Source organism: Cajanus cajan, chromosome 8 (genome assembly GCF_000230855.2).
Source record: "Cajanus cajan strain Asha chromosome 8, NIPB_CcT2T_4, whole genome shotgun sequence".
NCBI classification, from domain to species: domain Eukaryota; kingdom Viridiplantae; phylum Streptophyta; class Magnoliopsida; order Fabales; family Fabaceae; genus Cajanus; species Cajanus cajan.
In genome coordinates this window covers 18,760,248-18,812,087 of record NC_138524.1, presented here as the reverse complement: position 1 = coordinate 18,812,087, position 51,840 = coordinate 18,760,248, and the positions used below count along the sequence as shown (strand labels likewise).

Here is a 51,840-nt window from a genome sequence, read left to right as displayed (position 1 = left end):
GTAGTCCTTTTCATGTTGAAAATTCCTAGACTAGCTTGTTCACCTAATTTTTTGTGTGTTGTTTGTGTCCGAAATTTTTGTGTATTTTCTTATTGAATCTGAACCTTACTATATGTGCTTTTGCTTTACATGTTTGAGTTCTTAATTTGCTATTAGTTCTAGCAAATTTCTTAGAGTTAGGTTTCTATTATGTCTTGTTATAAGTTTTGTCAAAAAAATTGTTAAACACTAATTCCTACTAGGTTTCCTTGAGTCTTGTGTTGTGGCTGAAACTTTGTGCAATTTTTTTAGCCTTAAAACAGAGCCAAAACAGAGGTGTGAGTGTCTTAAATTCATGAGAAAAACAAAAGAATGAGTGCTTAAAAATTTGACATAAAAATAATACAAAATAGTAAAGCACTAGTTGTAAAATGGATGAAAACACCTCTTGTTTTGTGTGAAATTTTTGCTGCAGTATTTTTACATTAAATCCGAGACTTCTAAGTGTTTAAAAGGCTTTGAAACTCCTGAACATCAAAAGAAAAATAAGAGAAAAATATTTTGCAAAAGAAAAAGAAAGAAAATAGCAAAAGAAAAAGCCAAAAGGAGTGAAAATTTTGCTAAGTTTTGCTCTTGGTTTTTGGTGTATTCTTGCCTATAATATTTTCAGTCCAGCCACATCTTTGTGTCTTGTTTGGTTTATAATCTTAGATTTTGATTTTTGTAATCCAATTCTAGTACCATTCATAGGTTATTCTTGTGAGTGCTAGCTTTCAAAATTAACCTTAATTGTTGCTTGTCATTTGTGAAAATCTTTCTAGTCTTGTCTCATTTTCTTCCACCAATTGGTGTAGCTGTTCCTAATTGTTCCTTTTCAGCTTTTGTACTAATATTCCAGCATCTTAAGGTGTGTTGAGTGCCTCTTGGAAGGTGTTGAAGGCCAAGCTCAAGGTTAGCCAATATTGAAGGACTTTGGTGGTGACCTAGGAGCTTGTTTCTCATTGGATTGGATTCTTGGAAATTCAAACACCTAGGAGTAACCAACATCAAGGTTGCTTCTAAAGAGGAGTGAAACACATTGTGAGGCTGCAAGCTAGGTGGCTGAATTGGAAGAAGAAGGAGCAAAATTTTTTGTGAAAAAATTTGTGAAGAATTTAGTAACAAATTTAGTAACGGGAATTTTTCTTCAAAAATTTCAATACCAAATCCGTCACTAAAGTTGTCACTAAATTAGTGGCTGATTTTTGTTTTACAATTCTTGGTGCAGCCACTCAATTTTTGTTTAAGTGAATTTACATTTCATTTGGTGTAAATTTGCATTTCAATTTGAATGTGAATTTGCATTTCATTTGGTGTAAATTTACATTTCATTTTTGTAATCTTTTAATTTCCAAATTTTGTACAAGGCCTTTATTAAGGAGTGTCTTGGAGTGCCTTTGGTGTTTTTCCATCTCTCCTTAAGTGTTCCCATAGTAATTTCGTTTAGTACTTGTGGGAGGGTCCTTGAAGGTCTTTGGTGCCTTTCAGGCTCTCACCTAGGTTTAATTGCTTTCAACGCCTAGTTTATGTTTTGTTGTCTTTAAGTTTTCATGCAATTTAAGTTTTCAAGCAATTTATGTTTTCTTGTCATTTATGTTTTCAAGCAAAATATAATTGTACACTCTAGGCACTTGTTTGTTATTTTTCTTTGAAAAAGATCTTTGTGAAATTGCTTTGTGCAAGGCAAACGTACAAGGGGGTTTAGAGATTTTTACTTGAAGAGGCTTGGTTATTAAGTGGCTCTTTAGTAGCTCACCTCCCTCCAAAGTTCAATTTGTACTCTTAGACCTCCAAGTGCCAAGTCTAAGCACTTCAAAAAAATCTTATTTTCATAAAAACTATTTTTGTGTGGAAAAATCTTGTTGTTTAAAATGTCTCAACAATCCAACTATAGTGGAAGTGATAGCTCTCCTAAAAACATTTCTTACTTAACAAAAGAGCTAAAATCACTTAAACTATGGAAGAAGCAAGAGGCCTTTCAAAAAGAGAAGGAGAAAATTGAAAGAGAGGCCAAACTTGCTATCCTAAATGAGAAGTTGAGAATTCTTAAACAAGAAGAAGAAAAATTGAAAGAAGACAAAAGAAAACACAAAAGAAGAAGAAAAATGAAAATCAAAAGAAAAGAAGAAATAGAAAAAAATAAAGAACTTTGTACAGGGAAGAGTAAAGAGGAAGAAATATCCTCTAAGGGATTTGTGACTAAAGAGAATTGTTTTAGTACTAAAACTCCTATGAAAAAAATTCTCTTTATTCATAAAGATCTTAACTCTTGCCCTCATTCTGCCACTAGTCTTGAAGAGAAGATTAATAAATCCATTATTTTTAAAGAAAAAGAGTCTCAACTTCAAGATTTGGTGAAGGAGAAGTGGACTTCACTTAGTTCCACTTCTCATGCTACTTCCTTGGTGGTGCCCAAGGTAGATAGTCTTCCTACCTTAGTTGTGTCAATAATGCACCCAATTTATGAAATATATTATTTGTTGGATATAACATATGAACCTTCAAGGTTCCTTGTGACAAATTCTTTTCATAACTATCCAACAAATAATATAATCCAAAATTGTTTAGGAAATTTCTTAGTAGTATTTTCCTTATTTTCTAGGAAATGCCTAGGTTACCACATAGGGTACTTTAGGCAAGATGTTTTACTTTTTAGGATTAAGTCTTTAGTGTGCTATAGTTTTAGTATTAGCACATTTTTAGGATTTAGTTAAATACCTAGTCTATGTTTAGGAGAGGATCCTATTCATTATATTAGTAGGTCTAGCATCATAGATTTCTTTAGGTTCCATGAAAGGATTCCTTCTAGGATATACCTTTCACACTTATTTGATGAAAATATCACCTCTGATGAATTTTATTATATATTTGTAGGTATGGCCAATAATCATGAGGACCCTCGAGATTTGAGGTCAAATCCTTTTCAAGAGGGAGGGGATAATAGACTATGGCCAAGGCCAAGGAATCCAAGAGGTGATATACTAAAAGAACCAAGAGGAATGGGATGATCTTAAAGACCTTTTTCTTATGTTTGTACATATAGTAGCTCTTTTGTATAGGTTATTTTTGCCTTTGTATTTGTGAGGCACTTTACTTGCTTTTTCTAGTGTTTGTATATTGATTTTAAGGTAGGCAACTTGGAGAGTTTAACTCCATTTAACCTCCCTAGTTGATACATTCATTTTGTATTTTTCCAGTAGGGAAAAAGGGGTGGCATTTAGCAATGCTTAAGGGTGTGACTAGTAATTGGGCCAGAACTGGGCCTAGGCAAAATTTTGCATATTAGACTCATTTTGCTCCTAATTTTTCATAGATTTGATTTAGCTAGGTCTCATCATCAAATGATGAACCTAAATAAACCAAATCAAATATTTTTGAAATAAATCAAGGAGCATTTTTGAGCCTTGGCCGCCTAGCCCTTTACCTTTGTTCTTGGCCGAAAATTGCTAGCTTCTCCTACAAGCTTTGAAGCTTGCCTTCCAAGTTTCTAAACCATTGTAAGTTAGGTTGACCTTACCATGGTTCTTAAGTGAACCATGGTCAAGGATAGCTTCTCCTACAAGTTTTAGAAACCATGGATGGTTAGCTACACCTTACCATGGTTCTTAGTAAACCATGGTTAAGGTTAGCTTCTCCTAGAAGCTACCTCCCCTATATATTTGTAAAACCCTCTCTTGTAATCACTTTTGGACATTAATGAGACTTAGAATTCAGAAATTCTCTCTCATTTTCAAGAGTCAAATTCGTGAGAAAAACTTCTCCTAGTTTTCTCTCAAAGTTCCTTCTCCTAGAAGCTTGGTTCCTCAAGCTTCTCCACTTCTTCAAGAGGTAACCGAACCTCTCTTAGGTGCTTCTCCACCATTGGAGAATCCTCCAAGGTGCTTCCGCAACTTCAAAGGAGTTCTACCTCAAGAGTATTCAAGGTCCTTGCATGGAGAACTTGGAAGAATATCAATCCTCTCCAAGTACTTCCATCACCAGGTTTCTTGCATTCATAGCATAATGGTTGTGCCTTTTCTCTAAAGGGTCTGTTGTATTTTCTCCATCGTATCCCTCCCTTTTTCTTCATCATTGAATGAATCTTTCTTAACAGGAAAGATATTTCATTTTCTATGTCACAGGTTCCCTCACTGCAGCTATCATCGAATGTATCATTAATCTTTAGCGCTTTTGAGGAGGATGGTGTTGATTTTGTCTTTTACACATTTAACGCAATAGATTTCTATTTTCTCCCAGCATCATTTTGTTGTAACTCTAGCTCATGAACTTTAAGGAGTCCAATGAGTTCCTCCAGAGAGAGCTATTCTAGATTTTTGGATGCTCTCAGAGTAGTGACTTGTGGTCTCGAATTCCTAGGTAAACTACGAAGTAATTTGTCAATGTGGTCAAAGTTATCATAAGTTCTACCTAGGAAGGAAAGTTCATTTACGATGGTTTGGAATCTTCCAAACATAGTTTGTATAGATTCGCTTTCTTCCATCTCAAAAAGTTCATACTTACGTAAGCTTGTTGGGTTTTACCTCTAGGGACCCCTCGTAGGTTAGAGCTAGGGTGTCCCACATTTGTTTGACACTTCTGAAGCTGTGAACTTTAGTGTATTCCTCTTCAGATAGAACACACTTGAGTGCATTGCGTGCTTTGGAGTTCAGCATGAATCTTTGCTTTTTCTCTTCAGTCCATTGTGCTCTAGGTTTCTCGTTGCCGGCTTGATCTAGAGGGATGTAGTTTCCTTGCTCAACGACGTCCCACATATATATATATAACATGCATCAAAGAATGCAATCATTCTTTGCTTCTAGTAGTCATATTTCTCTCATTTGAAGAGAGGTGGTCAGTTTACGGCTTGTCCTTTGTTTTCCATGATCGTTTCCCGTGCAGTGTTAGATGCTCAACCCAAGGGGTCAAGCTTTGATACCAATTGAGGTTAGCATAAATACACACAGAAGGGGGGTTGAGTGTGTGTGTTAGGATTCAAAGGAAAAATTTAAAATTTATTTTTGCAAGCGTACTTTTGGTTGGAAAACTTAAGCAGAATTTTCGTCTAGTGATTTTTGTTGATTCAAACTAATTTTCAATGTAGAAAACTAAGTAGATTAGGTTTCTGTTTGAAAAATGTTATCGTCTAGTAAAGATAGTTTTTACAAGGTCAAGTAAGTTTTCGTCCAAAGCTTTGTTGAGAAACGAAATAGATCAATAGCAAAACATGTATTACTAAAATGTAGAGAGAATGCACAAACAGTTATACTGGTTCACTCAATCTGAGCTACGTCCAGTTTCCTTCCGAAAAAGGGTTCCAGTAATTACAAAGGATTACAAGTATTCATAGCCACTTCTGGCTTGTCAACTAGACGCTAGTATTTTTAACCACTTCTAGTTCACCAAGTACTTTCGACCACTCTTGGCCCGTTGGCTTCACTCACTAATGTAGACACCCAATTTCGTCCAGACAAACAAAAACAATGAAATGGACGTCTATCATCAAAGAAATCGAGCTCCCAACCATGGAAATAATAGAACATGACATCAGAAGGCCTAAAAGTCCAAACAAGCTAGTTTTAGTAGCCTGGAACAAGCTATTGCAAAACTGGAACGGGCGTTCCCAATTTGGAACGGATCGTTCCATGTTCCTAAAAGGGCCTAAAACCCTAGTTTGGAACGGGTCATTCCTATACTAAAAAAGGTCGTTCCAAGCTCCTAATCAATTGTGTGTTAATCTCATCCCTGGAACGGGCCGTTCTAGTTTCAGAATGGGTCGTTCAAGTTACAAAATTAACACAGAACGGTCAGATCCAGAACAGGTCGTTCCGATTTTGGAACGGGCCGTTCTGACAACTTTTTGATGTCTATAAATAGACAGCTCGAGCACAGTTCTCAAGGCCTCAAAATTTTGTCCATGACTCCTTAGAGCTCGAAATTTCTCTCCCTCTCCCTCCTATTGTATTTCTTAAGATTTGTGAAGTATTTGTGTAGTGTGAAAGGTTGCCGCAAAGCACTTAAAATCTCCATAATTGAAAATCTAATAAAGCTTGCTATGAGGTATTACTCATCAATCTCTTGTTCCATCTTTTTCTTCTTTTATTTCAAATATTGCATAATAAACACAATCATGTAGACATCTTTGGGTTCATCATGTAATTTAAATTTCATGTAAATAATCAATAAAAGGGGATTCAATATTTATATTATTATTTTTAATGTTAACTTCATCATAAGGTACCAATTAAGGGCGTTGTAGGGGCGCTTAATACCTTCCCTACACGTAACTGACCCCCGAACCCAATTCTGGTTATCAAGACCATTATTGGATTTTTAGAAAAAAACCTTTTCTTTTGCTAATGTTTTGAGTAAAACATTGGTGGCGACTCCATGAACCTATTTTCAAAACCATTAATTAAGGATTAGTCTGGTGTCCGGGCATTCCTTAATTGATGAGATCTTTAAAAGGATGTCTAAATCATAAGTCGCAAGAACAGAAATTTTCGAGTTGTGATAGATGACGACTCCGTTGGGGACGTTTAAAGAGGGTCAGGCCCATATAATTGATGAAGTTAATAAAATAAGAATAATAATTTAAATATTTTTCCCCTTTACTTTGTTTGTTTTATTTGTTTGGCTTTAATATCTATTTGCCTGTTTGAATTCTGCACTTGTTTGAATACAAATTGTACACAAACTTTTGCACACAATAGTTCCCCCTACACCCGAGGGCATGAGGGTATTAAACATAAGGAGTGGTTGACATACGACCGGCCCAAGTTTGGCCTTGGAGCCTGCGAGCCTTGTCAAAAATCACACTCAAGGTGATAACCAATTACTCTAACCCGAAATATTGCGATAGACCTTAGAGTTTTCCAGGTGACGGTGACAGAGATATTGGGTCCCTATAATAGGGGCAGCTTGGGGACCTTAAGACCAGTGAGATTAGAACTGTCCTAAACAATGCACTTTTCGTACAGGGACCACAAACCAAGGATTTGAACTGTTTGTGGGTGTACGTTGATTGAACATGTGTGTGTGCATTTGTTTGTATTATTTTGTTCTAATAAGATGGATTGGAATTTTAAAATAAGCAAATCGATAATAAAGAAATAAAAAATAATAAAAAAATTTATACCCCTTTGTACATTCTTAGGTCACCATTCCATTAACATCATATAAGTAGTTTCCTTTTTTTAAAAAAAATGAATAAAAGAAATCTCATCTTTGCCATGCATCATTTCCCTTTAGATAACAGAAACATGATAAAGATTAGGAAAAAAAAAATTTGATACACATTCTAGATTAGCTCATTAATTTCACGCATTTTATTTTATTAGCTAAGGAGGATTAGGTTGCAGTACGTTTAGAAAGTTAAGAAAAGTGAATGCTTTAATATACGACAGTATCTGCGCTTTAAAGAAAAACATAAATCAGTGTATAGATTCTATGGTTGGGCCCTTGCTTTGATATGTTTGTTGAAGTAAGTCTTCTTAGAATCTAATATAGATTCCCACTTAATGCTATCAAAATCTATTTAAGCATTCACAGATAAACAAATCAATGAGATTGATATTTATCATTCTCAACTTTCTCTACATTCTACATTACATTCAGTTAGAACATATCCTTCTTTGTAAAAGAATAAAAAAGAAAAAAAGGGAACATGCATATCATATATTCAGGATCACAAGGGGATTTGTATCAAAGACAAGAAATCAGTGTAACCTCTGTCACATCATAAAATATTATGAAGAGGAACACCGATAACTCACCTCGCAGCAAGGATGAGCCATCAAATCTTTGTTAGGAATTCCCTTTCATGCATCTACATCCAAATAGTTTAATAGAAAACTATTCATTGTCACTCGAAGGTGCCTCCTAAACACTCCATACTCACAAAGCTCAAGGGGGAAGAGTCATGGAAGCTCTACAAGAAGGAAGACGTTTACTTTTTATGGAGTTCATACAGCTCAAACAACAAATGACTAAGATGATCGATGCCATGACAAAAATGCAACACGACATCGACCATACTAGAGGATGTTTGAATACTCTAGAAGAAAGGTTGAGAGCTGTCGAAACACACAATTTTGACGGTAAAGAAGCTGCTGAAACCACAAAACCCCCACGGTCCGAGGATATTCAATCAAAATGGATCTACGGGAGAAAAAGAAAGGATGCTACCACCCTCACCATCTTTCCTCGAAAGCTTAAAATAGTCTCAAAAGTATAAAGGACTTTTCACGGAATTCCTATGAGCTATGCAGACTTGTTTCCTCAACTGTTGGAGGCCTCAATGTTGGTAAAAGCCCCACTGCAAAGAAAACAACAGCTGCCTTACCCCTTATGGTATAGGCTCGAGGAAACTTGCATGATAAGGGCATTCTATTGAAAATTACAAGGCCTTGAAGCTTCACGTACAAAAGCTTATCGACACTAGGCGGCTCAAGTTTGAGGCCAACACACTAGACATCAACGAATGACCATGATAAGTAGTAATCTGGGAATGGTCTGTTGAAAAGCTGTTGAGGGTTCTCTCTTCAAAAAAAAATTACTTCAAGTTCATGCTCAACTCATGACCGTCACCCATGATCATGAGTTCAAAATAAGGGCTTGTTTTTTTTACATTCATCAATAACATACGTCATTTCCATAAAACCCTTGCGTCTATTCTTTTCTCTCTTATGTCACAGATTAAATTCCAAAATCAATCACCATGAAAAAAAAAAATACGACTGAAGATAATAAAATTAATCAGAACTCCAAACATCTACGATGCATTGTCTGAGTTTGAGGCAGAAAAGGAGATAACTTCATTAAAACACACAAAGATGAGGAAGTGATGAAATGCATAACCATAAGATTATCATCGCATAAGGGGATTCTTACACAAAAAATAATAATAAGTTCAACTCATTTTTGGCTGACAAAGGAAGCACAAATCTTGGTGCATGAAAGGACTCTCGACACCCATAGGCCGGGGCAGCATCTTTCTCCTTGGTGTATGGGACGGGGGTAGAAGGCACTGGTCTTCCCAAATATGGATGACAAGAAGTTTTGTCAAAGCAAAGAAGTATTATGCCTGAAAAACATCACTTGCAAAATACCACTAGGATGAAAACCTGCAAAGGGCGTCCTCAGCAAAAAAAAAAAATCAAAAGTTCCTGCTAGGACACATCGTAGGCAAAAATTAGGGATCTAAAAAGAAAAAAATAGCAAGTGACGACTCTCCAAGCTGGAATCCAAAAGGTAGCTTAAATACTTCTATAAGAGGGTGAAATACAAAGACTTTGCCCAAGACTCAGACATGTAGTCCAAGATAATTAGGAGAATGATTATAATAATTATCCAAGGAAATGTTTGTTTAAAAAAAAAACTTAAAGATTGACCTACCTCAACCACCCATTCTAAATCATCCTTTCTTGTCTTTTCTGTCTTGTTCAATCATAATGACATATATTATTGATGGTTGTCAAAATTGAACATGTCAACAAGAAAATAAAAATGACCCGCTGGGGTGCAAAACTCGTAAAGGGCATCCTAGGCAAAAATTAGGGCAAATAAAACGAGCAAAAATACCCGCTAGGATACATCCTAGGAAAAAGTTATGGTTTTTGAACAAAAAAAGAAAAAAGAAAAAGAGAGAACCCAAGGCAATTTGATACCAAGTGGTCAATACAACTAAAGTTAGGCATCAATCAGAGCAGTTTATTTGTGAGAAGGAGAAAAGGAAAGCCACCTTCTAAAACACTAAAATCAAAACATACATTGCATGCATCCAACAAACATTTCACACACTTAGAAAACTTTCTTTATCCAATGGGAACTATTCAAAAAATAAATAGATAAATCTTGTACAAATAAGCATTAGCATAGAAGCATCATTGCATAACATGCATATGGCACAAGTGTGCAAAAAGGGTATAAGTTCATTAAAAAAATTTTGAAAAAATCCAATCCATTCCTGCTTTGCATTTTCTTTTGCATTCTTGCATTCTTTTTGTGTGTCTATCCATCACTTGTTGGAGGAATTAAGAGGCCGAAGCACTCGTAGAAAAGATCAACAGCTAGACAGTGCCTTAAGAGCCAAGATCATGTCAAAAAGCCTAGTCCCAACAAGGGCATTCCATACAAGTGGTTTCATATAGCCACCCAAAGAAGAAAGACACGTCAATAGTAAGACGGGATAGAACTGAAAGAGGAAGAATAAGCAAGTCTATAAGCATGAAAAGGCCATCGCGCCCTACTCCTCAACCGAATGAAGGATGATCCAAGATAATGCCAAGACCAGGAATGGCTTCCTAACCAAAGCCAGGAGTGGCTTCCAAAACAATACTCGTCAATAAAGATTTAGCAAATAACATCATCATGGGATGGGATCCCTCCACCAATGATGACAACAAAATATAAAATTGAAAAAGGCAAGCTTCGTACATATTGAAAAAGCCAAAGCATTTATTAAAAAAATAGCAAAAAAAAGGCAAGATTCAAATATGAAAAAGTCGAAGCTAAACAAAAAATAAAATTAAAAAAAAAAACCTACCACAAGAAGACGCCTAGAGAGGCATTACAATACTCACATGGTAGGGGCAACACCAGAATCCTTGTCATCCATCTATTTTTGCCCACCAACACAAGGGCACATCAAGCGTCTCCTGCCCATCCTCCTTAGGGCAGTTTTCCATCCAACAACACCAATGAGAAGACATCAAGTACATGATCGGTAAGGGTTGCTAGATCCCCAAAACTAGTACAAGATCGAAAAGGGTTGCTAGATATCCAAAACTAGTATAAGATCGGTAAGGGTTGCTAGATCCCCAAAACTAGTACAAGATCGGTAAGGGTTGCTAGGTCTCCAAAACTAGTCCAAGATCGGTAAGGGTTGCTAGATCCCCAAAACTAGTACAAGATCGGTAAGGGTTGCTAGATCTCCAAAATTAGTACAAGATCGGTAAGGCTTGTTAGATCCCAAAACTAGTACAAGATCGATAAGGATTGCTAGATCCCTAAAACTAGTACAAGATCGATAAGGGTTGCTAGATCCCCAAAACTAGTACAAGATCGGTAAGGGTTGCTAGATCCCCAAAACTAGTACAAGATTGATAAGGGTTGCTAGACCCTAAAACTAGCATTGGGCCGGTTGAAGCCCTAAATATCAGTCCCTCCTAGAGAGGCTGAGCTTAGAATATACTCCCTCTTTCAACGTAGAAAACTAAGTAGATTAGGTTTTCGTCTGAAAAATGTTATCGTCTAGTAAAGATAGTTTTCACAAGGTCAAGTAAGTTTTCGACCAAAGCTTTGTTGAGAAACAAAATAGATCAATAGCAAAACATTTAATACTGAAATGTAGAGAGAATTCACAAACAATTATACTGGTTCACTCAATTTGAGCTACGTCCAGTTTCCTTCCGCAGAAGGGTTCCACTAATTACAAAGGATTACAAGTATTCTTAGCCATCTCTGGCTCGTCAACTGGACGCTAGTATTTTTAACCACTTCTAGTTCACCAAGTACTTTTGACCACTTCTGGCCTGTCGACTTCACTCACCAATGTAGACACCCAATTTCGTCCAGACCAATAAAAGCAATGAAATGGACATCTATCATCAAAGAAATGGAGCTTCCAAGCATGGAAATAATAGGACATGACATCAAAAGGCCTAAAAGCCCAAACAAGCTGGTTTTAGTAGCCTGGAACAGGCTATTGCAAAACTAGAACGGGTCGTTCCCAATTTGGAACGGGTCGTTCCAAGTTCCTAAAAGGGCCTAAAACCCTAGTTTGGAACAGGTCGTTCCTAAACTAGAACGGGTCGTTCCAAGCTCCTATAAAAAGGGCTAAAACCTTAACTGGAACGGGCCGTTCCTAAACTGGAACGGACCGTTCCTAAACTGGAACGGACCGTTCCAAGTTATTAAAAATGCCTAAAAACCCTTGTTTGGAACGACCGTTCTAGTCTAGTCAATTGTGTGTTAATCTCATCCCTGGAATGGGCCGTTCTAGTTTCAGAACGGGCCGTTCCAATTACAAAATTAACACAGAACGGTTAGATCCAAAACAGGCCGTTCCGATTTTGGAACGGGCTATTCTGGCAAATTTTTGATGTTTATAAATAGACAGCTCAGGCATAGTTCTTAGGGCCTCAAAATTTCGTCCATGACTCCTTAGAGCTCGAAATTTCTCTCTCTCTCCCTCCTATTATATTTCTTGAGATTTGTGAAGTATTTGTGTAGTGTGAAAGGTTGCCGCACAACACCTAAAATCTCCATAATTGAAGATCTAATAAATCTTGCTACGAGGTATTACTCATCAATCTCTTGTTCCATCTTTTTCTTCTTTTATTTCAAATATTGCATAATAAACGCAATCATGTAGACATCTTTGGGTTCATCGTGTAATTTAAATTTCATGAAAATAATCAATAAAAGGGGATTCAATATTTATATTATTATTTTTAATGTTAACTTCATCATAGGGTACCAATTAAGGGCGTTGTAGGGGTGCTTAATACCTTCCCTACATGTAACCGACCCCGAACCCAATTCTGGTTATCAAGACCATTATTGGATTTTTTTTAAAAACCTTTTATTTTGCCAATTTTTTGAGTAAAACATTGGTGGCGACTCCATGAACCTATTTTCAAAACCATTAATTAAGGATTAGTCTGGTGTCCAGACATTCCTTAATTGATGAGATCTTTAAAATGATGTCTAAACCATAGGTCGCAAGATCAGAAATTTTTGGATTGCGACAACCAACGCTAGTATTCTCAATCACTTCTGGTTCACAAGTATTCTTTCTATCAGTCTCTTCAGGATTTACAACAGTTGTAGGTTTTGAGTGTGTGTATAACTCTCATAGAGAGGATAGGGCAATTTCTACACTCACTAAGGTGCGTAACCTTAGTTTTTCAAAGATAAGTGTCTGAGTGCTTGGTTACTCTCGTAGAGAGGATGAACTATTGGCAACACTCACTAAGACAAGCTATCTTAGTTTTTACACGGATATACAGGAAGTGCTTTGAGAAGAAGAATAGTTAAAGCTTTGAAACTCTTGTATTTCTCATTTTATTCTTGTTCGTTCTCTATTTTCTTCTTATTGGTCTTGATACTTATATACTTATGATAAATTTTCCCGTTGTTTGAATTTGAATTTATCCGTTGGAGCGTAATATTTTGTTGATGTAGATGACGACTTCGTTCATGTTCATCCAGATCTTCTCATTTAATGCATTTGATCTTTGCATTAAATGTTTGCTTGTATTCATGGAACCACTCTGAGTAGTTGATTTCTTCGATATCTGACTCTAATCATGGTCTAGGTATATTTGTTCTTTTCATCAGTTTAGCTGTTGTGGTGTTGTCTTTTCCTAAAAAGTAGGTGACCTTTCTCTGACCCACTCGGCTTTGACTTTGGAATGCATTCTTGAACAACAATTTTTTTTATTCACGACTATGTCCCCTTGTGTTTCTTGTATAATTCCTTTCAATGTGATTAGTGGACTTCAGACGTGCTTCAACATTCATGACATCGTCTGGTTACTAGATGTTACATCTGATCTTGATGCTTCTTTTGGTCTGAGCGTGGAAGTGATAACTTCGTCTTTTATATTGATTCTTCCTGATGGTCACTTCATGTCGATGCCTTGGACATTGATGTCAATATATTTTCCAATTTTCTTCTAATGCCTCAGGCTTCTATTTGATAAACTTTGTATATGATTTGAGTCTGAATTAACCTTAGCCTTGATGCTGGCTTTTCTATCGTCTGATATTTTGTCTATCCAGATTGTGCTTGAATATGTTCCACTGTTTGAACTTTTCTTTTTCAGACTGAAACACTAATGCACAAGTTAGTAATTGTGAATTTCGCTTCGTTTGACTTAACATATATAACTCAAAAGTAAACTCATTTTTGAGTAATCTTGGAGTAATCTCAATGATCTCGCATGATCTTGTTTGATCATGAGAGATCGATCTGATTTTAAGAGATCACAATTTTTATTTTTTGTTCTCAAAATAAACTAAACGGCCCATTTTGGTTAGGGCTAAGAAGAGAGTTTCATTTCACTCTCCCCGCGTTACGAAACCCTTTGATCTCCTCCTCTGTCTTCTCAATGGAAAAGGCAAACCAGTGAACCACTCTTTTCCTTCGTGTATTCTCCTCCTCTATCTTCTCCATGACGAAGGTGCGAACCAATGAACCACTTTTCTCCTACATGTGTTCTCCTCTACGAAGGCGACCACTCTTCTCCTCCTCTACCTTCTTCTCTGCGAAGGCATTAATGATTCTTATCCTCCATGTGTGAAACAGTCTTCTTCTCCATGAACCACTCTTCTCCTCTATGCACGATCCTCTATCTTCTCCTCCGTGAGTCGCACCACTTCTTGAGGCTATTCTCCATGTGATGTCTTAGTTTTTTATTTGTCTATTTTTAAGAACTTGTGTTTTGTCATTTGTGTGAAATTTTATTAAGAACTTTGACATTTTATTATTAATGTAATCTTCTACTTTACTCTTTAATATGTAGTTAAAATGTTCAATTATCATGTTATTTCTAATTATTTTTATAATTTTTTTTATTGAGTAATCTCTTATGAGTTTACGATACGAGTTTACGGAGCCTCCACAAGATTATGTAAACTCTCAAGATTAACAACCTTGCGTGCATATTTTGAGATGACCAATTCCGATATGATTTCCTTGCTACTCTTGTCCTCCGAGCTCTGAAGTGTGAAAGAAGTGCGTACATAAGAAGGTGTAAAAATGAGTTTGATCATAAATTTTCTCTTTTAAAAATCTTAACATCCTCTTAACCTTCTAGTTATAATATATTAACCACAGTTACAAATTTCTTTCACTTTTAGTTAATAAAATATTATAATAACTTTTTAATAAAATACACTATATTATATCAAAACATACCGAATAATTAAATAAATATTAAATAGATCTAATTAATAAAAAATATAAATACTAATATTATTAATAAAATACTTATATTGTATTTTATGAAAAAGAGGATATTACAAACTAAGGATGAGAATATGTTATATCTTAAATAGAGACCCATCATCTAACATATTTAAAGTCTACCACCCTGTCCTAGCCTATTTAACAAAAGGTCATATTTAGACCTTTAAAAATGTTTATTTATTTAAAAAGGTTAAACTTAACAAAAAAAAATAAAAATTAAGTCTTATAGGTTAACCTATTTTCTTTTATACTATATATAAAGGAATACCACTTTTTGATTTTCACTTTTCTTAAGATTTATTAGTCCTTTAATTTTAAACTAGACGTAAATATGTTTTAAATTCCTGCAAATATCTCTTTGTCATATTTTAGTCCCTGTAAAGTTTTTTTGTCATTTTTATATCCTTGATAATTTTTTAGTGTCGCAACTCGAAAATCTCCGATCTCATTAATTAAGGAATGTCCGGACACCAGACTAATCCTTAATTAATGGTTTTGAAAATAGGTTCATGGAGTCGCCACCAATATTTTACTCAAAACATTGGAAAAAGAAAAGGTTTTTTAAGATCCAATAATGGCCTTGATAACTAAAATTGGGTTCGGGGGTCAGTTACGTGTAAGGAAGGTATTAAGCACCCCTACAGCGCCCTCAATCGGTACCCTATGATGAAGTTAACGTCATAAGAATTAATAAATTAAATATTAAATCCCCTTTATTAATATTTATTTACATATTGAAAAATTAAATTATACGACTAACCCTAAAATATCTACATGATTGCGTTTGTGATGACAAAAAAATAAGAAGTAAAAGAAAGAGAAGAAGATTAAATGAAATAACTCGTAGCAAGCTTTGTTAGATCTTCAAATATGAAAAATATAGGTGCTTTGTGACAACCTTTCACACTACAATGCCTCACAAAATCTCAAGAAATACAAGAGAGAAAAAGAGAGAAATTTCGAGCTCTAAGGAGCTTTGGACGAAATTTTTGGGGTCCCCTAGAAATGTGCCGAAACTCTCTATTTATAGGCTTTAGACAAGGTCCAGAACGGCCCGTTCCGGATTCGGAACGGCCCGTTCTGGATCCAAACGTTAAATGTTAACTTTGTACCCTAGAACAGTCCGTTCTGAAATCAGAACGGTCCGTTCTGGGGAACACATTTTAGGCCATTTGATGGGTTTGGAACGGCCCGTTCTGGCCTAGAACGGCCCATTCCAACCTAACTTTTTTAGGCCTTTTAGGAGTCTCGGAACGGCCCGTTCCAATTCCAGAACGGCCCGTTCCGAACTTGGGAACGGCCCGTTCTGATTTTGGAATAGCCCGTTCCGGGCCACTAAAAAAAATTGATTCAGGCCCTCTGATGTCCTATTTTGCTAATTGTATGCCCCTCGGACGAAATTAGGTGTCTACATTTAGTATTCATTTTTAGTCATTATCACTAACTCTAATTATAGTTTAGTACTCAAATGAATAACAAAATATAAAATATTAATCTATACTATATAAAGGGTTTAGTGCTAAAATAAGTAACAAAATATAAAATTTCAATCTATATATATAAAGAGATATTATCTTTTGGTTTTCACTTTTCTTAAGACTCATTTATCCTTTATTCATTTAAACAAGACTTAAATATGTTTTAAGGTCCTTGCAAATATAACTCTATCTTGTTTTAGTCCCTCTAAAAGTTTTTGTTATTTTTAGATCCTTTGACATTTTTGTGTTCATTTTTAAGTCTTTATTATTAACTTTAGTTAGTTTAGTGCTAAAATAAGTAATAAAATATAAAATATTAATGAAGAAAATTAAGGTAACAAAGAATATTTAAATTATTTTTACATGCAATTTATTTAAGTTATATATATATATATATATATATATTGTAAATAAGATAAAGTTTAATTATGTTTTCAGTCTCTCTAAATTTAGTGAATTTTGATTTTGGTCCATGTAATATTTTCTTTATTTTTCATCCTTCTAGAATTTGTAGGTTAAATACCTATTTTCGTCCCTTATAATATATTTTTTTTCAATTTAGTCCCACTTTAATTTTTGGTTTTAATTTGGTCCCCCAATAATTAAAATCATTGCAATTTGGGACTTCCGTCCAAATGATTTAAACGGGGTTAACTGTTGGCCACGTGGATGCCACGTAGATGCCACGTAGACACCAAATTGCATGAATACACCTAGAACCAGAACGGCCCGTTCTGGATGCACTCTTGGGGTGTTAATTTTGTAACCGGAACGGGCCGTTCCAAATGCAAATTTCACACACCATCAGTGCATCAGAACGGGCCGTTCTGGTTTTAGAATGCCCCGTTCCAAAAATCAACTCCATGCATCCGTTGACCAAAATGTCACAACGTGATTCAAAAATTGAAAATAAAAATTCATAACATATCATAAATTCAAAGACAGAAACATTGTTCAGAAACTGAAAACAAAAATTTAGAACATAACATATACTAAAAAAGTTCAAAAAATTACTGAAAAAGGAAATCATCTAGGTAACGCTGAAGGGAAACCCTAAACCACAACAAATCAAGTTGTACCTCCTCAAGAACATGTTGTTATTGTTGGAATACATCGTCAATGACTTCAAGGAAAAACACCATTTTTTTTCATCCTTGACTGTATAGTGTCAATTTGGTAGTAAGTAGTTCACTCCAGTTTGACTAACAATGAAATAAAATCTGCTACCATTGTCTTTAGTGATACACTGCATTGTCCTTAATGATACATTGTATAGCCCAACTATTTAGCAATTGAAGTTATCAATTTTCATTTACAATATTATCAAATTCAGTGTATGAAATCCTTTGTACCTTGGGTCTTTTTTCTTTCACGATTCACAACCGTAAACTATAATCAGTGACCATTTGAGTTTGGTATTCTGGAACCAGAACGGCCCGTTTTGAGACCAGAACGACTCGTTCTGGTTGCACTCTTAGTATGTTAATTTTGCACCTGGAACGGGCCGTTCCGGATGCAAAATTAACACACCAAGAGTGCAACCAAAACGGCCCGTTCTGGTTTCAGAACGGGTCGTTCTGGTCCCAGGTTTTTTCAGAAATTTTGGCGTCCACGTTCCCATCTATGTGGCATCCACGTGGATGCCACGTGACCAACAGTTAACTCCGTTTAAATCATTTGGACGGAAGTCCCAAATTGCAATAATTTAAGTTATTGGGGACCAAATTGAGACCAAAAATTAAAGTGGGACTAAATTGAAAAAAAAATATTATAAGGGACAAAAAGAGGTATTTAACCAAATTTGTGCACATTAGTTTTTCGATCCATGCAAATATTTATTGTCATTGTAAAATGAGTAATTTTTTTTTTATTTTAGTCCTTATAATTTTTTCTTCAATTTTCATCTCTTTAAAATGTAAAAATTACTATTTTTTGGTCCTTAACTTTGATTTTAAAGTAGATACATATCATTTATGTTAAGAACTTATAAAAAAATTTAAAGGTGTCACATACTAACATGGTATTACTATAGTCATGGGTAAAATCTGATATGATCACTTAACATTTGATAAACAATTAAGTATTTAAAAATTGATTATATAATAACGTAGACTAAAAACAATAGTTCTAAATTTTATAGGGATTAAAAGTAAAGAATTTTTTTGCAGGAACCAAAATTAAAACTTGCTCATTTTACAAGGATTAAAAACATATTTAAGTGTATATTTTTTCTTTAAATTATAGGACAGAAAAAATAATTTTAAAATTACTGGACAAAAATAAATTTATTTCATATTTAAGAAATTAAAAAAGTATTTAATTCTATATTTTTATGTACATAATTAAACATTGCTATAAAGAAATATTTGAAAGAATAACGATATAAAATAAGAGGTTCAAATATTTTTTCAATCCTTATAGTTTCACTTATTTTATTTTTTAGTCCATGATTTTTTAATCCTATACTTATTTTTTTAATCCTTTTTAGTTCCCATAATTTAAAATATATATTTTTTTGTCTTTATATTTGTAATTTTTTTATTCTTTTAATATTTATCGTTAATATTTATTAACATTGTCTATTTTATTTTGGCGTGATGAAAGATTTTAATTTTGTGAGTAAAATAACATTTCAAAAATAAATGTCACAAATAAGAGTATAAAAAAGACACAAAACCTTAAGAGACTTAATATAAAGTAATTACAATTAAATAAGTTTAAACATATAAAATTAAATTAATACATTGTTATGTCAACACATAATAAATAATGTTACAAAAATATCCGTCTATAGCCTGGTGCAATAGTTTGCTAATTGCAATACCACTGTTGAGTCCCAGGTTCGAGACATGGCATGTCCTCGTTCAAATCAAAAACAATGTTACGAAGATAAATTAACAATAAAATTAAAAAAAAAATTATCTTAAACTGAACTAAAAATAGTTGTTATATATATATAAATTAAAAAAATCTATTTTAAAATTATAAAGACTAAAAATATAAAATAAATAAAATTATTCTAGAAAAATATTTTAACTTTACATAAAATTATGGAAAGGTTTGAATAAGGGTCAGGATTGAACCCATGCCCACTGCTTCACGATCAAGACTTATGTGTATGAGCATGACGATCAAAAATAATTATGGGCATGACGATGAAGACTAATTACCTAATTTTGTCTTTACTCCAATTCTAAATCTCGATTTCCCAAATAAAAAAGTATACCACGTGATTTCACTTTCGATGTGCTTCCCACGAAAGTTAATGTATGAAGAATTTCCTGTTCCGTGTGGAACCCACAAAGTTAATGTATTTTCAAATATATAAAGATTTGTTTTCTTCGCTCCATTCCACAATCCCATTTCATCCTTTCTCTTCTCACAACTCTCACCAGTATAGTTCATTGACCATGGCTTCTTCTTCTTCTTCTTCCAATCCCTCCGACAGCATCCAAAACTACAGATACGATGTATTCATGAGTTTCAGAGGTGAGGACACTCGTAACTCCTTTGTTGATCATCTCTACGCTCATTTCATCCGAAAAGGTCTTTTTGTCTTTAAGGACGACAAAAGGCTCCAGAAAGGAGAATCCATTTCAGAACAGCTTCGACAAGCGATTAAAGATTCACGGGTTTCAATCATCGTCTTCTCCAAAAAGTATGCTTCCTCATCGTGGTGTCTAGACGAAATGGCCGCTATAGCCGATTGCAAACAACAGTTGAAGCAAACAGTTTTCCCCGTTTTCTACGATGTGGATCCATCTGATGTAAGATATCAGTGTGGGGTATACGAAAATGACTTTGATTTACACAGACGGAAGAAGTTCGAACACGATCCAGACAAGATTCGTCGATGGGAGAGAGCTATGACGGATTTGGCCAATTCTGTTGGTTGGGATGTCAGGAACAAGTATGTAGTGTTACGTTTATTCTATTCTCTTTCTTCTCCTGAATTCTTAGCATATCACATGTTCGATTGACTTTTTCTTTTTTTGTCAAATTACTTTTTTTTTTCCTTTGGTAGATAAAGAAACATTCATTTTGAGTTTAATTTAAATATAACTAATAAAATTTCATCATATATATATATATATAGACGAGAGATTCGCATGTTTCTCGAGTAAATTTGGAAAGAGTTACATAGACGAAAGATTCACATGTTCTAAGAGAAGATTTGAAAAGAGTTACTTCATTCAATAATTTATAATATATATACAGGATAATATATTTCTATCTATTTTTTAGTTGGAATATGTTAATAATTTATATCAAAATTTTAGGACAAAAAAATTATTCATTTATTTTGATTTGGTTAATTTTTTTAAGGGATATTTTAATAATTTAATTTAATTTTAAAAGAAAATAAAATATTTTCTCTCTCTTATTATATTCAGTTTCTAAATCATTTCTTTCTCCTATTAAATTCGTTCTTTAACCCATTTCTCTTTTCTATTAAATATCTTTTCTAACTCATTTATCTCTTTCATGTTAAATTCCTTCTCTAACTCATTTATCTATCTTATTAAATTCATTCTTTAACTCATTTCTCTCTCATCTCTCATGTTGTCTTCCTTCTCTCTAAACAAATAAAAAACTAATTAATAAAAAAAAAAAGAAATGAGTTGGAGAATGAAGTTAATAAGAGAGAGAAAATGTTTTTTTTAATTAAATTAAATTACTATAATATCCTTTATATAAATTAACCAAATAAAAAGTAATGAGTGATTTTCTTGTCCTAAAATTTTGGTACAGGTTATTAACATACTCCAACTAAAAAATAGGTGGGAGTATATTAGCGTTCCCCATATATATATATATATATATATATATATATATATATATATATATATATATGAGGAGGGTTATAATAACACTAGTGTAATTTTTATTAACTATTACATCGCTCAATAACTTTATATTAAAAATGAATTTTGTAAATTCAATCATTAGATTGAAAGTTCATATCACTTTATATCAAATTTTCTTAAAATTGAACAACAACTTAAAGGTAATAAAAGTGTTTATATTTTAATATATTTTGAAATGTATATATTACATTAATTTTATTTTATAAGAATGAAATATCAAATTATTTTTAATTAATATAAAACTTTATATAAATGATCTAAGAGTAAAGAAATTTCAATTAACGGTTGGATTTAATAAATTCATTTAATATAAAATTATTGAGTAGTGTAATAGTTAGTAAAAATTACATAGATGTTATTATATTCCTCCTATATATATATATATATATAATTTTGGTTTTAATAGTGATGTATTATCTGAGTAAAAAATTTTGTAGCATCAACCAAACAGAATTTACTATTGCTAAGGTACTGATTGTGAAAGTTAACTAATTTATGTAAATGGTGATTTGTGATTGGATGACAACCTAATATATTATTTTACAGCGTTGATGCATCACCATTAAACTCTTTAATTTAATGATTTAACTGTTAAATTAAAAGTATTTTTATTGAATATATTAAGTTTATAATTTTTTGCAAAGTTTAAAAATTATATGATACTTTGTTACATAAATTTAAATTAACGTATAATATGTTTTTATAAATATATGTTAATTTGAATTGATGTAATGAAATATCAAATAATTTTTAAATTTTAAAAAAATTGTGGACTTTATCTATTCATTTAGAAGTTTTAATATAATAATTGGATAGTTAAAGTTCAATATAAACCATAAATTATTGAGTAGGATAATTATATCATGTTCAATGTAGTACTTTTTCTATTTTTTATTTTTATTTTTTATACAGATTCAATGTAGTACTTTAGCAATGATACTCTCTCCAACCTACTTGACTAATTTTTTTGGATTTTAGCACAAGAAGATAATATAATCCAAAAGATTAGTTCATTATATGTAGGGAGTGGTAGACTACAATAATGACCTTCTTATGAGAATGATAATAATCAATTTCAATTCTAAGATAAAAAAGGAGATAAATTGCAAGATTTGCTTAAAATTACAATCTTTACTACTACTATAGTGGTTATATAAATCAGTCCAATTTGTTCAAAACTTAGGCCTGACGGAAAAAAAAACACATATTTTTAATGGGTCTATTAAATCTAGTCCGCGAAATAAATGAACCAATTTTTTTGGACCTGGGGGCAAGCGATCAAGTCTATGGGCTCAATGAAAATATGTTTCTTTTTAAAAAAAAACTAAAATTTATCAAATTTGAGGGTTTTTTTTTTTCTTTTTCTTTCCTTTTGTCTAAGTTATCGAAACACGAGAAAAAAATTCACCAAAAATAATATAAAAAATATTTGTAACATCAAACATTGTACATAAAAAGAAAACTATTGTTGTAAGATTTTAATATTTATACATTTTTAAAAAATATCAAAATCATAATATCTTAAAAATTTAAAAGTTTAAATATATCAATCAAATATCAATAAAGTTTATTATAAATAAATTAGTTATGCATTTTTATGCACAAATTAGTCATGAGTTTTTATTAGCAATATAGTTTGAAGAGATTGAAAACATGTTATCTTGTTTTTTTTATTCTTTAATTGATAATTTGTGGTCAGATATATAAACTTGAATATAAATAAATTAGTCATGCATTTTTATTAGTAGTATAGTTTGAAGAGATTGAAAACGTGTTGACATGCATTTTTTTTAGTTGATAATTTGTCATTTTATTTTTATATATTTTCTTTTCATCCAGGCCAGAGTCTGAAGAGATTGAAAGTATTGTTCAAGCAGTAATAAAAAAATTGGGTCATAAATTTTCATCATTTGCTAGTGACCTTATTGGAATACAATCACGTATACAAACATTAGAAAATATGTTGAGATTAAGTTTAAAGAATGATGATGTTTTAATTTTAGGAATTTGGGGGATGGGTGGAATAGGAAAGACAACTCAAGCTGCTGTCTTATATGATAAAATTTCTCATAAGTTTGATGCTTGTTGTTTCATTGAGAATGTGAGCAAAATTTATAGAGATGGTGGCCATACTGCTATACAAAAGCAAATTCTTCGTCAAACTTTACAAGAGAAAAATCTAGAAATGTATAGTCCTTTTGAAATATCAGGGATCGTAAGGAACAGGCTACACAACATAAAGGTCCTTATAGTTCTCGACGATGTTGATCAAATAGAGCAATTGCAGGAATTGGCCATAAATCCTAAATTTCTTTTTAAAGGAAGTAGAATTATTGTTACCACTAGAGATGGACATATTCTAAAATCGCATGAAAATCATGTATTGCACAAGGTTTCATTATTGAATGAAAATGAGGCTCGTGAACTATTTTTAAGAAAGGCCTTCAAAAATGAAGACCAAAGTAGTAGTTGTATGGAGTTGATTCCTGAGGTACTAAAATATGTCCAATGTCTTCCATTAGCAATTAAAGTAATGGGTTCTTTCTTGTGCACTCGAGATGCTATCCAATGGAGAGATGCCTTAGATAGATTGAAGACAAATCCAAATGATGAAATTATGAATGTACTTGAAATAAGTCTTGATGGACTAGAATATGAAGAAAAAGAAATATTTTTGCACATTGCATGTTTCTTTAAAGGGGAGAGGGAGGATTATGTTAAGCGAATTCTAGAATGTTGTGGATTGCACCCTCATATTGGAATTCCAAGAATCATTGAGAAATCCTTGATAACTATTAGAGATCAAGAAATTCATATGCATGATATGTTTCAAGAATTAGGAAAGAAAATTGTTCGCAACCGATTTCCTGAAGAGCCAGGATCATGGAGTAGAATATGGCGCTATGAAGATTTCGATCAAGTCTTGATGGTAGAAACGGTAACAAAATCTTTTAATAGCTTTAGATTTGTTAGTGTTGAGTAATGTTCTTCTTAATATCTTACAACATATTTATATGTAAAAGTGAGGAAAACAAGTTTCATTTACCCTAAAAATTATTTTCTAAAAATACTTTTTTTTTTAATTTATATAATCATTTTGATTATCTTGTTCTTGTTATTTTTTACCAATTTTATCCAAAAAGATATACCAAATATTATGTTATCTATACATATCATGTTATATCAATGGGGTTGATACAAGTGGGATTCTCATTGTTTTATCACTTTGAGAATAAAAAATAAGTAAATTATGTTATCTTAAAACACTACTTTTCAAGTGATAAAGGTTTTTTAGTTTAAAATTGTAAAATAATTACCAAAATTAATATAAAAATGTGTTAAAGATCTTATTATTTTTAAGAAAAACAGGTGTCGTTAATTCAAGTATTTATTTTTGTAATATGTTTATTCTTTGTTTTCCAGGGAACAAATAATGTCAAAGCCATAGTTCTTGATAAAAAAGAAGATATCTTGGAATGTAGAGTTGATGTATTGTCAAGAATGAAGGATCTTAGATTACTCATATTATATCATCAAAAATTTTCGGGAAGCCTCGATTCTCTTTCCCACATGCTGCGATATCTTTTGTGGCATAGTTATCCTTTTGATTCTTTGCCATCAAATTTTACGGCTGCTCATATTGTGGAATTGAATATGCCAAATAGTAGCATCAAACGTGTTTGGGAAGGCCGCAAGGTACGTTAATGCTTCTTCCTCTTCATCTTTATTGGTTTGCAAAAATAATGAAGAGAAAAATTGTCTCATTAAGTTTTCAAAAATGGCTATGCATTTGGATCATTTTTCTTTTTATTTCAACATTGACATCTACTACAACAAAATTTATTATTAACGACAATTATTTAATGACAATAATTTAATCGCCGTCGTATATAAAAATATTAATGGCTAATATATAATAGCCATTAAAAATATATTTATATTACGTTAAAGTTTATTATTAGCGACAATTATTTATTAGAAAAAACTTAAGTCCCACATCAATTAGAGATAAGATAATTAAATAGTATATAAGTGAGTAATAACTATCATCTTATAGGTTCATTTTATAGGGTTGACTCCTAATTCACTATTCTAAATTGGTATCAAATCACCCATTATTACCAAATTTAATAGTGTTATAAAACAATTAGAGAGCAACTTTCACCTTATAAATCTCACATTTCTTAAGAGACAAGACAATTAAAAAATATATAAATAAAAAAAACTCTCATCTTACAAATCTCACATCGAGTAGAGATAAAAAAAGTATATAAGTTATGAATTTAGAAAAGGAAATTATAGGAATAAATTATTTAAAGTAAAGGAGACAATTGAAAAGAATAACTTTTAATAGCCTTTAAAATGGCTACTAGAATTGCTACAAAAAAAATAAGTTTTTCTGAAAATTTAGTAGATATTTACCAGCATTTTATATAAATTTCGGTAATAGTATTAGCGACACTGGATACACCAGCCTTTATTTAAATGCTGGTAAAAATAATAATGACCATTTATATGGCCGTTAAATAATAAATTAATTACCACAAAAAATTAATTTTAGTGTAGTATCATAATTTTAAATTTTTAAAAATTGAATATAATTTACTTATAGTATCTTTTTCCGTAAATCAAAATCAATTGTAGAGGTATAAGCAAATTGAGTTAGGTCAAGTTTGAAAGAGCCTATTATCCGATCTGATCAAAATACATTGAGTCGGGTTGGGTTGAGTTTGTGCAATTTTATTTTGAAATTCAACCCAATCCAACCCAATCACAAATGGATTGGATTGGATTGACTTAATGGAGTCTATATAATTAAATTTATTTATTTTTATAAAAATTGAAATATTTTAAAATAGATGTAAATCATTTGATACTTTTGTTGCAAATACAATGTTATTAGCACATAAACAAACAACGAAACAAACTAAATTCTAAAATAAATTTATCGATTTACTATATTATTATCAACTTAAACAATCAATATTAATTAATATAAAATAATTTTTAAAATATATATGTTGTATTATTACAATATTATCAACCTAAACACAAAACTCGTTTTGGAACAAGAGTGTCAATGAGTATTATCTTGAGCAAGTGTCATTCAAACATTATTATTATATGTCCAAGTCAAAGGTAGTGTCAATGAGTATTATCTTGAGCAAGTGTCATTCAAACATTATTATTATATGTCCAAGTCAAAGGTTGAGTCGTGAGTCAAAAACACAAAACTCAATATCCAACTTGTACAATGTTGGATTTTGATCGGTTGCGTTTTTTTTTACTCAAACATAAAAAAAATTGATCTTAACTTATTGAATTGATTTATATCAGCTTGAATTTACGAATTACTCATACCCACTTATACCTCCTAATAAATTATTTTCTCTATTATATTTTTTTTTATGGAACTAATACATATTACACTTAAACACAATTTTTTATTCTAAAATTAATGCTATAATAATTTTGAAATTAAAAATTTGAGCAAACATTTACTTAAAATTTTAGTATTTAAAAGATTAATTTATGCACTGACATTTCTAAAAATTTTAAATTATTAACCAATTAGAAATCATGTTAATAGCACGACTTCTAAATTGTGTTTTAGAAGTCAGTATACTTTCTAATTATAGAATAAGACTATTTAAAAGTCATGAAATACTATTCTATAAAAGTCATATAGTGATTTTTTTTAATCTAATAATTTGATTGAATAAAGTGTAAAATCTCATTACGTATTTTTTTTTTAAAAGTTTTGAAATAAAGAATCTTTATAACGAGAAATGTGTTGATAATATTCTTTTTTTGTTTTTCTAGATAATTTTTTTTTTTGCCTTTAACTTTTCGTAAATGATAGGACTTCGAGATATTAAAACAAAATTAAACATTATTTTGATAAAATTTTAGTATAATATTTTTTTTACCATCATTTAATTACTTACTTGTAGATTATTATAAAAAAGTTTGATTTTGAGTAGTCATTATAATCTTTCATCTTTATGGGAAGGAGGTCCATTGGGGTCCAAAAATAGTATAGTTCATAGAGACAACTAGACGAGGATGTCAATTGGGTCCAAAATCTTTTATGATGCTCAACTGTTGGAGGGAGGTGGAGGTTGTTCACGAGTTTGTGAAAGACTAATGGTGGAACATCGAAGTGGAAGGAAGAAGGGTGTATGAATTGAAGGAGAAATTTAAGTCAGTAAAGCTTAAGTTGAGGGTGTGGCATGGAAATGATCGTGACAATTGTTGGGATGCAAAAAAAGTCTTACATCGTTCAAACAACGGCTCAAAGCGGACACTATCTCACCAATGTGGAGATATGTGTATAAGTGTGATCAAAAGCAATTGGGGTTTGATGTTGGGAAACAGGAATTTTGAGACTTAAAAGGTAAGAGTTCAACTTACTTTGGAGGAAATTGAAGCCAAGAAGGGTTGTGGCGTTAACATATTTAGCTTGTCAAACATGTATTGTAGTTTACTATCGGAGAGGGATGAAGATGAGGGGTCACAAAAATACACGGTATTGGGTGAAGAGGGACATGATTTACAAGGAACAAGAGAAAGGTGGGTTGGGCATTAAAAAAATATTAAGGCTTTCAATCTTGCATTACTAGGTAAATGAAGGTGGACAAGAAGGGACTGTTGTAGTATTGGTGCATAAGTAGTATAAGGAGTTTAGAGGGGTTGTGGGAGGGAAGAGGAGAAAATGGTCAGCATGGTGTGGAATGATATTATGTTGGTGGGTTTTGGGGGGGGGGGGGGGGGGGGGGGGGAGGAGGAATTTGTTGAATGAATCAATAAAAAGGTGGCGGGGAATGGTTATGTTTTTTGTACTTGGTTTTAGGGATATATTTATTTAAGAGAAAAATTATATTTTATTATTTATTGGAGGAATTTTACAAACATTTTAAGGCAATAGGTTTTTACTTGATTAAATCAGCTTATGAAGCCCTCATGTAGCTAGAGGTGTACTCGGGTCATGCAGACACATTTGTCAAAAAGGTGTGATATAATGTGGTCTCATTGAAAGTGGTGTTATTCATTTAGAAATTTGTCCAAAATAAAATCTCAACCAGAGATAACCTTCTATAGTGTCCTCGAATGTGGGGACATAATGGAACCCATCCCTCATTTGCTTTTCGAATGCTCTCACTTTGGTATGGTTTAGTAGGTGTTCAAAAGTTGTTAGGAATTTTAGTTGCAATGCATAATGATAGATTGATATATAGTAGTTCACATTAATTTTATGCAATTTGGATGTTTGTTGTGGCATCATGATATAAGATAAGTGGAAAATCATTTGGCGTTCGTTAATGTGTACTATTTTTAGGGCTAGAAACAAGCTTATGTGGAATCCAAAAGAATGGTTACTGCGGACATTGTGGAGTGTGTAAAAATAGTAGCATGGAATTGATTTAAATCAAATATCTAAGGGGCCGGGTTCAATTATCTAGTTTCTTGCTAGGTTTCTGAACCTACAATATGCTTAGAATCAATGCCATCAAGGGGGAAAACATAGTTGTTTACAAGTAGGAAGTTGAAGAAAAGGAAGGAAGTAGTTATGGGGCTATATGGAAGAATAGGTTCTGATTCTTGAAGTTGCTTAAGTGGTGGAATAAGGCTTCCTTAAGGAATAGTGCCAAGGGCCAATACAAGTCTTGATTGTAAGTTGCTTCTAATTAAATTTTCTATCAAATGGCATGTATGGTTTGGGGTGAGGGGGTTTTATACGCTTCTTTTGTACACTTTCTAGAGTTCTTGGTAATGCATATATATATGAATAGTGATTAGGTGTTGATTTTGGAACGAGAATGAGAGTAACAATAGGACTAAATTGGTGTCAATATGGTCTTATAATGTAACTTTGCAGATGTGATGTGAATGAAGTGAAGAAGAGAGTAATTATGGAGTATAGTATTTTGCTAATTGGTCTAACTATGGTCTTCCATAGTAATTCCAAGGTGATCCAAGTATGGTCTACGGTCCAAATGCATAGGAAGTTGAATCAACTCAATATGGATTGTGGTGTGGTAGCATGCAGGCTCTTATGATAATGCATGGTCTGTTACCATGTCTAGTTTTGCACCGGGTGTAGGATCTAGGGGTCTAAGGCTTGCAGTTTTTGTTTTGGTGATTTATTTTATTAGTTGATGTATTTTTAAGGGTGTGTTAGGGCTTTGTTTTCACCCGTTGTTCTAACCTTGGGCTTCCAGAAAGGGGAGAAAAAACCATTTTCAATGCATATGCAAAATGGCCATTATAAATAGTTTACTCAGGGTGGAGTTCAACAAGTGTGAATTCATGGATAAGGATGTTACATACTTATCTGGATCTGATCGTGTTTTTGTACAATTGGTATTGGGATTAGGTTATCAATTTTATTGGCTAAATTACTAGATGGGCTATGAGTGAGAATTATGTTGCAAGGCCATGATGTAGCAAATTAAGGCATACCCAACCGCTCAACTGCTTTTTAATTTTCATTTTTTAAGATTTTTTTAACCTAAATTTTATATATAAATAATAAATATTCTTATTTCTACTTTTTTTTTTTACACTTTCTCTCACTTCCACACACCTTTTTTATTGAACAATTATTTCAATTACACGGTTCTACTCACAACTCATGTAATTACACTTTATTATACTATATTTTTCTCTCTCATTCCATCTCCTAATTTAATTCTTATTTTCTTTTATATAAGTAGAGAAAGAGTATAATATAATTATACCGAATACAGTAAATAGAAATATGAAATATCTTGACTTCACTAATATATATATATATATATATATATATATATATATAAATAACATATTCAATAAGAGTATATTTTATTTTGATTGATGCATGATGAGAGGATCAAATAGTAGCCATTAGATTAAAGATAAATTTAATTAAAGATTAATATTAAAATTTAATTATAAATACTCATTTATAAGGTTATTATTATTATTATTATCTTCACGACTACTATCACCACTACCTACCGCTATTGTCACCATCATTGCCACCGTTATCATTATTGTCAATGTCACTATTGTTGTCATTGTCACCCTACCATTATCGTAACTGCGACCGTGATGGTTGTGGGGTTGGTGTCACTACTATTATCTCTCAACATTGCTATCAACCCTATCATCATTGTCATTGTTACCATTATTATCATCATTGTTATCACAATAACAAAGACAATGACGGTAGTAATAACAACAATAATGAGTGATGATGGTAATAGTTATAAAAACAATAATAATTATTATCTTATAGAAAAATGTTTGTATTTAAATTTAAATCTTAACTATTAATTACTTTTATTTATATTACAGTGATTTTGATTCTCTTATCTTATAATAAAACATGACTGGACACACACAATCATGAGAAAATAATAATTAAAAAATACGAATAATATAAGACTTACCATGATTTACTTATTTTAGTTTGTCTTTAATTCTGAAATCATACTAAATTAAAGTGCAATAATGAAATTTGTTTTAAAAAGAGATGCTAATAAGTGGTTGTTGATTCTCCACAGAAATTCCCAAATTTGAAACGGATGGATTTGAGCAACTCCAAATATCTTGTTGAGACTACAGATTTTTTTGGGACCCCAGAACTTGAGCGACTTGATCTTTCGGGATGCATAAGTTTATTACAAGTCGATCCATCATTAGGAAGTCTTGGAAAACTTGCTTTCTTGAGTTTAAGAAATTGTACCAATCTAGTCAGCATCGACTTTGACAATGGATCTAATCTAAGTTCTCTGACAGTTCTACATTTATCTGGTTGCACTAAACTTGAATACACGCCAAATTTTACAAAGGCAGAAAATCTAAAGTACCTTGACTTCGATGGATGTGCAAGTTTAGCCATGGTTAATGAATCTATTGGAGCTCTTTCAGGACTCACCTTCTTGAGTTTGAGAAACTGCGAAAATCTTGTTAGTATACCTAACAACATTAATGCCATGAGATCACTTCAAACTCTAGATTTAGGTGGCTGTTTGAAACTTGATGACTTGCCCGTAGGACAAGTTTTTAACTCTTTTTCTTTGGAATCCTTGATATTTTTGGACCTAGGCTTTTGTAATCTACTTAAAGTACCTGATGCTATTAGTGTGTTGGGGTGTTTAGAAAGACTGAATCTACAGGGAAACAAATTTCAATCAGTATGTGCAATGACATCTCTACATTGTCTTGCATATTTAAACTTATCACATTGCCATGATCTTATCTGGTTGCCTGACCTTCCATCAGGGAGGGAATCATCAGGGGGAAGGTATTTTAAAATGGTGTCTGGATCTCGTGATCATAGGTCAGGGTTATATCTTTTTGATTGTCCAAAACTGGCGGCTCGGAGGAGTTCCTTAATGCAGCATTTTCTTAGTTTTCGGCAACCCAAACTTTTTTGGCTTGCAAGACTAATTGAGGTTTGCACTCTACAACCTTCTCTTTCTGTCTTTGGATGAAATATTTTCCTAATCTAAAGTAATTCATTAATAATAGAATATTGTTAATGAAATTTGATTTTGTGATTTTCCTTGTGGTGATAGGAACCCTGTCATTTTCGATGTGGCTGTGACATTGTTTTCCCTTGGGGCGCCAATAAAGGTATTCCCAGGTGGTTCAAAAACGAATTTGCCAGTTGTTCAATTATGAGGATAAAGGACTTCAATATGAATGATGATTGGCTTGGCTTTGCCTTTTATGTTATATTTAAGGTAAACAATCCTCCTTCTCCGGATTGTTCTTTTTCTTCGTCAGTGCGGCATCCGTTTTATCTTTCTTTCGAAAGTGAACACACGGAAGAATACTTTGACATGCCTCTTGATTTGAAGATGGAAAAGATTGATAAATCAGAATATGTTTGGGTGATTTATATCTCTCGACAACACTGCCATTTTGTGAAAACTGGGGCACATATCACGTTTAAAGCCCACTCGGGTATTGAGATCAGTAAATGGGGGATGCGGAGTATATTCAGGGAAGATTTAGAAGGCTTGAAAAGGAAGGCAGAATCAGAAGGAGATTTTCATGACACATCCCAACACAGTGTTGCTGTTGATGATGTAACAAATAGCATCACCAACCCTGGGCCCAAAATTCAGCTTCCTTACAATTGGTTGGTGACAGAGCAAGATGAAGTCGAGAATATTGAAGCAAAGGCCAAAGAAATCAGTCTCTCCAATGTGGGGCTTTAATACGCATGCCAAGATAATATATGGAAGCTCACAGACATCTTTTCCAGAGATTGAAATCATTGGACCCAAGGTATTTTTATTAAAACTAATGCTATATTCATACACTACTAGTTTAGTGCATGCATTTAGAGCTTGTCGTGAACTAAATCACCTTAATAGTGTGTTTGGATGAGGAATTTAAATGAAGTAATTCATTTATTTGAAGAATTTCAAATTCTTTGAGGTGAAATACCTTGTTTGAATGGAGAATTTATAAAGAATTTGAAATTCAAGCATTTGTGAAATTCCTTAAAATAGTAAAATTTCAAATTCTCCCAAAAAAGTAAGAATTTGAAATTCTTCATATTTTTTTTCTTCATATATTTTTTCTTCTTATTTCACTTATATATTTTATCTTATCTCTTATCTCTTCATTTTTTTAATTATTAAATATTCAAAAATATTTTTAAGATTATTAAATATTATATAATATGAATTTTTTAAAATTATTAAATATTTAAAAATTTGCTAATATTTATTTTTATAAAATTTAATTTAAAAATTCTCAACATATAAATACATTTTTAAAATCAATTTTACCATGGTGGAATCAAATTATCATATCCAACCTAATAATTTAAAATTTGATAAATTTGAATTGACTTATCTAAACAAAATATTTTAAGAATGATAGAAATTGAAATCAAAGTAATTCAAATACCAAGAATTTAAAATTCCTTGAATTTGTAAAATTCTTCATCCAAACACACCATAAGATTAATTTGAAATTGACTAGTAAGTTGTTTTAAATGACTCAAACTTCAATAAAAAAAAGAGCTCAATTTTTATTTTTTTTAATTTATGAACCAGTTGGATATTTGTGTTTGTATACACGAATGCAATATAATCCTAATTTTAATTATTTATTTAAGTACCCTGACGTAAAGTATAAGGAAAAACTTTCTTAAACTAATAAAAACAATTTATTAACATTATTATGAGTTTATTTGGAATTTATCTTTTGAATCTTTTGGGTATAAAATTATCTGTTATATATATTATCATAATCAAATTTTTTTTAATATTTCTTTTTTACATGATAATAATATGGATTCATTTGATCTTCACTTAAATATTTTTTAATTTCTATAAAATGAAATTTTGATTTTGTTCTTTATATACAATTTTTTTCATTGTTTTTTCATCCTTTTAAATTTTGAAATCCCTATTTTTGGTGTTTATAAAATATGTCATTTTTATTTTAGTCTTTATTAAATATTGTTTTATTTCACCATTTTAAATTTTAAAATCATTTTTTTAAAAATTTTTTATTTTAAGGACCTAGAGACTTTTTTGAAGTGTCACATGTTAAAATAATACTATAGATTTGTGAATGCACTTGAGATAATCACTTAACATTCAATAAAACACATTAACAATTAATGAATATCACATTTTGAGGGATGAAAATCACTTGAATAGAGACAAAACAAATTCATATTTTGCAGGATGAAAATCATAGAATTATTTTAAAAACAATAAAAATAAAATGCACTTATTTTATAAAATTAAAAAAATATTTAAGTCTTTAATCTTTCTTCAAACCTTATTAATTTTAGACACTCCCTTGATTTTAAATCGTTTGTCATTTATAACATATGTATCTTAATAAAGTTATCAATTAATATACCATTAGTATGATAAAAATATATGAAATATATTTTTAGTTCAGAAACTTTTTTATCAATTTTTATTTTTAGTCCTTGAATATTTTATTTTACAAATTTTAATCCTTAAACTTTTGTCGATTTTTATTTTTAGTTTTTAAACTTTTTCTTCTATTAACATTTTGGTCCCTGACAATTTACTATTTCTAGAAAAAAAAAATCAAAGACTAAAGTCATATAAAATTAGTTTCGGGACTAAAAACAAAAATTGACAAAAAGTTAAGGATAAAAAAATATATTTAATCCTAAAAATATCATTCTGTTGAAATTCTCTTATAGTATGTTTGTCGACATTTTATGAGTTTATAAACTTTTTTAACTAACTTATAAGTTACTTTAACTAAAGTAAACTAGTTTGGTATGAAAATTTATACGAATTTATTTTAGGAACTTATAACTTAATTATTTTCATAAGTTAATTAAAGTAGCTTATAACTTATAAGTTCTTACCTTTTTACTTTCTCTATTTTTATTCTCATTAATTCATTTGAAATCTTTTTTAATTCAGAAATTATTTTGCCTATCATATAGGTTATTCTCTCACTCTCTTTATAAAAAATATTTTATGTCATTTTAGATCAATTAGTTAGCTTATAAAAATTAATTAAACATTTTTATGATATTCTTTTTTTATAGCCATAATACTGGTATGAATTATTAATCGATCTCGTCGAGGATTAATCTTCATTGAGGAATATTAATCTTCTTGACCACCTTTAATGATTTTTCTCCCCTTAACCATATTTTGTTTGTACACAAGATTTGAATTTAAGACCTTACTTAAGAGGATCGAGTTCAATATCACTTGAACAACCGACTTGTTGATATTTCTATGATATACTAATAAATAAAATAATTTTTTCAAAAAAATAATTAATGACTCTTAATTGTATAATATGGCATATTTTGATATGAACTGAAATCCTAAAGTGACATAAATGTTTTGGCCTAAGACCACAATTATCTTTCATGGAAGAAAATCTTATTTGTGATGTATCTACAACATAATGTCATTAACTCTTCAAACAAGAATTTGTTTTTCATACACAATGTTCAACTTTAAATCCATAACTAAGGATAATCAAATATATACCATCAGAATTAGAACAACTTTTCCAATGATAAATGATCGATATAATTATATATATGATATATTAGCGTAGCTAATATTTATTAGTTATTTTTTAAAACTTATTATTTTCCACTTAAGTAATAACTATTATAATAGTTGACATTATTATATATATATATATATATATATATATATATATATATATATAAAAGCAATATATGTATTTAGAAGAGTACAATTGAAGGAATAAGAGAGAATGATGTTAATATTAGTGAAAATAATGAAGACACAAAGGATATGATTTTTTATATAAAAAAAATAGAAAATAGATGTAATAGAACAAAACTTCTTTTTCAAAAGAAAATATTTAGTTATCCTTAATAAATTAATATTATTTATCGGTTAATAAAGAGAATGAAGGGATATGTTGAGATGAAACTCTTTATGAGAAGAGAAACTCACAATGAGACGAGTAACCTACTTCAAGGGGAAAAAACCTATTTAGTTATTCTTAATAAAGTAATATTATTTATTGAAGAATCGCTAATTTTCTATTTTTTATAAAAATATTATTAGGAAGTAATTTTTTTTCCAAAGTTAAATGGAGGACTTTTGACCTTTAAGTTTAAGCTAAGGTTGGCTCTAATGATGTTTATGTATAAACTTTTAGTTCTGCAAATAATCCAGACAAACAAACAAGCTAAACTGCATAATTCATGACATAACATAAGTTACACTTGACCTTGAATTGAATAAAATATGTTTATATATATTGAACTTAATAGCAATTAAAGTCAAATGAATTCTTATTAAGTTAAATTGAGTTTGGTGTGATTTAATTTTAGCTTTAAGGAATGCAACTTTGGTATATACAAAGTTTATTAATGAATTATATATATTCTTTGATTACTATAATATTTTGATTATTGTTGATATTCTAACTTTATTTATGTGTTATTGAAGTTTAGTCTTATCATTTATCTCACTTTCCTCCACATTTAATCAAGTAGTGAGTCATGCTAAAAACATAAATAGTCATATATAATTATGAAATGATATCCTTCCAAATAAAATAAAAGAGTTTATCTATAAATAAATAGATATTATTTATTTATTATTCTTATTTCTTCTATTAATTGAAAAAATAATTTAAAAATAAAATAGCAAGTACAAGAATGTGGTAACTATATTTTTAAGTAGTACCTCATGGATAAACTAACAAAGCACATTTTGAGTCCAAAAAGGTGTTTTACTTAATGTTGTTCAAATTTCACATTTTATAGGTGTGCGTTTGTATGGCTTTTTATTTTTCCATCTTAGATATAATCATATAATGGTACATGCAACATTACCCGTATCTCATTCTTTTCCTTTCCGAAGACTTAAAAGATTGTATGAATTGAAAATCATTTTTATTAATTATTATTTTGGATTAAGATTAAAGTCCAATTCACGTAATTGCCCACCTTCATTCAAAGTGCTGATTTATATGCTCCATTTGAAGTCTGCATCACTTAGACTAAAGATCTCCAAAATACACTTGTGGAGTTGTGAATAGTAAATTATATTTTTTTGTCTAGAGTATGTTAAACTCGCATACATACACACATATGCACACAAAAGTATTAGAAAAGTGATAAAACTGAATATACCTTATATTATTATTATGCCTTGTTATATGAATATATATAGCGAGTACTTACAGAACAAAGCTAAAATATACAGAGTAACTAACATGTTTTTCTATATGTAAACAAACAAACTAACCTACTTTGACTTTATCTCTAATAATAGGTCAATTGTTGATTTGTTATTCACAAGTAGCTTTATCTTGCATAGTTGTTCCATCTTTAATTCCTGCATTAATGAGCCTAACCATGCTGTCTAGCAAGCTACTTCAGAGGCTGCTATGTACTCAGCTTCACACAATGATAGAGCCACTACTGGTTCTTTTGTAGAGCTCCATGAAATTGGTGCTCCTCCACAAAAGAAAATGTATCCAGCAATGCTTTTCCTCTCACTTTTGTCTCCACACCAGTCTGAATCTAAATATCCAATTACTTCTAGTCTAGCATCAGGCTTTCCTTTTCGAAATAGAATCCCAAAACCAGTTGTGCCTTGCAGGTACCTTAGTATCTTTTTTCAGCAAGCAGATGTGACTGTTTTGGGTCTTGCATATACCTGTTGATCAATCCTACACTAAAGCTCAAGTCAGGTCTTGTATTGCACAAGTACCTCAAACTCCCAATGATCTTCCTATAGAGGGTAGGATCCACCGATTCTTCATCTGTTTCCTTTTCCAACTTCAACCCGACTTTAACTGGTGTGCTTGTTGAATTACTCTGTTGCATGTTGAATCTGCTCAGCAAATCCTGTGCATACTTGGACTGCTGCATGATAGTACCATATTGAGTCATTCTAAACTCAATTCCCAGGAAATAGCTCAACTATTCTAGATCACTCATTTAACTCATTCAACATTTGAAACTTGAATTGAGTTATCAATTCTTCATTGCTTCCTATGATTAAAAGATCATCGGCATATAAACATACAACTAATTTTTCTGGCTTCACAATGCCATTCCAGCATTTCACATAAACTTCATGTTCTGAGATACATTTCTCAAAACCAATTTGACTTAGAAAACTGTCAATTCTTCGATTCCAAGCCCTTGGAGCTTGCTTGAGCCCATACAAGGCCTTCTTGAGTTTGTACACTTTGTGTTCTTGGCCCTTAAACTCAAATCCTTGTGGCTGTTGTACATACACTTCCTCTTCAAGGGGGCCATTGAGGAAGACAGATTTGACATCAAGTTGGTGCATAAACCAGTTGGCATTTGTTGCAAGTGACACCACAAGTCGAATTGTCTCAATTCTGGCCACGGGTGCATACACCTCATCATAAATCAATTCCCGCTTTCAACAAAAATCCTTTTGCCACAAGTCTAGCCTTGTGCTTCACGATTTCACCTTTTGGATTTACTTTCACTTTGTAGACCCACTTCAATGCGATAGGTTTTTTATTCTGAGGTGGTTCTACCAGTTTCTAGGTATGATTTTTATCAATGGAGTCAATCTCCTCCTGCATAGCCTTCAACCATTTCATATTTGAGACTGCCTTATCAAATTCAATAGGCTCAACTTCAGCAATAAGTGTAAAGTGCACCAAATTTCCTTCTAAGGTAACTGCTGAGTCTTGGAACAATTCATAATCTCTTAGATGAGATGGCAGCTGAGTTATTCTAGATGATCTTCTCACAGATTGATTCTTAGACTTAGCTTGCATAATTAAGGGTCCTTCTTCCAATAGAATCTTGGACTATGCTAACTCCTTTGAGGTTGTTTTCCAGTCTCAGCTTACCGTTTCATCAATTATTACATCCCTGCTAATTGATACCTGACCTGACTTTAGATCAAACAGTTTGTATCCTCCAGTTGAGTGATAGCCAATCATTATAAGTGGAATACCCTTGTCATCTAGGTTTCTTCTTAATTGATCATGGACATGTTTATAACAAGTGGAACCAAATATTCTTAAGTGAGTGACATTTGGTTTAATCTCAGTCCATGCTTCCTCGGGTGTTATTCCCTTCAGCCTCTTAGTGGGAGACCTATTTAGCACATACGCAGCTGTTGAGACAACTGCCCCCCATAAGTAGCTGGGTAGATTTTTACTTTTCAGCATGCATCTTACCATATTCAACAGAGTTCTATTTCTCCTCTCAGCTGTGCCGTTATGTTAGGGTGTGTAGGGAGGTGTAACTTCATGTAATAATCCCTCATCCTCACAAAATTTATTAAATTCAGTTGATGTGTACTCACCTCCACCATTAGTTCTTAAAACTTTGATCAATTTTCCACTTTGTTTCTCAACCATGCACTTAAATTTCTTAAAGACATATAACACCTCATGCTTTCTTTTTAGCAAATATATCCACATCTTTCTAGTCAAATCATCAATAAACGAGATTAAATACTTTTTGCCTCCAAGAGTTTCAACTTGTAGAGGGCCACAAATGTCTGAGTGTATTACTTCTAGTTTTTCTGTTGCCTTTTGTGGTAGGAACTTGTTGAACCTTCCCCTTGTTTTTTTTACATTGAACACATTCCTTGCATACTGTTGGGATACAAACAAGTCTCACATCGCTAAAATAAGAGAAAAAAATAATAATTTATAAAATACACATACTCTAATGATTAAGAGACCTTTTGAGTGATGACAAAAAGAAAAACTGTGAGCTTTTAGGCTCAGAGCGAACAATATCTCATACTTGTGAAGTATGCTTGTGTAATAACCTTATAAAAATAACCCTTAAAAAATATTCCCTCAGACAAATACCATAAGAATAACTCCATCAGTGGTATAAAAGCCACAAGGTTGGATGCGGTAAGGTTAGGTCCCTTGTTTGATGGGAGGATTGTTGGGATACGTACAAACAAGACCCACATCGATAAAATAAGATAAAAAAAATAATTTATAAAGTACACACATACTCTAATGTTGGCCTTTTGGATAATGACCAAAAGCAAAACCGTGAGGGCTTAGACCCAAAATGGACAATATCTCATCATTATGGAGTATGCTTGTGTAATAACCTTATAAAAATAACCCTCATAAAATATCCTCTCAGACAAATACCATAAAATAATCCCAACACATACTTCTTCTGGAATTACAACTTGAGGCAATCCTTCAACCATATTTTGAAGTCTGAGTTGGTGTAAATCTCTGAAATTTAGGTGACCATACCTGAGGTTCCACAACCATTCTACTCTATTTTCTAAAGTGGAAAAACATGGATGCTTCAAAGTGTTCATTCCAATTTGAAAGGTCCTATTCTGTGATAGGTTAACTTGAATTACAAGTTTCTTGTTTCTATCAAAAACACTAAGACAATTATCCTCCATTATCATAACAAACCCCTTTTGCAATAATTGACCCAAGCTTAAGAGATCTGTTTTTATTCCAGGTACATACAATACCTCCTCAATTATTATTTCTTTGCCATCATGATTTCTCAACACCTCTCTTCCAAAGCCTTCTATAGTTAGGCTGCTGTTATCAGTAAATCTGACTTTTCCTTGAGATGCATCATTCATCTTTATGAACTGGTCCTTCCTGCCTGTCATATGGGTAGAACAATCGGAGTCAAGATACCATGATATGTCTTCTAAGAGATCTGTGCTAGTTTTTGCCATAAGCATCACTGTTTCAAAATCTGATGCATCATCTTGTGTAAAGTTTGCACAATTATTTGGTTTGTTCTTGGCTCCCTCTCCTTCCTAACACTCCCGAGAAAAATGACCAAGCTTCTGGCAGTTGTAACATTTCATTTTCTTCTTATCAAATTTTCACTCCTTGGTATTCTATTTCTAGTTCTGGTTATTTGACTTGTTTTTGGAAGACTCACCTGCATCACTAGATTTTTGATCTTGTGATTTCTATTTATTGAATGACTTACCTCCTTTCCATGGTCCTTTACTCTTTCCCTTGTAATTTGAACGTGCTTGAAGTGCCTGTTCTTGATTGTGCTTTCTCTCATTAATCCTGAGTTCATGTGCTTCAAGGGAATGTTGCAACTCCTCAATTTCCATAACATCCAAGTCTTTTGATGATTCTTCAATCGCAACTACCACATGATCAAATCTTGGAGGTAATGTCCTCAAGATTTTATCCATTACGTGTTGATCGATGATACTATCCTTGCAGGCCTTTATGGCATTGATATGTTCTTGTACCTTGTCAAAATAATCTACAATTGTCTCATTTTCCTCCATACCGAGAAATTCGAATTGTCTTCTTAAGGTTTGCAATTTCACTTTCTAGTTTTTATCACCATCACCATATGTCTTTTCCAAGATATCTCATGCTCCCTTTGAGGTGGATGCCTTAGAGATACAAATATTTTCTACACTCACTATGGTGCATGTTCCTAAGTTATACATAGAACTCCTTAGTCTACAGAGATAAATACCATATTGTACATTTGACTATGTATGCTCTGTCTCTGGTTTCATTGCTTCATGGGCTTGCTATCACTCTTCGTCAACCTTTCCAGGTTTGAAGTCATGACATATATATAGTCTTGTAAAATTTTCCCGTTGCAAGTGTCCGTTGAAGTAGAATATAGTCGTTCATGACTAGTTCGATCTTTCATTTAATGCAGAAGATCTTGCATTAAATGTTGCTTCCTGTTTATAGACATTGCATGAAGTCTTCTTTGTTTTGTTAGCAGTAGTGTCTGACTTTAGCTGAGACCTAGGAATTTTTTGTCCTTTTCCAGTCCTCGTAGTTTCAAAAGCGTTGTTTTTATATGAAAAAGTAATGTACTTTTTCTGACACATGCATGCTTTAACTTCTGTGCTTTCATTTCTTGTTTTTCTTTTCTTCCTTTAATCACGCGATCATGTTGAGAGTCTTTGTATGATCATAGACGATGCCTGAGTTGTCTCTTGAGACTTGATTCTTCAAATGCTTTCATGGCAGTTTTCGTCTGCGTCTGGTAGTCCATGTACATCTCAAGACTTGATCTTCATCTGAGCATTAGTCATTAATGCTTTGACTTTCTTTGGTCTAGTCAACATTGTAGATGGACAAACTTTGTTTCCATCTGGAATGCTTTTTAGTCTGTACTTTCCTTCGTTTGATGTGTAGTTGACTTTCTTCTGATTCTTGACCAGCCTTCGTCTGATGCTTGAAGCTTTTACCCTTTATCTTGGTTCTGGTATAGGAAGTGGCACATGCCCATGCTCTATTCTTCAACTTGCCTGTACTTATATTTTTTTTGAAATACTTACACAATTGTTAGAAATAACAACATATATTATATTTGTCTAATTCAAAACCTTGCTGGGAATTGTTTTGTCTTAGTTAGCAAATAGAAGTATAGTCTTTTGTAAAAAATAAAAAAAATAAAAAAAAGGTTCATATATGTCTACAACACAAAGCAAAACTAGTATAAGATTTGTACTAAGGTTATCATACTATAATTTATAATTTATTTAATTGAATATCGTATTTTATCTAATAAATTTTTTTAATGGATTATTTTGAGTGTCTCTTACAAATGATTCAAATCACATGTCTTTTTATTGTGTCTCAATTGGTGTTTCACCAATAAAAAATTGACATGTCATTTAAAATATTGATTTGTATTTTTATCCTTTTTATGTTACTCTATTTGTCCTTATTTTTATTTCAGATTATATAGGGAGAATTTCTTTTATGTTAAAATACATCAATTTTGTGAAAACCTTCTTTGACTTGATTTCAAGCCATTGTTGATCTTTTTGTTAATATTGTCGAGAATAATTTAGGTAGATTGAATTAATTAACAATTAAAAAAATTACTATTCTTGTCAATTGTTCATATAAATATTACATGTTTTTGTTTTTCTTGATAAAATTTTGTTTAGCCACTTTATTCATTTGTGTTGCCGAGTTTTTGTTTATAAACACATTTACTACTTGCCATGATTATGGGACAAGTGATTAGTATATTTGTAATTAGTTGTGAAAAGATAGAAAATAATTAGGATGCAATTGGATTAATTTGTGTAAACAAAAAATAGTTAAGTTAAAACTTGGAATCTTGCCAAACAAAAAATATGTTCATGGAGAGTTAATTGTATGTAGAAAGGGGGCACTATTTCCTGCAAGATTAATTCAAACTAGAGTAATGTAATTATTTACATTCCTTTTTTTTTTCTCTCTTAATCTATATATGGATAAAAATAAAGACAATTAAAGTAATGTAAAAAAAAGATAAAAATGCAAATAAATATTTTTAATAACATGTCAATTTTTAGTGGTGGGATATCAATTAGGACACAATGAGAAGACAACTGATTTGAATCATTCTTCCAAATACCCGCCTTCTATTAAAGGTGTTTCAATTTTATTGAAGAGTTGTCAACTAAATCAAAGTCACAAGAAAAAGTTGAATTTTGACCCTTAACTACTTAGGTTTTCCTTGAACTAAAAGTCGTCTTGATGTTGTTTGCTCAATGTTACTTGAATTTAAGAAGTTTGTAAAGAGTAAAATGATGATATTTTCAAACTAGAATAATCTTAAGAAGCTTAAATAAATAATGCTCTAGTATTCACATGTATTAATAATAAAGATGCAGAAACTAAAAAGTGAGGGAGAAAAGATATTGCCCATAGGATTTTTTATATTAGTTTATGTAACATCATATTTTTGGTTCTATAAGTTTATGTGTTGTAGAGTTTAATGAGTATATGGTTATGGTTATGGTTATTTTAAGAATATATATATATATATATATATAATATATATATATATATATATATATATATATATCATAAGTATATTTAATGAGAGTATGTTTTATTAATGAGAGTTGAGAGGTATAAATAATAATCATAAGATTATAGCTAAAAACAAATAATAATTTATAATAAAATTTTATTATAGACATCTCAAATTTGATATAGTTATTATTGTGGTTTCCATGATTATTACCATATATAATTAATGTGATCATCACTATTGTCGTTGTTGTCACTACCATAACTTTCATCATAATGGTAATAACGATGATAATGAAAATGGTGGTAAAGATAATAATAGTAGTAGTAGTGTGACAATAATGTTATCATTACCATTACTTCTACTACTATTGTTGTCATTTTTATCATTGTCAATATTGTCATTGTTATTTTTATCATCATTATTGTCATCGCCATTACTTTATTTTCGTCATCATTATCGTCAGTACCACGTAATGACAACAACAACAATGATGATAATAATAGTATTTGTAGAGAAGATAATAATAATTTCTAAAAAAATGTTGGAAATTATCAACAACTACATGCAATGGTGTTAATCCCTTATCCAATGTGAGTGGCTTGTTTGTATATATACGGGTTTAAGTGCAAAGCTAAATTATGCATAGATTTATGAGTTATATGGTTTTTTAAAAGTTTTTTTCTTCTACCTTTTATTATACAGAACTACAAATCTCACTCCCCCTTTCACTTTTGTTTGTTGCTCTTTATGGTCATAAACAGTGAAGGACAAGAAGAACCATTGAAAGGACAACCTGGAGGATCATGTGGATGTTTGGCCTAGTTGTGGAGGCCTTTTCCCTTTATTTATTGTTTTTGTGTATTTATGTTATGCTTTATGTGCAATTGTTTGTTCGTGAATTTCCATTTCAGTTTGTATGTTATGTATGCCCATGTATAAAAACAACTTATCGGGTACTTGATTACTTGGATAATTATTTCTTTTGCGATCAATATATAAATGATCTTATCTGATTTTAGTTCCACTCGTCTATCATAGTACTAGTAAACTTCATTATTTTGTAAAGTGGAACCTAATTTCTTTTAAATTGCGAAAAGTTCTCATATTTTTCCGTATCAAAACCTAATAACCTCTTCATCTTACTTGAAACATTGAAGGGTTTAGCTTAAATTCCTTCCTTGGTGAGGACTATCGTCTTGGCACTACAACTTACCGTCAAATTGGTTGGATTACATTTAATTCTTACCACTAGAAAATTTTATTATTGCAATTACGCCAAATTATATAATGTAGGGAAAAATATACTTTTATTAGTCTCCCTAAGCTTTTTGAAATTTGGTTTTAGTCGCTTGAAATTTTTTTGAACTATTGTAGTCTCTCTAATTTAAAATATACCAATTTTAGTTCTTAAAGTGGTTTAGATAACACTTAAAAATAATAATAAAGTATTATCTAAATCACTTGGAGGACCAAAAGTGATGCATATAAAAGTGATAAAATTTTCAACCAATCTTTACTTTCAAGAATATTAATAATATGATTGTATCATGCCTTGTAATTGATGCTGAAGCATTTGAAAAATCTATATCACAATGTTGAGTATAACCCTTCATTACAAATTTGGTCTTAAATTTGTTTATAGAATTATTGGGTTTGAGTTTAGACTTGTGAACTCACTCAACAACAATCACTTTTTTATTACTAGAACTATCAATAAGTTGTCAAGTTTACTTTTCTCAATCATGTTCATCTTTCCATTCATGACAACTTTATAACTTTCAAATTTAACAGCTTCATCATACCTTTAGGCTCCAATGCTTTGACATTACATCTTGCATAAATATCATGCAAAATTCTACTATAGTATCAATGTATCATTATCATAATTCTTTTCATCATCTTCCAAATTTTTCTCTTAAAAATTGTCCTCTTCATACATCCCTTTATATGAGCCTTTTGCTAGACATTTCGTGTAATTCCATTTTTTCTATTGTGTCTATATTGAAAGCCTTATTAATTACTAGACTTACATAGTCAACATAATCTACAGATGTCAAAAATATATACGTGAATTAAGTTGGTGGTCGAGAAAGACGGCTGGTGGAACTTCAGGTTTCTTTCGTTGCCACTAATTTGGAGGATACTTCTACCGATGCTAAGTTCAAAAAGACTTCAATCGGTATTTGCTTCTATTTAGTAGTTCAATGTTGTAGTAGTCTTGACAAGACAATCCTTTTCATCAAAGAGAATGAATCATTTCCTTTATGCGTTTGATTTTGATATTTGATATGCAATAAGCTATGAAGAGGTTTAATACTACCTACTGTGAAAGGATAGTCTAAATTAAGATCCATGAATAAGGCATGACACAGTTACTGTAAATTGACATCAATTTAGATTGCATTAGAGAACAAAAGGTGATGTGTTCAGATCAAGAATAACACTTAATATGCAATTACGATTGCACTAAGTGCAGAAAGTTGTGAATTTAGAAACAAAAAATTTCAAGAGTAACAGTTATTATGCAATTGCTGTTTTGAAGGTTGAAACTCAGCCTCTCTGTAGAAATACAACTAACCACTGCATGCAACCTTTATTAATATTTTTTATACAGTTCTGGCTATAAGCAATCTTGTATTAATGGTGTCATCATAACATAAGTGTGTGGAGCTTCTACACTCTTCTTTACAATAGAGTGTATAGACAGCACTGGAATTGCTGTAGCTTCTTCCACTACCAGGTTCTTGTCATCACAAATGAATTCAGTTCAATATTCTCCATATACTTCTCTCTCTAGGCCTTGCTTAGCAATGAGACCCATTGCTATGTGATGACCCCTTGGATTCAAAGGTCATTAAAACCAATGTTCTGTTTCTCTTCCTTTTGAATGACCCTCTTGATTAGGCCCTTCTTCCATAACTAAATCTTAATAGTTCATTAAGTACGCTGAAAAAATTAATCAACATCAAAATTCATTTTCTCTTCCATCTTAGACAACAAATGTGAAGAGCGTATTCATGTTTCACATCACCAATCATATCGAAGGTAGTCAATAACCAATTGATCTTTGTGAAAATCACCCAAAGATGTCAGGTGGAATTAGACAGAGAATATACTATGACCTTAAACACCAAGTGCAAGCTTACTACGACTGCCTTTGAATTTCTATGCAATGCTTAATCTTGATTTGAGATCTGCATATTCAACAAAAACATGATATAGTATATTGAAAACTTTATGGTATAATATAACAAATTAAAACCATAAATATAGGAATTGCAAGTAAAGATCTTCAATTCTAAAACGTACCTCTATTGAAAAGCTTTCTTACAGTAGTATTAAGGTCACCTTCCCAGTACCACTGATCTCCTTCCTTTGTCAAATATATTTTTCTAAGAATTGATGCCCTCAAGATTCCCTGAGAGAAAGTCTCCATTGCAGGACATTCAACAACATGTAGTTTATTCAACCATGGAAATCTGAGGTTGTGATTTCCGGAACAGAAGCATTGAAATTCTGGCAAAATAAAAAACTTTATGGATACTAATTTTGGGAAAACAAGCCCAAGAGCTGCCTCTACCCCTCCTTGCTTATTTGCAATAATTTCCTCTACCCCACAATCACTTATTTCTAGGATTTGGAGATGCAGAAGGTCTTTGGCCACAGACAGTGGAAAGACATATTTTAGACTTTGACATTTAGTAGCTGTTACCATAAACAGGTTTTGAAATCGGATACTTCCTTCAGGATCCTTATTCCACAAATGCTTTAACTTTGGTAAATGACCCAAAGACAAAGTTCTCAGTGGAATGGCTAGCCTCCCTTGACTTGTGTTTATACCATCTATTTCATATACAACTTCCAGTTCCATACAGTACCACAAATTCAGTGATTCTAGGCTTTGTAGTTTGTCTAGCACATGAGAAGGGAACACATGCAAGATATTGTTACAGGATGTGATTTCCATCTTTTTCAATTTACAGAACGAATTTTGAGTGAGTTGGTTGGGCCATATTGACTTCAAGTTGTCCATGTCAGAAATCACAAATGTCTCCAAGTTGGGGAAAATTGGAACCTATATCATACGGTTGACAACATGCTTCAGGCTTTACAAAGGAAAGCTAACAATAAATCTAACGACTAACACAAAAAATTAAAGCAATTTGAAAGACTCACCAGTTCAGTTGGAACAGATTTTCTAAAATGAGGAAGGTTACCCATGTTTTCATCTGACACAAATATCTGCTCTACGAATTTGCATGAACTAATTAAAAGATGTTCAAGCTTGACAAGTTTTCTAGCTACAGAATCAGAGAAAAGAAATGTCAACCGGTCACATCCATCTATGGTCAAAGTGGTCAAATTTTGAACGTAAGAAAGTTGGTCATTCCATATCTTGTGCACATTGATTGAGTACAGCTTCAAGGTCTCCAAGTTTGGAAATTCAACCTGTCAATATATCCTAATTAGATTATCACCAACAAAAGAAGGCGTTCATTACTTTTCTGATTAACTAGTAAGAAATGCCCAGTAAAGGCAAATGATGTAGTTGCTCTTGTTGATAAGTAAACTCTCATGTTACATGATCACCATGTTTTGAGAGACAACTTTTATTTTCCTATCAATCAATTCAATCATGTTCCTTTACAGTCTTTGTTCCTCTCTTCAAAATTAATGGTACCCATATCAGAAAGACAAACACGAAAATAAAATTTTCAGGTCCACTGAAACTGCAATAAACAAGATGTTTAAGTCTGGAGTTTAATAAAGAACAATAAGTCAAAATTGTACCTTGTCATTAAAAAGTTGACTGGAAAAGCCATTGCCATTTTCAGTAGCCTTAATACTTGACTCAGGAGAGAGATTAACAAGAGAAGGTAAGCATTCTAAAGTTAGGAAACGCAAGTTGATGAGCTTGATCTTATCAGTTTGTCCAGCAATAGCATCCTCTTGTCTTTGCTTAGCAATGATATTCGTCATAAAATTGCATTCAGAAATCTCAATTTCAACAAGTTCAGAGAGGTGTTTAACCATGGAATGAGAGAAAAGAAACTCCATCCTATCACAACCCTTTACTTTGATAACTTGTAGTTTGGTAAAGGCCTGTGCAGGAATTGGATCGCTGCATATTCTCTCCATGTTAACCAGATTATGAAGGATCAATGATTCCAAATTTGGAAAGGCATGATCATGATAAGCCCACTCCGTTGATCCAATAATGCTCTGCATATCATCACAGTTTAGGATATTGAGATGCTTCAATCGTGAAAACCCTTCATCATTCAAATCATAAAGTACTTCCTGGACACCCTTTAGTTCAGCCAAATACAAATCTTCAGCATTTTCCATCAAAATCTTTATCCCGTAGTCCATTAGAATGCTTGGATCCATGCCCAAATTGAGCTTAAGAAGCCTTGAAGTTCTGTAATTCCCAGACTCCACCTCTGACCAATTCCATCCATCCCCAATCAAAATCTTGTATCTTTCTAGTTTTCCAAAGGCAAGCAAGTCTCTAGGAAAAACTGAAGTATCTTCTATCTGCACATTCAAATTTGTTAGTTGCTGCAAATGCCTTAGCTCACTTAGACTTGAATCAATGTTTTGGCTTTTGCTTCCCTTGGCATCCCCCTGAACATTACAGTTTCCCATGTAGAGCTCTTCCAGGCTTGTCAAGCTTGATATCACATTGCAAGGAATTACGCCTAGAGTTGAGCAGTCAGTCAAATCTAGCAACCGTAGATTACTTAATTTTCCTATTTCTGCTGGGAGCTCTCTAAGCTCAGATTTTTCAAGGTTGAGTATCTCTAAACTAGTGATTTCCCCAACAGTAGCTATGTCTTCCAACATGCATTTACACAGATACAATGCTTGGAGGCTTGTCAAGAGACCAAGAGACACAGGAAGGGATGGAGTACAATTTAGACCTCCTAAACTCAGCACCTTCAGTTCTTTCATTTGAACAAAGAAATTATCAGGGACTTTCAAATAGTTACCTTGAGTATTTAGTTGGAGTATCTTCAAGTTGGGACATTCTAACATCTCAGGAAGTTCACGAATATAACACCAGTCCAAGAAAATATGATGACATGTTCTCAATAGATCCATTCTGGGCCATTCTTTCAATTCTCTGTTTCTCTGCACAGTAAAGAAAGGTTTGACCCTGGATGAAATGGAGGCAGCCACATGTCGAACCACATCAAGCGCCACAACTGAATCTCTTTGCCCATCAAGTAACAAACTAGCAGCTCTCAAGTTGTCAATCAAATTGTAAAGCCTATTTCTCCCATCTGCCAATGTATCAACATGTTTATGCATCCCCAGGCACCAACCAAACACCAATAAATCCCTAGTGCTACAACCATTCCCCATTGAACCCAAAAGCAGGAAGAATGTTTTGAGTTCCTGACTTTCTAAACAATTATAACTCATCTCAATAACAGAACGCACAGGAGAATACAAACACCCTGCAAGATCAAAATTCGTTATCTGCTCTAGTGCATCCTTCCAAGCATACAAATCCTTGTCCTTCAACGCCTCCACCACCGTCACTATCAAAAGCGGCAAACCACCACAGCTTTTCGCTACCTCAGCAGCCACAGGTTGAATGCTGGAATCCCTAACCACATCCCCTCCCCTCTTCTCAAACAACCCCCAACTCTCATCCTCAGACAAAACATCAAGCCTATAAACACTCTCCGCCCCCAAGCTAGAATTCAACACATTGAGATCCCTAGACGTTACCAACAACTTGCATATGCAACCTCGTTGATCCTCACCAAGAGGAACACCAACCTGAATCAAGTCAAGCTTCCCCCACACATCATCCAGTATCACAAGAATCCTCTGCTCCTGCCGAATCCTCTGCCGCAACCGGCTCGCCCTCCCCACCTCCGTCAGCTCATCGAATTTCAACCCCAAACCATCCGCAATTTCCGCCCGAATCCTCTCCATATCCGGCGATTCCGTCACAGTAGCCATCACCACCACATCAAACAATCCATCCTTTTCAACTTTCCATGCCAATTCCTTCACCAAAGCAGTCTTCCCCACCCCAGCCATCCCATACAACCCAACAAAGTCAACCTTCTCATGCTCCAGCACACGCACAATATCATTCAACACCAAATTTCTAGACTCCAACTCCACATACTCCCTAGCAGTTGAACTCACATTGCATTTCAACGCACACCGAAACGAAACCCTATCGAACGTCTCCCTTCTGATTTCCCTCACAGCCTCCACCAAATCTCTCGCTCTCTGGCTATCCGTGTACCTGGAATACACATCCATGCATCCCACTCTCTCCCGGTCCTCCTCGCGGAGGAACGCCTGCGCCTCCTCCACGGCGGCGCGCACTCTGCCGAACCAGTCGAGCACGGTGTCCTCGATCTCTTCGCCGCTCCTCTTGGCGGCTTCGACGGTGTGTTTCACTTCCTTCTCCTCGCGCTGCAGCTTCTGCACCTGGACTTCGAGCTCCTTCAGGTTCGCGTTGTACATCAACACGTAGGTGAGTTGGCGCAGCAATGGTGCCGCCACGGTCGATGCCACGCTCGCAATAGCATCCATCGTTGATGTGACTGTGAAGTGAAACAATGCAAGAAGAGTGGTTATGAATTGAGATCGTACCTGTTCAAAGTTCAATAGCTTGTTGATGATGATGATGGTGTTCAGTGTTCTCAGTTCTCACTTTCTCTCCTTAGGCACCACCAATGCCTCGTGCGTGTGCTATGATGAGAGTCAACCCAAGCGTCACTTCTCAGACATCATATAATATAACGGGTCATTTGTCCACTTGTTAGTTGTTCCATTATTCAATTCTCCACGTGAAACTTGTTTTTATTTATTTATTGTTTTCAAAATTTAAGATGATATTAAACTTTTTTTTTCAATTATATTCTTATTTTTATTTATTTTGTAATTAATTTATACATTTATCATGAAAATGAAAAAAAAATTATACTTTTTATATTTTTTTGTTTCAATATAATAATTTATGTATTTATTAATAATGAAAAAATAGAATACGTTAAAAATATTATTACAATATTCTTTATCACAAAATTGAAGAAATTTTTATTTGAGACAAGTAATTGTTATTTAAAAAAAAAGTAATTTAATGTAAAACAATGAAAAATAAGTGTTTGATATTTGACAAGTAAGAAATTTTAAAAGCGAATAGTGGCCTCGGGCCTGCATCTTACTTGCTTTGACAAATATATAATATATTTATTTCTAAAAGAATATATAAAATAATTT

The 51,840-nt window shown here is 32.3% G+C and overlaps 2 protein-coding genes across 3 annotated transcripts; one reads left to right on the top strand and one right to left on the bottom strand.

The window, feature by feature from the left end:
• Positions 1-19,783: 19,783 nt before the first annotated feature.
• Positions 19,784-44,608, top strand: LOC109817824 (TMV resistance protein N). 2 transcript variants are annotated; one of them, XM_083062247.1, is made up of 6 exons: positions 19,784-20,359; positions 23,157-24,246; positions 24,741-25,013; positions 30,866-31,759; positions 31,883-32,600; positions 44,346-44,608. In XM_083062247.1, the coding sequence occupies exons 1-5, from the start codon at positions 19,860-19,862 to the stop codon at positions 32,528-32,530; spliced, it is 3,405 nt and encodes a 1,134-aa protein (XP_082918373.1). In that variant the 5' UTR covers positions 19,784-19,859; the 3' UTR covers positions 32,531-32,600; positions 44,346-44,608. The 2 variants fall into 2 exon arrangements, with proteins under 2 accessions (XP_082918373.1, XP_020238751.2); XM_020383162.3 differs by having other exon boundaries at positions 23,157-24,255.
• Positions 44,609-45,960: 1,352 nt separating this feature from the next.
• On the bottom strand, positions 45,961-51,347 carry LOC109817830 (putative disease resistance protein At4g27220). The gene is made up of 4 exons (XM_020383167.3): positions 48,376-51,347; positions 47,761-48,033; positions 46,894-47,659; positions 45,961-46,778 (listed from the first exon to the last, which is right to left on the bottom strand). The coding sequence occupies exons 1-4, from the start codon at positions 51,148-51,150 to the stop codon at positions 46,750-46,752; spliced, it is 3,843 nt and encodes a 1,280-aa protein (XP_020238756.2). The 5' UTR covers positions 51,151-51,347; the 3' UTR covers positions 45,961-46,749.
• Between the last annotated feature and the right edge of the window lie 493 nt (positions 51,348-51,840).

What these genes read in the sequence shown, in the direction of transcription:
- LOC109817824 (XM_020383162.3), top strand. Translation starts at nt 19,860, where the DNA reads ATGGCTTCTTCTTCTTCTTCTTCCAATCCCTCCGACAGCATCCAAAAC. An exon ending in GGTTGGGATGTCAGGAACAA is followed by an intron (nt 20,360 to 23,156) that starts GTATGTAGTGTT and finishes CTTTTCATCCAG; the next exon opens with GCCAGAGTCTGAAGAGATTG. An exon ending in GGCTTGCAAGACTAATTGAG is followed by an intron (nt 31,760 to 31,882) that starts GTTTGCACTCTA and finishes TTGTGGTGATAG; the next exon opens with GAACCCTGTCATTTTCGATG.
- LOC109817830 (XM_020383167.3), bottom strand. Translation starts at nt 51,150, where the DNA reads ATGGATGCTATTGCGAGCGTGGCATCGACCGTGGCGGCACCATTGCTG. An exon ending in GTCAACTTTTTAATGACAAG is followed by an intron (nt 48,034 to 48,375) that starts GTACAATTTTGA and finishes ATATATTGACAG; the next exon opens with GTTGAATTTCCAAACTTGGA. An exon ending in AATCTGTTCCAACTGAACTG is followed by an intron (nt 47,660 to 47,760) that starts GTGAGTCTTTCA and finishes CGTATGATATAG; the next exon opens with GTTCCAATTTTCCCCAACTT.